Below are 72,089 nucleotides of genomic sequence, written 5' to 3'. Positions count from 1 at the left end.
TTTACATATTTACCATGTAAATAGGTTGTATTTGAATTAGTATTCATTGTTTGTGCCTCATACCCTCAGATATTGACAGGGTTTCTTTTCCATCACTTGAGCACCCAGAATAACTCCCTGTAAACATACAATAAACATCTTGATTTTCAGAAATGTCGTTAACCTATATCGCGATGGATGAATTGTCTTATACCGTAGTCAACGGGCTTCTGGCTGTTTTCAACATATTGGCAAACTTGTTTTTTGCTTTCTGCCTCTTCTGTCCACCGCGAGGCAGAGACGGACTCAAACAGCCTGTGAAGTTACTCCTGGGATTCTTGGTTTGCTGCACCACAATTTTCCTGGTCTCTCTTATCACGTCGGAATGCTTGTGGCTACTCTCTGAAATCAAAGAGTTATGGTATGTTGATACGTTTGTATCGTTTGCTGCATTTACCAGCATGTCAACCTCTGTTTGGCTGAATTTCTTCTACTACACCCAGATCGTCCCAGCCCAGCGAGCTCTCTTCATCTGGGTGAAGAGGAACATCAAAATCATCATTTACTGGGGCCTGTTTGTCGACAGAGCTTTATTTCTGTTTGACTTGGCATCAGACATTTATTATGTCACCATTACCGAAGGAAACAATAACATCACTTACACATCAACAAACGACACTGTTTCTGACTCTACAGATGGACTGTCTTACGCTGTCCTGGTGTGTTTCTATTCCAAAATGATCTACATGTTTTTTTGTCTGTGTGTGATGGTGGGGTCCAGCTGGGTCACAGCGTGCTACCTGCATAGACACATGAAGAGCATGAAAGAGAGCGGCAGCACCTCCTCTCTCCGCCTGCACAGTCAGATGAGGGTCACCATCACTGGAATCCTGCAGGGAATTCTCTACTTCCTTTGTGCTCTGTGGATCTTGACAGATATCTTCATCAATATTCACCCCTCCTCTATAGGATTCGACTATAATACTTACTACACTGTCATCTCTCTCTACATGTTTGGCACAACTGTTAACCTTGGTATTGGTCAGTCTGTTTTCAGAGAGAGGGCAGCTGATATTTGGCTCAAAGCTCAACAGGCTGCAAGGTCATTGAAGTTGTGTGGATGATACTGTCACTGTGGTACTGTAATCTCTCTTGGACATATACAATTACGCAAGATTTTAGTTCTGGGTGTCTGAGATGAATGGTACTGAGACTACAATAGCAAATATGAAATACAGTTGATTGACATTAAAGTAATATCAGAAACCCTATAACTAAAACCATGTAAAATTGCATCAGCTACTCGTTGCTGTCCGTTAGAGATGAATATTTTAAAGTGGTAGTTAGTTCACTTTATTTAATCTGGCCCATAATGTAGCTATAATGTTATAACCTATTTTCAATTTTACAAATGAGTAATATAGTGTGTTAATTAATTTTTCATTTCATTTTGGTTTACTTGTTGACTTGGCCCTGTGTTTTCCATCTTTATCTGAGTTGCAAACCAGGTTATGGTACATTTTAAGGTGTTTTCCATATCCCAGCATGTGCTACACAGTACTTAATTTGTGTTTTTCCATCATAAACTCCTTCAGTTGGGCATCTACCAGTTTTGCAGATAAACATTAAAAAGGTGGATAACTCATTCCAGGTGATTCAGTAATGATATTATATTTTTAAGCCATTATCGTCTGATAACGATATGAAGGATGATACACCGTGCCTCCATAATAGCTATACCTCAAACAGTGAATCTGTGGGTTGGACAAGATCCCTTCAGAATTGTTGTTGTAGTCCAGCAGGCCCCAATAAAAAGTTACAATGTAAATAGTTTATGCTACATTTACTTTGTTCTTTTGTTGCCCGAGTGAGACACCCCTGAAATCCCTGGCACTGGTGACGTGTTCAGCATTTGAGCACCTAGAAGCTGAGAGAGAAGATATCACTGCGAACATATTCCATGCAGATTGTCTAAATCAAGATGGATATCTTGGCCTTTGCCATAGTCAATATTCTCAACATATTGGCCAACTTGTTTTTTGCTTTCTGTCTGTTCTGTCCACCGTGAGGCAGAGAGAGACTGAAACATCCTATAAAGATACTCCTGGGATTCTTGGTTTTTGCTGCACCAGTGTTTACGTGGTCTCTCTTATTGCAGTGAAATGTTTGTGTTGATTCCTCTTCACTGAACAGTTGGAGCTCTGCTTTGCTGCTTCTCTGATAGTGGGGTACACTTTATCCACCAGCATTTTGTCACATCCTGATCAGCAGAGGGAGCAATTGTATTAGTTTTGGTCAGGACATGGCAGAGATTTTGTGTTATGTGTGAGTTGGATGTTGGACTCCCAATTGAAGGCAGGTGTGTTGAGTTGCCTTTCATTGGGAGTCCTATATAGTAGTGTGTGTTTTTCCTTGGGGTTGTGGGTAGTTGTTTTTGCACTGCGTTTGTTAGCCTGCAAAACTGTTGCTGTCGTGTTTATTGGTTTTTCCTGTGGATGCTTTAATTGAGTTTATAAAAAATATGAGTATCCACATTCCCGCGGCGCCTTGGTCCATTCCTGACGACAGACCTTACACATTTCAACCTCTGTTTGGCAGGTTTGTTCTACTACACCCAGATTGTCCCAGCCCAGCTACTGCGCTTCATCTGGGTGAAGAGGAATCAAAATCATCATCTTCTGGGGCCATCATCATCTACCTCCAAGCCATATGACTGCTAAATAGTTATGTTTAACTTTTCTATTATTTCTCAGTTTTCTTTCTCTTTGCATTGTTGGGAAGGACCCGTAAGTACACCTCTTGTTTAGGAATCATGTGATGAATACTTTTTTATTTTATTTTATTACACAAAGGAGGCATGTCTTTGTCATGAAAGAGAGCGGCAGCACCTTCTCCTCTCTCCGCCTGCACAGTCAGATGAGGGTCACCATCACTGGAATCCTGCAGGGAATTCTATACTTCCTTTGTGCTCTGTAGATCGTCGCTGATTTCATCAGCTCCGAAATGTCAAATTGAACAGACTTTGACAATAATTTGAATATTTTCCACTCGGTCGTCTCTCTCTACATGCTTGTCACCACTGTAAACCTGGGTATTGGTCAGTCTGTTTTCAGACAGAGGGCAGCTGATATTTGGCTCAAAGCCCAACAAGCTGTAAGGTCATTGAAGTTGTGTGGATAAAGGATGAAACAATCGTAGTTGTAAGACATATGCTAAGGGTTAAATCTGTGATTTTGTATGTCTGTGAAATTAAATGTTTAGTTCTTGTTTTTTTTGCCAATTCTCACATAGAAACTTAATTGGGAGGAAGGATATTTTATATGCATTTGTATGGCTAACCATTTGAGAAAATCATTATGAAAGTGGCCATTTCATGCCTTTTTTTGACCAATACATGTCTCCTGTGAGACCCTATGATTACTGAACCGTACAGGACACAGACACCATCTTGATGTCATTATACAGCTTATAATGTGCTCTAAAATATCGAGCATCACTAGGTTCGGAAATACAGTTTTTCACATAGATGTATTTAGTTTGTTAATTTTAAGACATTGTTTGTAACAGTATACTCTACCAGTACATCCAATTTACAAAGTGGGTGCTATAATACTTTTTAAGTTATGATCTATTTTCTGAGCACCACCAATACAGTGAATGGGATAATGGAATCAGAGGGAACTCCCTCTGCTGGTGATTTGCAGAATGTGATTATAGGTTATTACACAATGTACATTTCTATCTATAAAATGGCTCATAATGTCAAAGGTAGCAGAGCACCCACTCTGGAAATGTCACATGTTTGACGAGTATATTGTTCCAAACAATATGTAAAAAATTAAGCTAAATCAAAATGTCTGTATCATATGTGGTTCATGGATGATAGCGTCTCACAAGAGGCATGTATCGGTCTAAAAAGGACCTAATATAGCCACATTCATCATGATTTAAAAAAAAATGGTTTCTGATACAAATGTTGAAAAGCATATCAAACACCCTTCCCCCGAATTAGATTTCTATGTGAGAAATGCCTGAACAATCTGAGATACCCAAAACATTTTGGGGCATTCCTGGCGTGGATTGGCCCATTTATTTAATCTGGGTCTGTGAAACTGGTCCATTAAGTAGGTTTTAATGTGATAACCATGCTTTCTCTTTTACAAATGAGTCATTCTATAAAATAAATAAATCTATCTATTTATAATAGTTAATAATAGCAATAAGGCACCTCAGGGGTTTGTGGTAAATGGCCAATTTACCATGGCTAAGGGTTGTATCCACGCACTCTACCGTTGCGTCGTGCTTAAGAACAGCCCTTAGCCATGGTATATTGGCCATATACCACACCCCCTCGAGCGTTATTGCTTAATTATATCATGGCATTGTTGAATACTCATTTCTGATAGGCTAGAAGGGCATTCCAGAGCGTGCATTATTTCCCTATAATGCATGGTATAATTCAGTGGAGTTCATTCTTACAGTCAAATTGCAAACATTATTAATTTGAACTTAAAAAAGTGTGTGACTTTAAATGTGGGAAATTGTGCTTTTGGTTCATTTGTAACAAAAAATGTGTGACTTTGCTTTGTGTGCTCAATAAATAAATAATATAGAACAGAGTAAGTTATGTTGCCTGTATTTTCCTTTTGGGCTGATGGAGACTTCAGACAACCAATGGATCTTAGTGACATTGTCACAGCCTGATCTGTTTCAGCTGTTTTTGTGCTTGTCTCCACCCTCCTCCAGTTGTCGCCCATCTTCCCCATTATCAACTGTGTATTTATACCTGTGTTCTCTGTTTGTCTGTTGGCAGTTTGTCTTGTCTGGTCAGGTCTTACCAGCATGCTTTCCCGGCGTCCTGTTGCTCAAGTCCTGTTGCTCAAGTCCTGTTGCTCAAGTCCTGTTTCCTAGTTTTCCCGGTTCTGACTATTCTGCCTGCCATCCTATACCTGCCTGACTCTGACCTAATTATGAACCTCTGCCTGCCCTGACCCCGAGCCTGCCTGCCATCCTGTACCTGATAGTGGACCCTACAGTCTATGTCCGCAGGGTGGGAAGCATCAGCATGATTCAGGTGCAAAATGGTGGTATTTATTTAAGTGGTGCATAAAAGGAATAAAGATGGATCCAAAATATATAGACCTACAAAACATTAACAAACAGACATAGATTTATACTTGACTTTCAAAATAACAAATTACTTCCTCACACAGCTGAGTTAAAGAGAGCCCTGTACTGGGACAACATGTCACTTCTACCTCAAATGTGCAACCTGAAAAAGTTAAAAACCCAACCTCTAACACTGGGATAATCCAAAAGGCAACTGAACAGGTATTTCTTTTAATTAACATCAGCAATTCCTTCAATCTCAAATGTCATCATATCACTGTCTAGGACATAACTTCATACAATCGTTCAACAAATACATCTTTATTATGACATGGCTATATGATATGATGATTTTGGCATACCACACCTCCTGCAGCCCCCGCAAGGCAGTGGGTTCCAGTGAGCTCTTGGGGACCACCTGGAGGTCGGGGCACTCCCCAGATGGAATATGAACACGTCGTAAGCCATGGCAAAACATAGAATTACAGATCATTGTGAAATCATGAATGTTTTGTTAATACATGTAACTATTTATTTATGAATATAGTTTATGAAATGCTTTTGCAGACTCAACACTGATCAAAGCCAACTTTTTTGCTTTGTGACCCATCAATTGAGGTGTCTTTTAATCATGGCACACCATAAGGTTTGAGCAGTAAAAAAAACATATACTAGACCATAGAATAAGTAAAAAATAATAATACTTCTTCAAAACATTCAACTGAATGTAGTTTTGAGTATGGCTTTTTGTGACCGATTTTTATAAATTTACTGTATAATTATGAAACTATTTGTAACAATGAGGTTGTTTTTCTGGATCAAAAAAGGGCTTAGGTGGTGGCCATGGCAGGGGGCGAGGCAATGGGCGCAGTTGGTCGAATACGTGGATGAATTCTGTCCAGGCCCTGGGAAAGACATTTTGAGATCCTCATCTTGTCATCAAAGAGAAAATGTTGCAACTTTGAAGCTCTTCCCTATAATTCTACACATTTTGTCATGGATCATGGAGCTAGCGCTGTTTGGAATATGTTTCGAGACTACGCCGATAACATTAGAAAATGCATCGGTGACGCTGTCCCCAAAGGGAGGGTTCGCTGCTTCCCCAATCAAAAGCCTTGGATTAACACAGAGGTTGGCGCTAAATTAAGCACAGGGCTACTGCACACAGAAGCAATCATGAGGCTACGGCCGAGGACAGGAATAAGTACAAGAAGTTCCTTTATGACCTCCGCAGAGTCATCTAAAGAGCAAAAGGACAATATAGGAATAAGGTGGAATTATGTTACGCAGGCTCCGCCTCCCACCACATGTGGCAGGGGCTACAATCCGTTACGGATTACAAAGGAAGACCCAACCGTGATCTGCCCAACGATGCCTCTCTACCAGACCAACTCCATGCATTTTATGAACACTTTGACAAGAACAACATCTTGCCCGGTGTGAGGCCCGTCACCGACCCAGAGGATTGGGTGATCTCACTCTCCGAGTCCGACGTGAGAAAGGTCTACCGCCCTGTAGCACTCACTTCTGTAATAATGAAGTGCTTTGAGAGGCTGGTTACGACACACATTAACTCCACCATTCTAGACACTCTAGAGCTACTCCAATTTGCATACCGCCCCAGTAGATCCATAGATGATGCAATCTCAATTGCTCTCCACACTGCCGTCACCCACCTAGATAAGAAGCATACCTATGTGAGAATGCTGTTCATTGACTACAGCTAAGCGTTCAATACCATTGTCCCCTCCTAGCTCGTCACCAAGCATAGGACTCTGGGTCTGAACATATCCCCTTTGCAACTGGATCCTGGACTTCCTGACGGGCCGAAGCCAGGTGGTGAGGGTAGGCAGCATCAACACCGTCACTCTGACCCTCAACACAAGGGTGTATGCTTAGTCCCTTCCTCTACTCCCTGTTCACCCACGACTGCGTGGCCAAGCATGACTCCAACACCATCATCAAGTCACACTCCCATCCACATTGACGGGGCTGAAGTGGAGCAGGTCGAGAGCTTCAAGTTCCTTCGATGTCCCAATCACTAAATACTTAAAATGGTCCAAACACAAACGCACAGTCGTGAAGAAGGCGTGTCATTTCTTCACAACTGTGCATTTGTGTTTGGACCATGGAGGTTGAAAATATTTCTCCCTCAAATCCTCAAAAAGTTCTACAGCTGTACCATTGAGAGCATATTGACTGACTGCATCACAGCCTGGTATGGCAATAGCACCGCCTTCTATCACATTGTGCTACAGAGGGTGGTGCAGATAGACCAGTACATCACTGGGGCCGAGGTCCTTGCCATTCAGGACATCTATATCAGACAGTGTGGAACGAAAGCCTGGAAAATCGTTAAAGACACCAGCCACTAAGCCATAGACTATTCTCTCTGCTTCTGCATGGCAAGCGGTACCGGTGCATCAAGTCTGGGATCAAGAGGCTCTTGAACAGCTTCTATCCACAAGCAATAAGACTGATAAATTGCAAACAAAATATCTACATGGACTATCTGAGTTAATCTTGTATCTTTATTGACCTTTTTAGTTTTGCACTGTCTCTATGCACATTCACAGGGCCCTAAACACTCACACACCCACTCCATCATCTGGTCACTCACACATAATATACACATACATTTATACAGACTCTACACACACACACAACCACTCACATGCTGTACAAGCTGCTGCTACTGTTTATCTTATATCCTGTTGCCTAGTCACCTTACCCCTATACATATCTACCTCCATCACTCCAGTATCCCTGCACATTGTAAATATGGTATTGGAACCAGTGGAGGCTGCTTAGGGAGGACGGCTCATAATAATGGCTGGAACGGAGAAAATTAAATGGCATCAAACACATGGTACTTGTGCATGTGACAATAAAACGTGAAACTTGAAAATACTATTTTTCCGGTTTAAAGCCAATTTCCTGCTATTCTATACATTTGCCATTGAGCTAAGAGAATTTTGCACGTACAGTACCAGTCAAAAGTTTGGACACCTACTCATTCAAGGGTTTTTCTTTATTTTTACTATTTTCTACATTGTAGAACAGTGAAGACATCAAAACTATGACATAACACATGGAATCATTTAGTAAGCAAAAAAGTGTTAAACAAATACAAATAAATTCTTCAAAGTAGCCACCCTTTGCCTTGATGACAGATTTGCACACTCTTGGCATTCTCTCATCCAGCTTAATGAGGTAGTCACCTGGAAAGCATTTCAATTAACAGGTGTGCCTTGTTAAAAGTTAATTTGTGGAATTTCTTTCCTTCTTAATGCGTTTGAGCCAATCCGTTGTGTTGTGACAAGGTAGGGGTGGTATACAGAAGAAGGTTACTACATGATTCGATGTGTTATTTCATAGTTTTGATGTCTTAACTATTATTCTACAATGTAGAAAATAGTAAAACTAATGAAAAACCCTTGAATTACTTGGTGTGTCCAATCTTTTGACTAGTACTGTGCATTTCTATGCATTTTGACATGACTAATACTGTGTTCTTATGCTCAAACATAACAAACTCAATATGAGTATGATTTTCTAGCTTTTCTTTTGTTGATTGTAAGTTCTCAAGTTATTATAGGCTGTTAAAAAAAACATATTTAGATCCCATTTTATTTCAACATACTTTATATATGGTTTTAGTCATTTAAGTTACACTGAAAGACTACACCATTGCCCGCGACCTACAAGTGAGTCCCGACCCACAGTTTGGGAACCACAGGGCTTGTACATGAAAGAATCGAGAATTTGAACCGAAATGGTGATACAATCATTGGATAAAACTAGAAAGTAAAAACAGTTCCAAGGATCTCCTGCGACTTAATATTATTGGTCCTGGATGGCATGATATTTGCATAGACTTGCCCCCACGGATGAATCCACGCCCCCAACCCTCACCCACTCAGGCAGCTCCTCAACATCAAACACAGAGCAGCTGCGGTTCTATGGCAGTTGGAATGGAAATAAGGACTGTCAACCGAAACATCTTCTGATAAACTATCTAGCCATACGTTAACTTCTTGGTGACAGGGGGCAGTATTCAGAAATTCAGATGAATACGTGCCCAAATTAAACTGCCTGCTTCTCAGGCAAAAACCTGAGAAAGAATCCAACCAGGAAGTGACTTGTAGGTTTTCTATCTAATCCCTATTCAAACTACAGTGTCTGTGGGGTCATTTTGCACTTCCTTAGGCTTCCATTGGCTGTCAACAGTCTTTAGAAACTTGTTTCATGCTTCTACTGTTACTGGGGAGAGAATAGGAGCTCAGTCAATCAGTGGACTGCCTGGGACAAGTGAAATGTTTACTGCGCTAGCACGCTGGCGCGCCGCTCCTTCTTTTTCCTCTGTAATGAATACGCTATTGTCCGGTTGGAATATTATCGACGTTTTATGTTAAAAAGACCCTAAGGATTGATTGTAAACATCGTTTGACATGTTTCTACGAATGGCAATGGAACTATTTGACTTTGTCTCTGGTTTTGCGCTCGCGCGTTATGCCTTTGGATTAGTGATCTGAACGCGCAAACAAACGGAGGTATATGTACATAAATATGGAGTTTTTCAAACAAAAACAACATTTCTTTCTTGAGTCCTGGGAGTGCATTCTCATGAAGATCAGCAAAGGTAAGGGAAGATTTATAATACTAATTCTGAGTTTAGTTGACTCCAGATCTTGGCGGGTAACTGTATAGCTTGCTTTGATGGCTGAGCTCTGTACTCAGAATATTGAAAAATGTGCTTTTGCCGTAAAGCTATTTTAAAATCTGACACAGCGGTTGCATTAAGGAGAAGTGTATCTATAATTCTTTCAATAACTGTTGTAAATTTTATCAACGTTTATGATGAGTATTTTTGTAAATTGATGTAGTCATTCACCGGAAGTTTAGGTGGGAATACATTTTCTGAACATCACGCGCCAATGTAAAATGGGGTTTATGGATATAAATATGAATTTTATCGTACAAAACATACATGTATTTTGTAACATTGAGTCCTGGGAGTGTCATCTGATGAAGATCATCAAAGGTTAGTGATTAATTTTAGCTGTATTTCTGTTTTTTGTGACGCCTCTCCTTGCTTGGAAAATGGCTGTGTGGTTTTTCTTGTTTAGGTGCTGTCCTAACATAATCTAATGTTATGCTTTCGCCGTAAAGCCTTTTTTGAAATCGGACACTGTGGTTGGGTTAACGGTTACCGGTTTATGTGTCAAATGAGGGGAAAAGCTTAGCTTGTCACAACACAAAGTAAGACTTCAAGAATATTTTTTCGTGGATCCTGACGATTTTCATTTAAGGTGAGTAACGTAGAAAGAAGATGGTCGATAAGTTATTTGTGTGTTCCAGAAAGCTGTGAAACTTATTTGATTTACGCCTGCCAACGGCCTTGTTGTTTGGTACTAGCTATTTATGTAACTTAGCTAAATAAATCTATTAGGTTGGATGTCTCTCTTCAGTAAGACAATTGTAAATGTAATCAGTTTCTACCTTGTCAGTTCATTGACTTGTTTGAGCCACTGCCATCCATGACGTAAACTAACAGTGCAGTAAGATGGCTAATAGTGACTGCCAACTACTGGTGGTTTCTTTCTGTCTTCATCGTTCTCTCTATAGGTAAGCTAATGTATCCAACTACCTGGATGTTTTTCTACCCATCATTTTCTGTTTTTAGTATATCTCGTTTATTTTCAGATTGGAGGATGAAGTGCTGATAGTGTTTTAATATTTGGTCTAGGGAAAGTCTGAGGCCGATCTGACATCCTCTGGTGTGACAGAGAAGAGTGAATGGCCCCAGCCCTGACCAAGCTCTCCAAAGACGCCCACGGAATCCACTTGGCGACCACTCTCGCCCTCAGCAACATGGATGCAGATGGGGCAATGCTCAACATGGAGTGTGATCCTCAGTTGAAACTGAAGGATGGCAGCTATGCTCAGAGGGTGTGGCTCAACCTTTCCTCTCTGCCCTGTCTTGACACCTTTTGCTCTGGCACGAGTCCCCTTGAGGTTTCAGAGTCGCTCCTGTCCCCTCTGCTACATGCCTCGGCTGGACAGTACAACACAGTGCTTCTCTCCAGCCCTGGTTCCCTGTTCAACCTCCTGTTCCTCAACAAAAACCTGAAGAATTCCCTGGGGGCCTGTCCTGGTGCACAAGACATGTATTTTGTTCCCGTCACTGAACACAATAGCCAAGGTGTGGTTCAGCAGCAGTGTCAGCACAGTGGCCAAGGACCAGATGGCTATGATATCCCCCAGTCACCTACAAAACACTGCCAGGGGGATCTCATGTCCCAGTACAACCCTGCTGTCCCCACACCCGGCATAGCGAGGCAGGAGGAGGGGGGCACCATCAGCACAGACACAGCTCTAGCCCAGCCATGGACCAAAAGAACTAGGAGCCAAGGCCAGGAGCAGCCTGTGACTGCAATGGTGGAGGAGGCAGTGAGAGAGCAGACCCGGTGGCGTCTCTCCCAACAAGCAGCCCTGTTAGGACAGGCTGGGCGGATCCAGAGGAGGCTCCAGACTCTGCTAGGGGACCACCTTTCTAGCCACTCCAGCTGGAGGGTCTAAAGAAGAGGCAGGGCAGGGAGACCCCGGGTCCCCCCTCACCCCCAGCTGACACCAAACCCTTTGATCCAGCCATGGGGCAGAGACCGACAGGTACACAGACCCACAGGACCCAGGAGCTACTGCAAACCGTCTCAGTCCCATCCTCTTCTAAAGACATCCAGGAGTTTGCCAGCTATGCCCAGGCTGTGCTGCGCTAGGTGCAGGAGGCTGTAGATTCTGATGTCACAGAGAGCAGCTCAGATGAAGAATTGGAGCTTGAGCAGAAATGGGGGCCCGGTTATCGACCAGTGTGAGTAGAGGGAGCAAGAGAGATATTCTGGTAATCTGCTGTAGTTATAGTGTTGTTAATTACTCATGAGAAATACAATCTGTTGTTCAGTTAAGTAAGAATGATAGTGTTGCATTTCAGGCTTTACTGGGATGCAAAAACATTGCCATAGGCTAAACTTAGGGCCCTATAAAAGTTTATATTTTTTGCCTGATTTTGTTTTCTCCGTTTGTTTCTTCCAGGTTTCAGTTTTTCGCTCTCAAAATATATATATATTTTTTTATAGAAATTCAACAGAATTTGCTGTTCTAAGTCAGGGACAGGCAACTTTGATGGGTGGTGGGGCCACAATTTTTTATCTTCGGAATTTGTCATGAGTCTGCGTACCCACGTCCATACACATACATGCAGTCAATCTATTTGTGCAGTTAAACTGGCTTAACTAAATGCATTTTACCAGTAGCCATGGCCGACTCTGGCCTTTTGGGGGCCCTAAGCGGGATTTGGTAGGTGGGCCGCCACCTCACGGGCAAAACATTTTACTGGCCCTGTCTTTAAATGTTAGTTTAAAGTTCATTTCCTATAATTCTACACATTTTGCCATGAACACAGAGAAAAGTTTGCAATTTTATACCAAATTTCAGGCAATTATACTCATTTTGCCATGACTTTTATATATTGTTAACATACGCTACATGATCAAAAGTATGTGGACACCTGCTCGTCGATCATCTCATTCCAAAATCATGGGCATTATCCTCCACTCTTCTGGGAAGACTTTCCGCTAGGTGTTGGAACATTGCTGCGGGGACTTGCTTCCATTCAGCTACAAGAGCATTAGTGAGGTCAGACACTGATGTTGGGTGATTAGGCTTGCAGTCGGCATTCCAATTCATCCCAACGGTGTTTGATTGGGTTAAGGTTAGGGCTCTGCAGGCCAGTCAAGTTCTTCCACACTGATCTCTACAAACCATTTCTGTATGGACCTCGCTTTGTGCACTGGGGCATTGTCATGCTGAAACAGGAAAGAGCCTTCCCATGACTTTTGCCACAAAGTTGGAAGCACAGAATTGTCTAGAATGTCATTCTATTCTGTAGCGTTGATTGGCCTTCACTGGAACTAAGGGGCCTAGCCAGAACCATTAAAAACAGCCCCAGACCATTATTCCTCCTTCACCAAACTTTACAGTTGGCACTACGCATTGGGGCAGGTAGCGTTCTCCTTGTATCCGCCAAACAGAGATTTGTCTTTTGGACTGCCATTCATCACTCTAGAGAACGCATTTCCACTGCTCCAGAGTTCAATGGCGACGAGCTTTACACCACTCCAGCCAATGCTTGGCATCGCGTATGGTGATCTTAGGCTTGTGTGCGGCTGCTCGTCCATGGAAACCCATTTCATGAAGCTACCGACGAACAGTTCTTGTGCTGACATTGTTTCCAGATGCAGTTTGGAACTCGGTAGTGAGTGTTGCAATGGAGGACAAACAATTTTTGCTCGCTACGTGCTTCTGCACTCGACGGTCCCGCTCTGTGAGCTTGTATGGCCTACTACTTCACGGCTGAGCTATTGTCCTAGATGTTTCTACTTCACAATAACAGCACTTACAGTTGACCGGGGCAGCTCTAGCAGGAGCAGAAATGTGACGAACTGACTTGTTGGAAAGGTGGCATTTTATGAAGGTGCCACGTTGAAAGTCACAGCTCTTCAGTAAGGCCATTCTCCTGTCAATGTTTGACTGTGGAGAGTAAATGGCTGTGTCCTCGATTTTATACACCTGTCCCCAACGGGCAATCCACTAATTTGAAGGGGTGTCAACATACTTTTGTTTATATAGTGTACTTCTGTCAGTCAATTTCTTAAGCTAAGACAGGTGGGAGGAGGGGGTGCTCCAGTACAGTAGGTACCATAACGTTGGATGCCAACTGGCGATAAACCCCACAAGAAGAGATGATGGTGAAAATGTTAGACAGTGGCTTTCGCTCTCCACTGCCGGGCACTGTTTTCCCACTGTTCAGCTAATGACGGCGAGGGCAGGTGTTCGGCAGGCGGGAGCGAAGAACACTGTGCTAGCTAGCTAGTCCTACAGAGGACTCCGGTACAGAGCAGGCAGAGGTGACACCTGTTTATGTGTTTGCGACAGTGTCCTAGCTAACTTGCTAGTTAGGTAACTGGCACACGGTGTCGCTAACTAGCAAGTTAGCTAGGACACAGTGTCGCGCACATTTAAACAGGGAAGTTATTTACTGCTGCTCTTTAATTATTTGTTATTCTTACTTTTTTAAGGTATTTTCTTAAAACTACATTGTAGGTATGGGCTTGTAAGTAAGCATTTCACTGTAAGGTCTACACCTGTTGTGTTCGGCGCATGTGACACATACAATTTGATTTGAATATCAAGTCGCACTCGCCAAATCAACCAAAAGTCGCTGGGGCAGCCTCAAAAAGTAGCTACATTTGTCACTATACTCGTTTACCAATAAAAGTTGCTGGCGGGGTCTGAAACCTCTAAACCTCTAAATCTATCGACAAAGTTGATAAGTTGGCAGCACTGAAACTGACTCTGTGGGAATAGGGCTCCAACGGGCCACCCCCTTTTTGCTTCCTGAATGATGTCGGTGTTGGTTGAAGTAAGCTACTTCTATGCAAATGTTGTTGATCAGTACAATAAAATAAGTCCCAAATCGAAGGGAAACAGATTGCCATCTGTAGTCTCTTGAAATCAGCCAAAACCAACTCAATAACTCAATGCATGTGCACACGCCTATTGAATAGGTTATGCATTCACCTGTATTGTGAATAGCCCTATGCTACATCTTGATTTGCCCAGTTTATCAAGAGATTTAACATTCAAATAAATGATTACTGTTTAGTTAGATTTGTAATAACAAGGTCTAATTGATTGTATGATTGTATAATTGATTATTTAATGCATACATTGCCGTCTCTGAAAATGTTTGCCGTAGAACGTTATAATGATATTGAATTCAAAAGATGCTCAACGATTGAACAGCGTAGTAGCTGAGTTTATTCCCGTGGATCAAGTGCCATTCTGTTACTTTGTCTTATACTGTGCGCCTTCTTTTTTTGCCGTGGAATTGGTTTGGTATCGTTTTGTAATCGAGTATCGTGATACTAAAGCTGTAATCGGTATAAAAGTAAATATTCTGGTATTGCGACAATACTAGTCAGTGACTGACATAACGAGAAACAACACTGATGCACAACCAAATTATTATTTTATTGACCTTCGGGCCTACAAAATGGGCTGCCAGTTGCCCATCCCTGTTCTAAGTCCACAACAATGCGTAAACCACATCAGTAGACCACTTCAGAGGTCTGGGAAAGATCTAGGAATTGTTGATTTTGGGATGTAGCTTGTTTGGTTAGCAATGTTTCGCTAGCATTCATGCACCATCGGAATCGCAGGAAGTCTAAGTCATCTTCATGGACACGTACTTGATGGAACATTCTTTCGATGTCTGCCATCATGGCAATGTGCTCTTGCCTATATCTTAGCAAGACTCCTATAAGCGTGTTTGCCAGGTCCGAGCCTTGAAGGAGTTCACTGTTGAGAGATGTGCCTATATAGGATGATGAACAGTCAAACACCACTCGTATTGTTCCTTTGTGCTAATGGTGAACGCCATGGTGTGGTATGTACCATACCTTGCCTTTCTCTCTGAGAAGCTGTTCTTGTGGTACCTTCTCGGCGTAACCTTTTGTTAACACCTTTTCCATGAAGCCTTTGTACTCTGCAGCGTAACCTTTGTCCTTCTTGAACTTCCTGATAATATTTAGAGCCCGCTGCTCTGCCATGTCACGATTGTTGGGCAGGACTACATCTTTGTTGCGAAAGGGCAACGGTAAGTAGTAGTGACGGTGTTTGAGGGTTATGGAGCTTGATACTATCTCCATAAACTTACAATCCTCAGCTGACATCTCACTTTTCTCTTCATACTCTCTCCTGGGGAAGTCGTGGTTGTACTGATTTACAAGAAGAACCCCCAGGTCGGCCATTGAGATACGATTGGCCATCACCGTAGGACGCCCAGATTCTTCTGCCATGGTACAATTGTTAAGAGGACCGTTCATCACCCATCCAAAGAGGGTTTTCACTGCATACAGTCCGTTGCCTTGGCTATTTATGATTTGCCAGGGTTCCATTGCCTTTGGAGCATTTACGCCAATCAGGAGTTCGACGTCAGCATCAATCTCCTTCAAATGAACCTCTTTCAAGTATGGCCACCTTTTGAGATCTTTCTGAGTGGGAAAGGTTCTCTCTTATCACTGGGATCTTATTCTGGGTGTAGACCTTTGGTAATGCAAGAAATGTGTCGCCTTCCACATTGCCAATCTCTAATCCAGATATCTCAAAGCTCTTTTTAGGACTCTCCTGCACCATTGTGCGTAGCAGAATTTCAGTCTCCCTGCCTTTAGCTCTCAGCTACCTCATGAGTCTCTCCATACAAAATGTTGCTGAGCTACCAGAATCGAGAAACGCATAGGTTAACAGACTTGCTTCCATTTGCCATCTTTACTTGAACTGGCACAATTGCAAGTGCACAATTTGTACCGGCCCCGGTATCTTCACCAGCTTCCAGTGAAATGAGCACTGCTGACAGCAGGGGCGAAAATCTGATATCCACTTTGGAGGGGACAATTACATGACATTTTCTCAAGAGCAATTCCTGAGGGGGACACCAAAAGTAGTGCTGTAACACATAGCCTACATTGTAATATGGTAAATGTATATTGAGGAACCAAAGAAATAAGGTGTTTGCCGTACTTCTAACTACCGGTACCCAAAACTACACAACTAATCACAACAGCAATACCATTGCCTTTAACAAATCTTAGTTCAATCACCAGTTTAAGTTGAGAGTGGGGGTATCCATGGCATTTTCCAATTATGTTCCTATTTTACAAGTCCAAAAAATTGAGAACCTTTCATAATGTTGCCAAACAAAGACTCAACAAACTTACCTGAGACTCCCTGTCTCTGCCAGTCTGTCCCTGCATATCTGTCCCCAACTCTGCTGTCTGTGTGCCATCTGTTGCCTGCTCTGCCTAATGACATCATTGTGAAACATTTCCATTAGAATTTCATTTCTTTCTTATGAACATTTTATCAACTAGTCTTTGAGATATTAGGCTACTAGGGTTCTTACTATGCGTTTTGGTGTACTGAAAAATACTCTGATGTCCGTCTTTTATTTTTCTGCCATTTTTCTACCTGGCTGGCTGGCTGGCTACACACACAGTGTGTAGGTTATTTACAGTAGGAGATGGGCTTCTATCATCTTCAATCATTCTATATGGGCTTCGATCTAAAAGGTAGCTAGCAAATGTGAAACGGATTAAAATGACAAGAGTTGACAGCTGTACGAGTTCACCATTTACACAACATATGCTGCAACCTTTTGTAATTTTAATAGTTTGTTTCATATTGGCTGGCTTCCAACAATAGCTGAATTTGCAAAGCTAGCGAGCACCAATTCAGTTTCAGTGGTGTTTGCTATAATCTTTGCTACCCGGGTTAAATAAAGGTGAAATAAAATAAATAAATAAAAGTTCCCTTGCGACAATTTAGCTTCTGCAATGAGACTATTAAATATATTTAAGACAATGGTAGAGCAGAGTGTAGTTCTGTTCAGTTTGGACTTCAGTTTATCGCTAACCTTATCACAGGGACTTTGAAGCACTAACTTACATCATCTGCATGCTGATTCCATCTTTGACGACGCCACATAAATGGAATAGGTACTAGCTAGCTTAATAGTTAATATTTGCGCGCTAGCTCTGCATATTCAGCTAGTGTGTGTGTGCGCGATTGACTGGATGAACCTCACGGTAGTTACGTAGCAAGCTAAGGAACTGGCAGTGGATCAAGCCATTGTGAGGCAAAGGGCGGGGGGGGTCGCAATCTTTTGAAACTTAAAAACGCGCTATTAAGTGTCTATAATCAGCACTATTGCTTTCATTGCGTATTATTAATATTATTTAAATTACATAGTTATGTTTCAGTGATATATTGGGGCGGACAAATCATATTTTTCCCAGGATGGGGGGGGGGTCGTGTCCCCCCCGTCCCCCCCGGGATTTCCGCCCCTGGCTGACAGTCTCCTCCCGCTTTACTGCTACACCACTCATATCTGCCTTTTGAGATCAAAATCTCTCTCTTCCTTGAATGTGCAGGATAGTGGGGTGCTTTCTTTGACAGCTCTGACAGGTCATCCTTCTTTTACATTCTTTGCTTAAGTGTCCTCTCATCAAACAGCCAAAACAAAGGCCTTTTGATCTCAGAAACTCAACCTTGGATTCGTGTGGCTGTGCCTTCACTTGTTGGCAGTCAACCAATAAATGCTCACCAGCACAAAATACACATGAGATACTGGGAGCATCAGAAGGGTAGGTGCCTGGTCTCTTTACTTTGAATGTTTGTTCTTTTAGAGGTTTTTCAGAGCCGCAATCTGCAGTGGCAAAGCTGTTTCCCCTACTCTTAGACTTGAACTGCTGTTTAAAGTCAGCTGATGTTTTGGTTTTTAAAAACTTTTTCTTGAATATCTCCATACAACGGATCCTGCAATATTTTAGCTGTTTTTCCATGAACGTCACAAGGTCACTGAACTGGTCCCTCAGGTGGTTTCTCTCTAAAATATCACATGCTGTAGACCTCCATTTTTCCCTTAGTTTGTAGGGACGTTTTGACATGATCAACTTTATGTTGGAGGGAAGATTAAGCTCTTCCATGTTCTGTAGGTCTTGCATAGCATTACAGACACCTCTTGGAGTGCATAGCCACCCAGTCCCTTTCCATCATCCGGTTTGATGTTTGTCCAGTTCCAGACTTTTTCCATGTAAGCAGTGGTGACTTTGATTTCATTGCCAAAGTGTTCATTTAACAACCTCTTAGCCTCTGCATAGCCTCTTCTGGCTTCCATATGCAGACAACTACGGTCCAGATCCTTGGGCTGACCAGAGCTGTACTGTTCCAGGTAATAGAGCTTATCCTGGTGACTGCTTGTCTTATCTTATATACCATGCTCAAATGCACGCATGAATGGCCTAAAGTTTAGAGGATCACCATCAAACATAGGTATCTCCCTAACAGGGAGTGTGGCCTGTTTGTGCTGTAGTACAAGGAGGTCAGCAATTTCATTCTGCCTTTGCATGACAGTAGAGAGGTTATCATGGCTTGTATTATGGCTGATACCCGCAGTGTTGATTCTGTGTTGATTGCTAGACCTTGCTGTTGGCTGCTGAAGGGTGTGGTTTATGACTGTTTTCTGAATAGAATTTGATGGCATTGTTGTCGGTTGTTGTAAAACCCTTTTGTAATGGGGTCTTTGGAACTGCAACTAATGCAGCAAACTCAACAGGTGATGGTTCAGGTTCCTCATAGACCTCAGGTTCCTGGTTCTCAAAATAAAAGTTCATTCCATCTTCTTGGCTTAGTAAGTGGGCTGCCACAGCATGGGATTGAGAAGTTGACTCAACACTCTCCAGGACCTTCAGTCTGGCATTATATGCTGCTATGTCTGTTTCCAATGCCATTTTTTCCATCCTAAAATTCAGTCGAGCTTTCTGTTGTTCCAATTGAGCTTTCTCCAGTTCCAATGCATGCGTGTCCTGTAATGATGCTTGGCGAGCTAGTAGAGCTGCTCGTTCTGCCTCAGCTTTTAGGCGTGAAGAGGACACTGAGGAAGCCGTCTTAGAATACTTTGTTTTACTTGATGTTTTTGACACATTGGAAATGCTGTCGTGTGGTTCAATGAGCGTTTGTGGCTCAACTTTTGCTTTTTTCCATATTTCCACCTCTCAGGAAATGTTCATAAGTCCTCGTTCTTGGGTGATAATAGTTACTGGTCTCATTTTCCTGTTCCTCTTCTGTGACTAGCTCTAGCACAGATTCATGAGCATTCTTAGTCATTGAGAACAGCATCAAATGCTTCAAGACCCTCATTCACAGTTTCAATGTTTCCTCCATCAACAAGAAGGTCTTTCATTTCATTCATTTTGCGTGTACACACTCCAAGTTTGCCTCTCAGGGCTGCATAGAGTGAATTGAAATGCTCCTCTGCCCTCTCCAGTGGCGTCTTATTTGGGATTTCATCCGCCATCATTCACTTTTAGTTCACTCAATTTACAATGACACAGTTGTTGGTTTGATTGTTAAACGCAATGCCCCTTTAGACCTTCTTTAATGCTTTAAAACACAGTCATCCATTTCAGCATATTGACCCATTTTGAATTGAACATGTGCAAGTTCTGCATTTTAGATGCGTTTTAAACATTTCATCCCGTTATAAGTGTTGTCCCCTTTAATGAAGTTTAAACACACAGTATTTTTTAGATCCTTTAGTTGCGTTCTGTTGATGAATTGCATTTCCACGTTAGGGCAAATATTGGACATGATTAGGCTACATTGTGCATAGGATCTCAGTGTTTCCCAAACTTAAACTTCTTAATTGTTTTCAGAGCGCTGTGTTTTGAATTCCATTCCCAAGATTATCAAACGTTCCAATTATAAGAACATTTGCACTTCCATAATATGCATGATGAAGCGTTCGCATTGAACAGGGCAGCTCATTCATTCGCAGTGGTTACTCACAGCTGGCGAATTCTAGGAGTTTAAGTCCTTCCAAGCGGGCTGTCCATATGGTCCGCATGCAATGACAAATAGAACAATATCCAGCGTGTGTCCGAACCGGAGCTTTCCTTCCGATAGTAATCCTTCACGGAATCTTTTGACTTGATTGTAGTGGCTTCCTTTCCTCTTGACCATAGCCACTACCCTAGCCTGAAAGTGGGTTTGTTTCGTAGGCATACAGTCCACATTCAAGGTTTCCAAACGGCCAAAACATTCAATGAGATCCAGGGATATGGTGCAACAAAAAGGTTTATTCATATATCTAACAAATGATTCTCCAATCAACTTAAAGCATAGATTAATTGACATGGAAAATATATATGACCTGTCTGTATGGTCAAAAGACAATACCGCTCCGCGTCTAGCTAGGACTCGTCCCCCAAGGCCCAACTTCCTGCCTTTTATCCTAACACACTTACCACAGTACAATGAATGGGCAAGGGGGGGCAAAAATGAACAACAAATTAATACATCTTAATCAGGTAAATATAAATCATAAAGGTATGTACCTAATATTTCATCATATACATTCATATTCAATATATTTACACAAACGTACATGGAGCTCTGTATGTTCTGTCTTTTATACAGATATGTCCAAATCAGCTCTAACACAGTGGCTTGTAAATACAATGCAATTCAAAAGGAGGCAAATAATTACTATCAAAACCATTTGCCATCATTTTGATGTTGCCAGATTGACTTTAGATGCAGTATAATGTTAGCTAAGATTGAGGGGAGGTCACCGGATTTTAGCTAGCTAACGTTTTTGACTGACTTCGCTAGCTAATGACAACATTGCCATCTGTCTAAAGTTCATTTGACTTCATGATAATGCTGGCAAAGTTATTTCCTACTAAAAATTAAACTACTTTAGCAATGTCATCGTATTTCCAGGCATTATAGTGTCATTTAGACTAAACAGTCGTTAGCCTCTGTCCAGGAATTATGTACAGATCCCAAACATGCTCAATGTCTGGTGAGTTTTCAGACCATGGAAGAACTGGGACATTTTCAGATTCCAGGATTTGTGTAAAGATCCTTGCGTTATCATTCTGAAACATGAGGTGATGGCGGTGGATGAATGGCACAACAATGGGCCTCAGGATCTCATTACGGTACCTCTGTGCATTCAAATTGCCATTGATATAATGTAATTGTGTTTGTTGTCTGTAGCTTATGCCTGCCCATACCATAACCCCACCGCCACCATTGGGAACTCTGTTCACAATGTTGACATCAACAAACTGCTCGCCCAGACGATGCAAAACACGCTGCCTGCCATCTGCCTGGTACAGTTGAAACCGGGATTCATCCGTGAAGAGCACACTTCAAAGGTGAGCATTTTCCCACTGAAGTAGGTTACGATGCTGAACTGCAGTCAGGTCAAGACTCTGGTGAGGACGACGAGCATGCAGATACGCTTCCCTGAGACGGTTTCTGATAGTTGGTGCAGAAATTCTTTGGTTGTGCAAACCCACAGTTTCATCAGCTGTCCGGGTGGCTGGTCTCAAGGTGAAGAAGCTGAGGACCTGGGCTGGCACGGTTATAAGTGTTCTGCGGTTGAGAGGCCAGTTGGACGTACTGCCAAATTCTCTAAAACGACGTCAATTCTCTGGCAACTGCTCTGATGGCCATTCCTGCAGTCAGCATGCCATTTGCATGCTCCCTCAAAACTTGAGATATCTGTGGCATCGTGTTGTGACAAAACTATACATTTTAGAGTGGCCTTTTATTGTCCCTAGCACAAGGTGCACCTGTGTAATGATCATGCTGTTTAATCAGCTTTTTGATATGCTACACCTGTCAGGTGGCTGGATTACCTTGGCAAATTAGAAATACTCACTAACAGGGTTGTAAACAAATTTGTGCACACAATTTGAGAGAAATAAGCTTTTTGTGTGTATGGAACATTTCTGGGATCATTTATTTCAGCTCATGAAACATGGGACCAACACTTTACATGTTACGTTTATATTTTTGTTCAGTATATGTCACAACAGGTCTAAATATGTCATGACAGTGTTATAACTATATGACAGGTTATGACAAGTTCAGATGTTATGACATGACATGGTTATGAATGTGTCATAATGTGTTATGACGCTAGGTGTCAAGTAAAGTTTTACCATATGACTAGGATTGTGCTTTAAGCTTGTGGACAGCTAAATCAAGTTGATATGGAAACCAGTAGAACAGGAGAGAAATGCTGATTTTAAAATAGTATCAATAGAAAGCTAGGATCCTCCTCTGTTCAATAGACTAGCCAACTCTGTTTTCACTGGAATTGTAATAAGAATTTTTGCGCAATGGCTGGGCTTATATTAGCCTACAGGTTTCACTTCAAGCATCAACCAACTTCGCTGCCTGACAGGTGATATTCCACTCAAACTAAGCTCAGTATGCAGTATGTGTGCGATAAACGAGATGCATGGCGGACTAACGAAAATACACACCCGCCAATTTAATTCCACTAAATTATGCTAATTGACCTTTTATAAACCGATAAGCATGATCGGTCAAAATAATTTTTGCCGGCTTATTGATCAACGGTTAACCATTAACATCCCTAACAGGCACATTTACATCTCTTTACTTTTACCATTCAAAACCCACACAGAAGATGCTGAATTTAACCAAATGACTTTGTTTCAGATCTTAGTATTGGCAGATAAATGATGTGAATATTGTTCCTACATGACTCCTACAGAGAGAGAGACAGACTATAATGTTTAACTGGTTCTATGGTGGCAGAACAGGGATATTTGTTTTACCTCAGTGGTGCTTTACAGCTTCATGAAGTCAAGAGTCAGGTTATGATAGACTGGGAGTGGTGTCTGTCATCTTGGTGCTTGTCAGGAGGTACGGAGAGTGCCCACACATTCAGTGTACAGGCTGCACGCTCCCTGGGGTGGGTGTGGGTGTGAAAGTCACAGGGACCACCCTCACTTCACTGGAATCCTGTTAATGGCTGATTCTGTACTTGTCATACGACCTTAAGCTTGTGAATTATTGTGAATTATGGTTTTAAATAAAATCCTTTATCGTAGAAGAAAATAAAGTATACCATCTCAATGTCATTTTTGCTGAAGGTGATACATGTAATATCCTCATCTAATGTAACCCTCATTACCCTTCTTTGGACACTGTGTTAACTAACCTCCAAACGAGCTTCAATGACATACAACACTCCTTCCGTGGCTTCCAACTGCTCTTAAACGCTAGTAAAACCAAATGCATGCTTTTCACCCGTTCGCTGCCCGCACCCGCCCGCCCGACTAGCATTACTACTCTGGATGGTTCTGACTTAGAATATGTGGACAACTACAAATACCTTGGTGTCTGGCTAGACTGTAAACTCTCCTTCCAAACTCAAATTAAACATCTCCAATCCAAAATGAAATCTAGAATCGGCTTCCTATTTCGCAACAAAGTCTCCTTCACTCACGCCGCCAAACATACCCTCGTAAAACTGACTATCCTACCGATCCTCGACTTCGGCGATGTAATTTACAAAATAGCTTCCAATACTCAGTAAACTGGATGTTATCACAGAACCATCCGTTTTGTCACCAAAGCCCCTTATACCACCCACCACTGCGACCTGTATGCTCTAGTCGGCTGGCCCTCGCTACATATTCGTCGCCAGACCCACTGGCTCCAGGTCATCTATAAGTCTATGCTAGGTAAAGCTCCGCCTTATCTCAGCTCACTGGTCACGATAACAACACCCACCCGGAGCACGCGCACCAGCAGGTATATCTCACTGGTCATCCTCAAAACCAACACCTCATTTGGCCGCCTTTCCTTCCAGTTCTCTGCTGTCAATGACTGTAACGAATTGCAAAATCACTGAAGCTGGAGACTTATATTTCCCTCACTAACTTTAAACATCAGCTATCTGAACAGCTAACTGATCGCTGCAGCTGTTCATAGCCCATCTGTAAATAGCCCACCCAATCTACCTACCTCATCCCCATATTGTTTTTATTTACTTTTCTGCTCTTTTGCACACCAGTATTGCTATTTGTGCATCACCATCTGCTCATCTATCACCCCAGTGTTAATTTGATAAATTGTGGTTTTGCACACACTGTATATACACTTTTTTTTCTATTGTGTTACTGACTGTACGCTTGTTTATTCCATGTGTAACTCTGTTGTTGTTTGTGTCGCACTGCTCTGCTTTGCTTGTTCTCAACTAGCTTACGTGGTTAAATAAAGGTGAAATAATACAAAATAAATCTCCCTCCTCCTACCTCCCTTGGTCTGCAGCCTCGACTCCCATGAGAGAGTCATGTGTTCCCGCTGTGTGAGGATGAGGCTCTAATGTGTCATGAAGAGGAGCAGCAGGAGCCTCGCTGGGAGGAGAGAGAGAAGGCAGATTCGATCAGCAGCACAGATGACAGCTGCAGCTCTGTCCAGTGACCCCCATTCTCAGCCCTGTCTTCAGCCCTGTCCAGTACATTACCACCACCTGCTGGAGACGATGAGAACAACACACTTACTGCAGTCACCTGAAACGACTTAGCTCTACCATGGCACAGGTACATCACAGCCACTGACAGACAGTTCATAATGTTTCACTTTTTATTGTTAATATATGTAGATTTTAAATATTTCATGTACAGTGCTTTATACAAGTGTATAGGTTTAAAGAAAAAACAGTATACTTGTACTGTACTTCTCCCGATTGGCACAGCAGCCTAAGGTACTGCATCTCAGTGCTAGAGGCGTCACTACAGACCTTGGTTTGATTCCAGGCTGTATCACAACCAGCTGTGATTGGGAGTCCCAATTGGCCCAGCGTCGTCCGGTTTTGGCCGGGGTAGGCCATCATTGTAAATAAGAATTTGTTCTTAACTGACTTGCCTAGTTAAATAAATAAAACATATATAGCTCAGCTGGATTTGTTATGAAACAATAGAAGTTTGAGACCAACTACATGTAACTGCAGCCACTCATCCATTGGTTAATGGTAAATTAATGGTTATATATGGCAAGAGTGTTCCACACTGTTCCACACACCATTCATTAAATTCTGACCAGTTTCCCAGTCCCAGTCCCTGCCCATGAAAAACATCCCCACAGCATGGTGGTGTTCTTGGGGTGATGTGAGGTGTTGGGTTTGGGTTTGCACCAGACATAGCGTTTTCCTTGATGGCCAAAAAGCTCAATTTTAGTCTCATTTGACCAGAGTACCTTCTTCCATATGTTTGGGGAGTTCCCCACATGCCTTTTGGCGTACACCAAATGTGTTTGCTTATTTTTTTCTTTAAGCAATGGCTTTTTTGCTGGGAACTCTTCCGTAAAGCCCAGCTATGTGGAGTGTATGTCTTAAAGTGGTCCTATGGACAGATACTCCAATCTCCGCTGTGGAGCTTTGCAGCTCCTTCAGGGTTGTCTTTGGTCTCTTTGTTGCCTCTGATTTAATGCCCTCCTTGCCTGGTCCGTGAGTTTCGGTGGGCGCCCCTCTCTTGGCAGGTTTGTTGTGGTGTCATATTCTTTCCGTTTTTTAATAATGGATTTAATGGTGCTCTGTCAGATGTTCAAAGTTTTCAGATATTTTTTATAATCCAACCCTGATCTGTACTTCTCCACAACTTTGTCCCTGACCTGTTTGGAGAGCTCCTTGGTCTTCATGGTGCCGCTTGCTTGGTGGTACCCCTTGCTTAGTGGCATTGCAGACTCTGGGGCCTTTCAGAACAGGTACTGAGATCACGTGACATACCATGTGATATACTGAGATCATGTGACAGATAATGTGACACTTAGATTGCACACAGGTGGACTTTATTTAATGAATTATGTGACTTCGTAAGGTAATTGGTTGCACCAGATCTTACTTAGGGGCTTCAAAGCAAAGGGGGTGAATACATATGCAGGCACCACTTTTTTCCATTAAAAAAAATAATTAAATGAAACAAGTCATTTTTTTCCCATTACATGAAATACCCCCTAAAAAATCAATTTAAATTACAGGTGGTAATGCAACAAAATAGGAAAAACGCCAAGGGGGATGAATACTCATGCAAGGCACTGTATGTATATAGTAGATCTTTTTACCCAAAAAATATATGGGGGATTGGAAATTATGCAGACAATTACATTGATTTAAGCAACAATCTAACCGCAATATTAAAGCTGATCTACCCCCCCAATTTTTTATTTTTTTAAACTGCATTGTTGGTTAATGTAAGTAAGCATTTCACTGTAAGGTCTACAGATGTTGTGTTCGGCGCATGTGACAAACGCAATTTGATTTATCTACTTTCATCTTCCATGTGGATGATTTCTTCATACTACACATAGAATATTCCTGTCCACAGCTCTATATCATAAAGACACATCTGTACCACAATAAATGCAAATTAGCTATTTTCTAACCATTGAGGAAGCTTATACAGTGCTACATTCATATAGTCATTTTTGTTTTCTGTTGCTGACCCATTTTACATATTTACCATGTAAATATGTTGTATTTGAATTAGTTTTCATCGTCGGTGCCTCATACCCTCAGATATTGACAGGGTTTCTTTTCTATCACTTGAGCACCCAGAATAACTCCCTGTAAACATACAATAAACATCTTGATTTTCAGAAATGTCGTTAACCTATATCGCGATGGATGAATTGTCTTATACCGTAGTCAACGGGCTTCTGGCTGTTTTCAACATATTGGCAAACTTGTTTTTTGCTTTCTGCCTCTTCTGTCCACCGCGAGGCAGAGACGGACTCAAACAGCCTGTGAAGTTACTCCTGGGATTCTTGGTTTGCTGCACCACAATTTTCCTGGTCTCTCTTATCACGTCGGAATGCTTGTGGCTACTCTCTGAAAGCAAAGAGTCCACGTATGTTGATGCTTTTGTAGCGTTTGCTGCATTTACCAGCATGTCAACCTCTGTTTGGCTGAATTTCTTCTACTACACCCAGATCGTCCCAGCCCAGCGAGCTCTCTTCATCTGGGTGAAGAGGAACATCAAAATCATCATTTACTGGGGCCTGTTTGTCGACAGAGCTTTATTTCTGTTTGACTTGGCATCAGACATTTATTATGTCACCATTACCGAAGGAAACGATAACATCACTTACACATCAACAAACGACACTGTTTCTGACTCTACAGATGGACTGTTTTACACTGTCAAGGTGTGTTTCTATTCCAAAGTTTTCTACATGTTTTTTTGTCTGTGTGTGATGGTGGGGTCGAGCTGTGCCACAGTGTGCTACCTGCATAGACACATGAAGAGAATGAAAGAGACCGGCAGCACCTTCTTCTCTCTCCGCCTGCACAGTCAGATGAGGGTCACCATCACTGGAATCCTGCAGGGAATTCTCTACTTCCTTTGTGCTCTGTGGATCTTGACAGATATCTTCATCAACATTTACCCCTCCTCTATAAAATTCGACTATAATACTTACTACACTGTCATCTCTCTCTACATGTTTGGCACCACTGTTAACCTTGGTATCGGTCAGTCTGTTTTCAGAGAGAGGGCAGCTGATATTTGGCTCAAAGCTCAACAGGCTGCAAGGTCATTGAAGTTGTGTGGATGATACTGTCACTGTGGTACTGTAATCTCTCTTGGACATATACAAGTAACATAAATGGTAGTAGCATCTGTCGACAGACAAGGAACGACTAACAAGGAACTTTATTCAGGTGTGCAGATTTTTCGTCACTGATGATTTGAACAAATCATGATTTTACAGGTGCTTGCGTCTTTCTAATTTCTAAAGGGAAAGGGACATTTGGCCGCAGACTTGCCTGAAACTGGTTGAGAGTTTTGTTTTAGAGAGCTGGAGACTTTGCTAGTCTCGTTAGTAAATTTTCTAACCTGTCTGCCCCAGAATTTAATTGAGCATCTGACGCAATTACGCAAGATTTTAGTTCTGGGTGTCTGAGATGAATGGTACTGAGACTACAACAGCAAATATGAAATACAGTTGATTGACATTAAAGTAATATCAGAAACCCTATAACTAAAACCATGTAAAATTGCATCAGCTACTCGTTGCTGTCCGTTAGAGATGAATATTTTAAAGTGGTAGTTAGTTCACTTTATTTAATCTGGCCCATAATGTAGCTATAATGTGATAACCTATTTTCAATTTTACAAATGAGTAATATAGTATGTTAATTAATTTTTAATTTCATTTTGGTTTACTTGTTGACATGGCCCTGTGTTTTCCATCTTTATCTGAGTTGCAAACCAGGTTATGGTACATTTTAAGGTGTTTTCCATATCCCAGCATGTGCTACACAGTACTTAATTTGTGTTTTTCCATCATAAACTCCTTCAGTTGGGCATCTACCAGTTTTGCAGATAAACATTAAAAAGGTGGATAACTCATTCCAGGTGATTCAGTAATGATATTATATTTTTAAGCCATTATCGTCTGATAACGATATGAAGGACGATACACCGTGCCTCCATAATAGCTATACCTCAAACAGTGAATCTGTGAGTTGGACAAGATCCCTTCAGAATTGTTGTTGTAGTCCAGCAGGCCCCAATAAAAAGTTACAATGTAAATAGTTTATGCTACATTTACTTTGTTCTTTTGTTGCCCGAGTGAGACACCCCTGAAATCCCTGGCACTGGTGACGTGTTCAGCATTTGAGCACCTAGAAGCTGAGAGAGAAGATATCACTGCGAACATATTCCATGCAGATTGTCTAAATCAAGATGGATATCTTGGCCTTTGCCATAGTCAATATTCTCAACATATTGGCCAACATGTTTTTTGCTTTCTGTCTGTTCTGTCCACCGTGAGGCAGAGAGAGACTGAAACATCCTATAAAGATACTCCTGGGATTCTTGGTTTGCTGCACCAGTGTTTACGTGGTCTCTCTTATTGCAGTGAAATGTTTGTGTTGATTCCTCTTCACTGAACAGTTGGAGCTCTGCTTTGCTGCTTCTCTGATAGTGGGGTACACTTTATCCACCAGCATTTTGTCACATCCTGATCAGCAGAGGGAGCAATTGTATTAGTTTTGGTCAGGACATGGCAGAGATTTTGTGTTATGTGTGAGTTGGATGTTGGACTCCCAATTGAAGGCAGGTGTGTTGAGTTGCCTTTGATTGGGAGTCCTATATAGTAGTGTGTTTTTCCTTGGGGTTTTGGGTAGTTGTTTTTGCACTGCGTTTGTTAGCCTGCAAAACTGTTGCTGTCGTGTTTATTGGTTTTTCCTGTGGATGCTTTAATTGAGTTTATAAAAAATATGAGTATCCACATTCCAGCGGCGCCTTGGTCCATTCCTGACGACAGACCTTACACATTTCAACCTCTGTTTGGCAGGTTTGTTCTACTACACCCAGATTGTCCCAGCCCAGCTACCGCGCTTCATCTGGGTGAAGAGGAACATCAAAATAATCATCTTCTGGGGCCATCATCATCTACCGCCAAGCCATATGACTGCTAAATAGTTATGTTTAACTTTTCTATTATTTCTCAGTTTTCTTTCTCTTTGCATTGTTGGGAAGGACCCGTAAGTACACCTCTTGTTTAGGAATCATGTGATGAATACTTTTTTATTTTATTTTATTACACAAAGGAGGCATGTCTTTGTCATGAAAGAGAGCGGCAGCACCTTCTCCTCTCTCCGCCTGCACAGTCAGATGAGGGTCACCATCACTGGAATCCTGCAGGGAATTCTATACTTCCTTTGTGCTCTGTAGATCGTCGCTGATTTCATCAGCTCCGAAATGTCAAATTGAAGACTTTGACAATAATTTGAATATTTTCCACACGGTCGTCTCTCTCTACATGCTTGTCACCACTGTAAACCTGGGTATTGGTCAGTCTGTTTTCAGACAGAGGGCAGCTGATATTTGGCTCAAAGCCCAACAAGCTGTAAGGTCATTGAAGTTGTGTGGATAGAGGATGAAACAATTGTAGTTGTAAGACATGGGCTAAGGGTTAAATCTGTGATTTTGTATGTCTGTGAAATTAAATGTTTAGTTCTTATTTTGTTTCTCCAATTCTCACATAGAAACTTAATTGGGAGGAAGGATATTTTATATGCATTTGTATGGCTAACCATTTTTGAGAAAATCATTATGAAAGTGGCCATTTCATGCCTTTTTTGGACCAATACATGTCTCCTGTGAGACCCTATGATTACTGAACCGTACAGGACACAGACACCATCTTGATGTCATTATACAGCTTATAATGTGCTCTAAAATATGGAGCATCACTAGGTTCTGAAATACAGTTTTTCACATACATGTATTTAGTTTGTTAATTTTAAGACATTGTTTGTAACAGTATACTCTACCAGTACATCCAATTTACAAAGTGGGTGCTATAATACTTTTTAAGTTATGATCTATTTTCTGAGCACCACCAATACAGTGAATGGGATAATGGAATCAGAGGGAACTCCCTCTGCTGGTGATTTGCAGAATGTGATTATAGGTTATTACACAATGTACATTTCTATCTATAAAATGGCTCATAATGTCAAAGGTAGCAGAGCACCCACTCTGGAAATGTCACATGTTTGACGAGTATATTGTTCCAAACAATATGTAAAAAATTAAGCTAAATCAAAATGTCTGTATCATATGTGGTTCATGGATGATAGCGTCTCACAAGAGGCATGTATCGGTCTAAAAAGGACCTAATATAGCCACTTTCATCATGATAAAAAAAAAAAATGGTTTCTGATACAAATGTTGAAAAGCATATCAAACACCCTTCCCCCGAATTAGATTTCTATGTGAGAAATGCCTGAACAATCTGAGATACCCAAAACATTTTTGGGCATTCCTGGCGTGGATTGGCCCATTTATTTAATCTGGGTCTGTGAAACTGGTCCATTAAGTAGGTTTTAATGTGATAACCATCCTTTCTCTTTTACAAATGAGTCATTCTATAAAATAAATAAATCTATTTATAATAGTTAATAATAGCAATAAGGCACCTCAGGGGTTTGTGGTAAATGGCCAATTTACCATGGCTAAGGGTTGTATCCACGCACTCTACCGTTGCGTCGTGCTTAAGAACAGCCCTTAGCCATGGTATATTGGCCATATACGACACCCCCTCGAGCCTTATTGCTTAATTATATCATGGCATTGTTGAATACTCAATTCTGATAGGCTAGAAGGGCATTGCAGATCCAGAGCGTGCATTATTTCCCTATAATGCATGGTATAATTCAGTGACTATGGAGTTCATTCTTACATTGTTCTATGTTTGAGCTGCTTTTGAAACCAAAAGTCAAATTGCAAACATTATTAATTTGAACTTAAAAAAGTGTGTGACTTTAAATGTGGGAAATTGTGCTTTTGGTTCATTTGTAACAAAAACAGTGTGACTTTGCTTTGTGTGCTCAATAAATAAATAATATAGAACAGAGTAGGTTATGTTGCCTGTATTTTCCTTTTGGGCTGATGGAGACTTCAGACAACCAATGGATCTTAGTGACATTGTCACAGCCTGATCTGTTTCAGCTGTTTTTGTGCTTGTCTCCACCCTGGGCGACACCTCCAGGTGTCGGCCATCTTCCCCATTATCAACTGTGTATTTATACCTGTGTTCTCTGTTTGTCTGTTGGCAGTTTGTCTTGTCTGCTCAGGTCTTACCAGCATGCTTTCCTGGCGTCCTGTTGCTCAAGTCCTGTTGCTCAAGTCCTGTTGCTCAAGTCCTGTTGCTCAAGTCCTGTTTCCTAGTTTTCCCGGTTCTGACTATTCTGCCTGCCATCCTGTACCTGCCTGACTCTGACCTAATTATGAACCTCTGCCTGCCCTGACCCCGAGCCTGCCTGCCATCCTGTACCTGCCTGACTGGCCTGATCACGAACGCCTGCCAGTCCTCGACCTGCCCTTTGCCTGCCCCGTGTTAACCATAAATAATCTGAGAACTGTACTATCCGCCTCCTGTGTCTGCATCTGAGTCATATCCTGAGTTGTGGTAGACATGGAGAACTATACAGTTGGTCTATTTGCTTCTGAGTTAAACAGCACAAATCACTTACATCATTTTTAAAATCTATGAACATGTAAAATAGTGGACCCTACAGTCTATGTCCGCAGGGTGGGAAGCATCAGCATGAGTCAGGTGCAAAATGGTGGTATTTATTTAAGTGGTGCGTAGAAGGAATAAAGATGGATCCAAAATATATAGACCTACAAAACATTAACAAACAGACATAGATTTATACTTGACTTTCAAAATAACAAATTACTTCCTCACACAGCTGAGTTAAAGAGAGCCCTGTACTGGGACAACATGTCACTTCTACCTCAAATGTGCAACCTGAAAAAGTTAAAAACCCAACCTCTAACACTGGGATAATCCAAAAGGCAACTGAACAGGTATTTTTTTAATTAACATCAGCAATTCCTTCAATCTCAAATGTCATCATATCACTGTCTAGGACATAACTTCATACAATCATTCAACAATTAAAAGTAAATTTGTGGAATTTCTTTCCTTCTTAATGCGTTTGAGCCAATCAGTTGTGTTGTGACAAGGTAGGGGTGGTATACAGAAGAAGGTTACTACATGATTCGATGTGTTATTTCATAGTTTTGATGTCTTAACTATTATTCTACAATGTAGAAAATAGTAAATCTAATGAAAAACCCCTGAATTACTTGGTGTGTCCAATCTTTTGACCAGTACTGTACATTTCCTGCATTTCTATGCATTTTGACATGACTAATACTGTGTTCTTATGCTCAAACATAACAAAATCAATGTGGGTATGATTTTCTAGCTTTTCTTTTGTTGATTGTAAGTTCTCAAGTTATTATAGGCTGTTATAAAAAACATATTTAGATCCCATTTTATTTCAACATACTTTATATATGGTTTTAGTCATTTAAGTTACACTGAAAGACTACACCATTGCCCGCGACCTACAAGTGAGTCCCGACCCACAGTTTGGGAACCACAGGGCTTGTACATGAAAGAATCGAGAATTTGAACCGAAATGGTGATACAATCATTGGATAAAACTAGAAAGTAAAAACAGTTCCAAGGATCTCCTGCGACTTAATATTATTGGTCCTGGATGGCATGATATTTGCATAGACTTGCCCCCACGGATGAATCCACGCCCCCAACCCTCACCCACTCAGGCAGCTCCTCAACATCAAACACAGAGCAGCTGCGGTTCTATGGCAGGTGGAATGGAAATAGGACAGCGGAGAAAGGACTGTCAACTGAAACATCTTCTGATAAACTATCTAGCCATACGTTAATGGTTTATGTGTCAAATGAGGAGAAAAGCTTAGCTTGTCACAACACAAAGTAAGGCTTCAAGAATCTTTTTTTCATTTTTTTCTTGTCGATTTTCATTTAAGGTGAGTAACTAGCTATTTATGTAACTTAGCTAAATAAATCTATTAGGTTGGATGTCTCTCTTCAGTAAGACAATTGTAAATGTAATCAGTTTCCACCTTGTCAGTTCATTGACTTGTTTGAGCCACTGCCATCCATGACGTAAACTAACAGTGCAGTTAGATGGCTAATAGTGACTGCCAACTACTGGTGGTTTCTTTCTGTCTTCATCGTTCTCTCTATAGGTAAGCTAATGTATCCAACAACCTGGATGGTTTTCTACCCATCATTTTCTGTTTTTAGTATATCTCGTTTATTTTCAGATTGGAGGATGAAGTGCTGATAGTGTTTTAATATTTGGTCTAGGGAAAGTCTGAGGCCGATCTGACATCCTCTGGTGTGACAGAGAAGAGTGAATGGCCCCAGCCCTGACCAAGCTCTCCAAAGACGCCCACGGAATCCACTTGGCGACCACTCTCGCCCTCAGCAACATGGATGTAGATGGGGCAATGCTCAACATGGAGTGTGATCCTCAGTTGAAACTGAAGGAGGGCAGCTATGCTCAGAGGGTGTGGCTCAACCTCTCCTCTCTGCCCTGTCTGGACACCTTTTGCTCTGGCACGAGTCCCCTTGAGGTTTCAGAGTCGCTCCTGTCCCCTCTGCTACATGCCTCGGCTGGACAGTACAACACAGTGCTTCTCTCCAGCCCTGGTTCCCTGTTCAACCTCCTGTTCCTCAACAAAAACCCGAAGAATTCCCTGGGGGCCTGTCCAGGTGCACAAGACATGTATTTTGTTCCCGTCACTGAACACAATGGCCAAGGTGTGGTTCAGCAGCAGTGTCAGCACAGTGTACAACCACACAACCCTGCTGTCCCCACACCCGGCATAGCAAGGCAGGAGGAGGGGGGCACCATCAGCACAGACACAGCTCTAGCCCAGCCATGGACCAAAAGGACTAGGAGCCAAGGCCAGGAGCAGCCTGTGACTGCAATGGTGGAGGAGGCAGTGAGAGAGCAGACCCGGTGGCGTCTCTCCCAACAAGCAGCCCTGTTAGGACAGGCTGGGCGGATCCAGAGGAGGCTCCAGGCTCTGCTAGGGGACCACCTTTCTAGCCACTCCAGCTGGAGGGTCTAAAGAAGAGGCAGGGCAGGGAGACCCCGGGTCCCCCCTCACCCCCAGCTGACACCAAACCCTTTGATCCAGCCATGGGGCAGAGACCGACAGGTACACAGAGCCACAGGACCCAGGAGCTACTGCAAACCGTCTCAGTCCCATCCTCTTCTAAAGACATCCAGGAGTTTGCCAGCTATGCCCAGGCTGTGCTGCGCACGGTGCAGGAGGCTGTAGACTCTGATATCACAGAGAGCAGCTCAGATGAAGAATTGGAGCCTGAGCAGAAATGGGGGACCAGGTCTCGACCAGTGTGAGTAGAGGGAGCAAGAGAGACATTTTGGTAATATACTGTAGTTATAGTGTTGTTAATTACTCATGAGAAATACAATCTGTTGTTCAGTTAAGTAAGAATGATAGTGTTGTATTTCAGGCTTTACTGGGATGCAAAAACATTGCCATAGGCTAAACTTAGGGCCCTATAAAAGTTTATATTTTTTCCCTTATTTTGTTTTCTCCGTTAGTTTTTTCCAGGTTTTTAATATATATATAGACCGAATAGAAAGTCAACACCATTTGATGTTCTAAGTCAGAGATGGGCAATTTTGATGGGTGTGGGGGCCACCAAAAATCTAAACTCATGAGGGGCCTGCAGTGGCTCGCTGGTCTGCGTTCCCACATCCATACCCACACATGCAGTCAACTGATTTGTGCAGTTAAACTACAAACTGGCTTAACTAAATGCATTTTACCAGTCGCCAGGGCCGACCCTGGCCTTTTGGGGGCCCTAAGCGAGATTTGGTTGGTGGGCCCCCACCTCACGGGCAAAACATTTTACTGGCCCTGTCTTTAAATGTTAGTTTAAAGTTCATTTCCTGCAATTCTACACATTTTTGCCATGGGGTGTAGAGGAATGTTTCAGTTTTAAAGCAAGTTTTCTGCAATTGTACACATTTTGCCATGAGCACAGAGAAAAGTTTGCAATGTTATACCAAATTTCATGAAATTCTACTCATTTTGTCATGACTTTTATATAGTGTTAACATGCGCTACATGACCAAAAGTATGTGGACACCTGCTCGTTGAACATCTCATTCCAAAATCACGGGTATTATCCTCCACTCTCCTGGGAATTCTGGGAAGTCTTTCCGCTGTCAGACATGGATGTTGGGCGATTAGGCTTGCAGTCGGCATTCCAATTCATCCCAAAGGTGTTCGATTGGGTTAAGGTTAGGGCTCTGCAGGCCAGTCAAGTTTTCCACCTGTCCCCAACGGGCAATCCACTAATTTGAAGGGGTGTCAACATACTTTTGTTTATATAGTGTACTTCTGTCGGTCAATTTCTTAAGCTAAGACAGGTGGGAGGAGGGGGTGCTCCAGTACAGTAGGTACCATAACGTTGGATGCCAACTGGCGATAAACCCCACAAGAAGAGGTGATGGTGAAAATGGTAGACAGTGGCTTACGCCCTCCACTGTCGGGCACTGTTTTCATACTGTTCAGCTAACGACGGCAAGGGCAGGTGTTCGGCAGGCGGGAGCGAAGGACACTGTGCTAGCTAGCTAGTCCTACAGAGGACTCCGGTACAGAGCAGGCAGAGGTGGCGCACAGTGTCGCTAACTAGCAAGTTAGCTAGGACACAGTGTTGCACACATTTAAACTGAGAAGTTATTTACTGCTGCTCTTTTAATTATGTTATTCTTATCTCTTACTTTTTTTAGGTATTTTCTTAACTACATTGTAGGTAAGGGCTTGTAAGTAAGCATTTCACTGTAAGGTCTACACCTGTTGTATTCGGCGCATGTGACACATACAATTTGATTTGAATATCAAGTCGCACTCGCCAAATCAACCAAAAGTCGCTGGGGCAGCCTACATTTGTCGCTATACTCGTTTACCAATAAAAGTTGCTGGCGGGGTCTGAAACCTCTAAACCTCTAAATCTATCGACAAAGTTGATAAGTTGGCAGCACTGAAACTGACTCTGTGGGAATAGGGCTCCAACGGGCCACCCCCTTTTTGCTTCCTGAATGATGTCGGTGTTGGTTGAAGTAAGCTACTTCTTTGCAAATGTTGTTGATCAGTACAATAAAATAAGTTCTAAATCGAAGGGAAACAGATTGCCATCTGTAGTCCCTTGAAATCAGCCAAAACCAACTCAATAACTCAATGCATGTGCACACGCCTATTGAATAGGTTATGCATTCACCTGTATTGTGAATAGCCCTATGCTACATCTTGATTTGCCCAGTTTATCAAGAGATTTACCATTCAAATAAATGATTACTGTTTAGTTAGATTTGTAATAACAAGGTCTAATTGATTGTATGATTGTATAATTGATTATTTAATGCATACATTGCTGTCTCTGAAAATGTTTGCCGTAGAACGTTATAATGATATTGAACTCAAAAGATGCTCAACGATTGAACAGCGTAGTAGCTGAGTTTATTCCCGTGGATCAAGTGCCATTCTGTTACTTTGTTTTATACTGTGCGCCTTCTTTTTTTGCCGTGGGATTGGTTTGGTATCGTGATACTAAACCTGTAATCGGTATTAAAGTAAATATTCTGGTATCGCGACAATACTAGTCAGTGACTGACATAATGAGAAAAAACTGATGCACAACCACATTTTGAAATTCTACCTCTCAACAGTAAGTTAAGACCCTGACTTCTTATTTTTTTATTTTATTGATCTTCGGGCCTACAAAATGGGCTGCCCATCCCTGTTCTTAGTCCACAACAATGCGTAAACCACATCAGTAGACCACTTTAGAGGTCTGGGAAAGATTTAAGACATTTTGGGGTGTAGCTTGTTTGGTTAGCAATGTTTTGCTAGCGTCCATGTGTTTTGCAATTTTCGAAAACAAATGGCTACTGAATTGACGCAAATAATCATGATATCATTCTTCCAGGTAGGCTTGCGCTACATTGTAGTTAATATTTAATTTAGAAGGTTTTTGGTTAAGCCTTTCCAACTACCAGAAGACAGTTGTCACTATATTAGCCTCATCGCTAACGTCTACACAAAATGATAGACAAACACGCACAGACAGGGGCATGTGCTGTTGCCTCTTCAGAAATGAACAGTAGTGTATTTTCCTGTGTTATGATCTTTGGCAAATTAATGAATGTTCTACACTGACATTTTTTTTATAAATGTAAAATGTTTGTCCCATGTTTTATGAGCTGAAATAAAAGATCCCAGAAATGTTACATACGCACAAAAAGCAACTTTTTGCGCACAAATTTGTTTACATCCGTGTTAGTGAGCATTTCTTCTTTGCCAAGGTATTTCATCTACCTGACAGGTGTGGCATATCAAGAAGCTGATTAAACAGCATGATCATTACACAGGTGCACCTTGTGCTGGGGACAATAAAAGGCCACTCTAAAATGTGCAGTTTTGTCACACAACCCAATGCCACAAATACAAATGTTTCATGTTTTGAGGGAGCGTGCAATTGGCATGCTGACTGCAGGAATGTCCACCAGAGCTGTGGCCAAAGAATTTAATGTTCATATCAAATCTTATTGGACACATACATTTGAGAATTTGGCAGTACGTCCAACTGGCCTCACAACCACGGACCACGTGTATGGTGTCGTGTTGGCGAGCGGTTTGCTGATGTCAACGTTGTGAACAGAGTACCCCATGGTGGGGTTATGGTATGGGCAGGCATAAGCTACAGACAACAAACACAATTGCATTTTATCGATGGCAGTTTGAATGCACAGAGGTACCGTGACAAGATCCTGATCCCCATTGTCGTGCCATTAATTCGCCGCCATCACCTAATGTTTATGTACACATCTGGGAAGCTGATAATGCCCCAGTTCTTCCATCGCCTGCATACTCACCAGACATGTCACCTGTTGAGCATGTTTGGGATGCTCTGCATCGACATGTACGGCAGCGTGTTCCAGTTCCCGCCAATATCCAGCAACTTTGCACAGCCATTGAAGAGTGGGACAAAATTCCACAGGCCACAAGCAACAGCATGATCAACTCAATGCGAAGATGTGTTGCGCTGCATGAGGCAAATGGTGGTCATACCAGATACTGACTGGTTTTCTGATCCACGCCCCTACCTTTTTTTAAGGTGTCTGACCAACAGATGCATATTTGTATTCCCAGTCTTGTCAAATCCATAGATTAGGCCTTCATTTATTTATTTAAATTGACTGACTTCCATATATGAACTGTAACTCAGTGAAATGGTTAAATTCCGTTTTAAAGTCTTGATTCTGTCAGTGGTCTGTGCAAGGGAGATTTTATTGAGCCCTACTAAGCTGTATGCAACAGGAACAGCATTTTCAGAGGTAACTGTGTCACTGGATGAGATTTTGTTAAAAGTTGTTAGCTGAACACCTGTAGCTTTGACCTTGGGTCTGTTTCTCGTTTAAAAAAGGCATATATTTTAAAGAGCTGTGGTGTTTTCCTGGATAGCATAGTGGGTTATTAGAGCTAAATAAACAAGGTTAGGCAGAGAGGTAGGTTATGAGAAACACATTCAATATGTTTTCTATGTGTGACAGTGAGTGAATTGTAAATGGAAAACAGACCCTAAACAAGTTAAAATTAGAATTTCATTTGACACACACACAACAGCTTTTACCATTTATATAGTCTACTTCCCTGTTCATCTAACCCAGCTAGGTTCTTATGAGAATGCCTTTAGCTGATTGTTGCCGGGGGAAAGGAGCCCATAACAGCCGTTGGAGATTAACAGGGAGTTGATTGTAGATTTAATCCTGACCTGACTGCATAAAAATGCAGAATCGCAATTTGATCCCCGTTGCAGGAGAACTTTCCTGCAATGCATGGAATATAAAACTGGTGTAGTTGAGGTTTAAAAAGGGTTCTAAAGTTTGTAATTTCCACTTTTAAATTTGACTTGATTTCCCCTTCTGAAAAATGTATCAACCACTAAAATGTCCATTTAATTATAATCCACATAATAATTCACATTTCCTATTGCTGCAGAATTATTTTCCTGCTGTAGCAAACTGCTTCAACTTAAGATCCTACACCTGTAGTTGGTCTCCGGCACCTTGCCAGAGACAGGGAGGGTACACTGCAGATTCCCTAAGAAAACAAGCCTTGAGAGGGGTTGAGAGAGGGAAAAGAAACAGGGCGAGACTAGGATGACAGCTGTAGAAAGGCAGCCCTCCCTCCCTATGGAAGTACTTTAGCGGTTCCACCCTTCCAGTGTTGGGCTCCTCCTCATAGCCTAATGTTTCATTTGGACCCGATAAGCCCTGGTTAAACTTGGTGCCCTTTCTCTTCATAAAGCTGTGGAGACTGGAGAGTGTGATGTTTCTTTGTTTGCTTTCGCCCGGCTGTGATTGCGAGGACCTATCTGGTTGGTCTTTAGTCTGCCGCAGATTCCTCCACAGCCCCTGCCCCTCTACTGCTCTCACTCCCAATATGCTGTGCTTTCTCGCTTCATTGACCCAGAAGAGAGAAGGGAAGTATTTAAATGAGGAGGATGTTGGTCTGTCTGTTTGTCTCCCTGCCTGGTGTCTGTTACATCTCTGCCCTGGTAGGATGTTAGTAACACTTCTCTGATATAGAAACAATGTGCCAGGTTTCTTAGCATTAAGTCAAGTTTCATGACTCTTGTTTGCCCTGAGTCCAACGCACGGATTATCAGTTTTCTCTTCTAGTCAGGTAACCTGCTCACCATGTCTGGAATGTAGTGATGTAGGAAGGCGACAGGGTTTGCATGGGGCGAAAGGGACAGGAGGGGGATGTAGAGGGGATGTCCTTGATTCTCTGTCTAATAAACAGGGGGGGGTCTGGCATCATTCTGGCGGTAAGTCTTTGTTGGAGCCCCTATCTCCTGCTGGGTAGAACACAACTACAATCGTTCCAAGTCTGTTCTATTCATTCAATTTCTATGGGGTAGAATGGTCTGTCTCTGTGGCCTTCCTTCCATTAGCTCCTCCATGGGGGAGAGTTTATGGCATACACATCCTCCCCCGGGAATATGTCTCGGAGTGGATGGGCTATTTTGGGCCTCTCTCGACAATGTGAAAACAGTGTGGTTACAACTCTTCATTTTTGTATGTCCATCATTTGACGTGGGAGTGACCCTGGCAGACTAGGCTAATTCCTGGACAGTGAAACGCGGGGCACACCCTGTAGGCTTTACTTTATGTTCCGACCTACAACTACAGCAATAAGTGTTTTAAGAAAGCAGAGCTCAGCTTTTTGCTCAGTCGGGTTCAGGGCTGAAAACTTGTGTGTAACTGCAAGAGTAGGCTTTAGAATTGCCCCACCAGTATAGAATAGGTGGGTGGGGGGGTGTTTTCCATTGGCCAGCAGCAGTGTCTTTCTGGAGAATGGAGATAGTGCCCAGATATGGTGGGCTGTTTGTTTGTTACAACTTGGGAGGGGATGGCTGCTCCAGTCCTCAGCAGGAAAGTGCCTCTCCTCTCTCGCCTCCTCTCCACTGTGTCGGTGTGCTGCCTGCTTCGGCCCCAGCGCCTTCTATTGTGTCGGAGAGGAGAGACTGCTTGCCTGGGGATGAAGGTGACATCTCTCTTTTGCTTACACTTCTACAGAGTGTGGACAGGTTCCACCACCTATCCTACAACTCAAGGGATGTCAGATGTAATTTTCACTTTCCTTGTTGTGAAATGAAACCATATTTGGAGGTTTTAGTTTGAGAGGCTACAGCACTGGGCCTGTGTTTTGTTAGTGTGGTGGTCTATGCCCCACCATTCAAGCCGACCCAGCCGGTCTGATAACCTTTCTCTTTAGTTGTCCACTCTGTTTAAAGTGGCTTGCTCTTGGCATTCCCAGGTCCGCTACACAGAGCCATGGTAACTAAAGCTAACTGGACTGTGGAGTGCCTGCCAGAGACAGCTAGCTCGCCTACACCAGAGGAATAGTGTAACGCAGTCAGGAGCTCCATAGAAACCTACACACAGGCACAGCTTGCTGGGGATTTATTTGTGACCTAGATAGACTTCCTACTAGTTTCACTAGCATAAGAATAATTTACCCTTATTAGCCTACAGTATCTGCCACCAATATGAAGAAGCTGATATTCAAAAGTAGCATTTTCATCTGATTCTTTAATAGGGTGAATAATGTAGGTCGTAGTGTATTTGTTGCTGTGTAAACATCAACAATATGTCCTCAGCCTCTGTACTGTTCTGCTGGGATATCTATATTTTAAAGGTCAGTAAACATACACACACACACTCCAACCATTCAACCTGTTTCAAGGAAGAGTTTGTATTTCATCTGATAAAAAAAAATCATACAAAACCCAGAGAATTGAATATGCTTGTCTGGTCTTAGGCTAAACACAATGGCAGCATTAGCACGTCTGTCTTCTATTCACTATCTGTCTCTCCCTTTCTCTCTCTCGCTTCTCTGTCTCAGTAGGCATGGTGTGAGTGGAGGTGGCAGAAGGCGAGGGCTGAGGCGGGCAGCAGGTGGACCTGGCTACAGCTGCGTGTGGCAGAGCTCGAGGGACGCATCCAACAGCTGGAGGACCTGCACAAACAGATCACCTTCACCAAGGTAAGGCCCAGGTCCCCAGTAGGCACACCCCAAGGTTTAATTAGTTCATTGAAATGGTGTGTTTGGAAAAGGATTACTGATTTTGTTAGTCAGTCTCACTCAGATTTTTTTTTTTTACAATTGCAGGAAACTAGCTGTAAAATAACTAATTCTCCTCTCTGCGCCGTGGCAAAATGAGTAGAGTTGCATGAAATTAGTTGTAAAATAGCAACATCTTTTCTCTGCCCCATGGCAAAATGTGTAGAACTATTTAAAAAAACATCTGTTGTCAAGAAGGGGGGACACTAATGTTTGCTCACGATGTTGGGTGGGGGTGTATGGATGTGGGTGAACAGACCCATGAGCAACTGTGGCCCCTCATGATGAGTTTGGATTTTTTTGTCATGTCCTTCGAAGGCACTGTAAATACCGAATGGAGGACATGAGAGCCACCAGGAAACTCTAAACTCAATGACCTCACTCAAGACCTTTGCTATGAATCAGTGCTGGCTGGTGGCACTTTACATGCTCATAGTAATGGCTGGAACAGAATGAATGGAATGGTATCAAACACATGGTTTCCTTGTGTTTTATTGCCATTCTGGTTACTCCATTCCAAGCAGCCATAATTATGAGCCGTCCTCCCCTCACCATCCACCTCTGGTGTGTGAATATGCCCTGGTGGAGTTGATGGCAGTGTGTGTGATTGTGTGTGGTCCCAGGGGGTGTGGTCTTGGCAGAGTCGCAGCCGTTGACGGACAGGCAGATCCAGCAGACGTTACTAACGGAGACAGCAGGGCTGTCGTTCAGGGAGGGGGGACCGCTAGAGACCCTCCCTCCGACACGGAGAACGAACCCAGCAGCCCCACACGCCTCCTCAGGAACATACAGAGACAGGTACATTTTTAAATGTCATTTAACCTTTATTTCAACAGTAACATTGCAACCTAGGTCTCTTTTTCAAATGAGCCCTCTGTCAGATGATACTGTATATAGTGGATGAGATGTATTTTTCTCCTCAGTTCAGTAGATAAAGATCTTCAACCAAAACCTAAAATTAGATAAAGGGAACCTGAGTGAACAAATAGAACAACAATTACATAATTATTTCATAAACAAAGTTATGCACCACCCAATTCTCCTGTGTGAAAAAGTAATTACCCCCTTACACTCAATAACTGGTTGTACCACCTTTAGCTGCAAAGACTGCAACCAAACACTTCCTGTAGTTGTTGATCAGTCTCTCAAATCGCTGTGGAGGAATTTTGGCCCACTCCTGCATTTTACATTTACGTTTACATTTACGTCATTTGGCAGACGCTCTTATCCAGAGCGACTTACAAATTGGTGCATTCGCCTTATGATATCCAGTGGAACAACCACTTTACAATAGTACATCTATATCTTTTTTTTTGGGGGGGGGGGGGTTAGAAGGATTACTTTATCATATCCCAGGTATTCCTTAAAGAGGCGGGGTTTCAGGTGTCTACAGAAGGTGGTGATTGACTCCGCTGTCCTGGCGTCATGAGGGAGCTTGTTCCAGCATTGGGGTGCCAGAGCAGCGAACAGTTTTGACTGCATGCAGAACTGCTTTAACTCAGTGACATTTGTGGGTTTTCAAACATTAACTGCTCATTTCAAGTCCTGCCACATCTCAATTGGGATTAGATCTGGACTTTGACTAGGCCATTCCAAAACCTAAAATGTCTAACTTTTTTGCCATTTTCATGTGGACTTGATTGTTTGTTTTGGATCATTGTCTTGCTGCATGACCAGAGCAGAATTCATGGTTCCTTCTATTAAGGAAAATTGTCCAGGTCCTGAGGCAGCAAAGCATCCCCAAACCATCACACTACCACCATGATTGACCATTGGTATGAGGTTCTTACTGTGGAATGCAGTGTTTGGTTTTCACCAGGAATAATGGGACCCATCTCATCCAAGAAGTTATACTTTTGACTCATCTGTCCATAGAACATCCACCCAAGAGTCTTGATGATTATTTTTATTTATACATTTTATTTAACCTTTAGTAGTGCTGCTTCCAGGTGCTTTTTGGCAAACTTGAGCCAACTTTTTGGATGAGATGGATCCCATTTATGTCTGGCGAAAACCAAACACTGCATTCCTCAGTAAGAACCGGTCAAGCGTGGTGGTGGTGTGATGGTTTGGGGATGCTTTGCTGCAGTTCATGCTTGAAAACCCACAAATGTTGCTGAGTTAAAGCAGTTCTGCATGCAAGAGTGGGCCAAAATTCCTCCACAGCGATTTGAGAGACTGATCAACAACTACAGGAAGTGTTTGGTTGCAGTCTTTGCAGCTAAAGGTGGTACAACCAGTTATTGAAGACTTCATAACATTTAGTATAAAACAAATATGCAAAAATAGAGAATCAGAAAGGGGGCAAATAATTTTTTCATGGCACTGTGTAGAGGATGATGTGATGTTGTGTTGTCCTCAGAGTGCCCAACTGAGCCAAATCGTCAACAGCCTGATGCCGCCTCTGAACCTCTCTCCCTCCTCCTCTCCAATCTCTAAAGACTCCTGGAGTTGGAAAGGACAGACCAAGAGAGCCTTCAGCAGGTACACACACACAATACACCCCGCCAGGCCACATGGTCCTCTCCTGCACAGTTTAGTTTATAGGATCCCCTTACTCTTCCTGGGTTCCAACACCTATGGTAGATGCGTAACCAGGCCAGCCCAGTACAATACAGTACAGCTTGGTTTGGCTCGACTCCGTTTGGCCCAGTAGTGTGAAAAGGGTAATGGTGACCTTAACCCACAATCATGCCAAAACCAGATATTCCCACTAAGCCTGTGTTTTCTCTAATTAATAGGCTGCTCTTTTCCAATGAAAATATTTATTCTGTTTATAAAAGCTGCACCCTGTGTCTCTGTTGCATACTATGTCAAGGTGAAAATAAATTGGGCTGTCAAATCACTGACTGTCCGCGGGTCCTTAATAAGTCTTAAATTATCTGATTTAAAGGCCTTCATTCTTAATGTCTTTTATTCTGTTTTCAAAGGTCTTAAAAAAAGTGACAGAGAAGACTACAGTGTTCGCGTTGGAAAAATAAACAAAATGTAATATTAAATAATACTCAAGACTGAGCTATCCACATGTGCGCCTCTGTGTATGTGTGTGTACATCGTGTGCCATTGCGAGTCTGACCGTTGCCAGAGGAGAGAGCAAGGAAGCCTATACAAGTTGATAGACAACACTAACTAGAGCTGAGATGATAGACTGAAAATGACCAACACTGACATTGCCCTTTTTGCTTACGTCGGTAATTTCAGTGATCAGAATACACAACGTTCCTGATTATTTTTTGGGTGTTCTAAAACCGTTATTTGGTCAACAGTAATGAGTATTTACCTGCTTCCTGCAATGAAAGCACAGTATCTGCCCTGTCTCTGTTTCGCTGCTGGCTCTTACTCCTGCTCCCCCCTTTACACACGGAGTGAAGGGAGAGATACATTCTGAGAAGCTCAAGCATATTGACAGTTAAGCAACATTTCGAAATATAATTTCAGGAAAGACGCATTTCTAAAAACAACTACTGAGTCTCAGCTTTATCTAAGTATAACAATTATTTTTCAACTGTCAACACAGAGGAAATAACATCACTTTACAAACGCAGTATGTCATTATGATGCGCCATTTGCAGTGGTAGTCGATATAGACCTGCCTACCAATGGAAAGTGTTTGTAGGACATTTATCGTTATATCAATTGCGTGGCTAAAGCAACAATATTATATTAAGATTTAGCAATCTAGCTAATGTTTTTTGACTTCCCATTTCCTCTGGTGGTAAATTATGTCACATAGGCTATAGCCTAGGCCAATATGCACACAAAAAAACAAAAATATATTGGATTATTCTGGATCTTATTTTGACATGTTGCACTTCAAAATATCTATAATGCATTCCCTGAACATGTTAGATGAAATGGCTAACTTCTTTAATTTCTTACTTGGCACTGGAATAAGTCAGTCTAGAGCTGTCCCCTCCCACGTAGCTACCTTGCTTCGAAGTATAGCCATTTTATACTTGATTCACAGAATTATTTTAGGCTAATGTTAAAACGTTCTAGCATAATACGTACAGGAGACCTACTAGGTGTGTAGATTTTTGTTCCAGCTCTACTCTAACACACCAGATTCTACAAATCAACTGCTCAACAGGACCTTGTTAAGCTGACGGGTGTGTTTGAGCAGTGCTGGATGAAAAGCCTGCATTGGTATGCTGACTGCATGAATGTCCGCCAGAGAATTGATGTTTTCTCGTTTTAGAGAAATTGACAGATTTCAGACTACATGTAACCACGCCAACCCAGGACCTCCACATCAGTCTTCTTCACCTGCAGGATCATCTGGGACCAGCCGTTCTGAGCATTTCTGTCTGTAATAAAGCCTTTTTGAACAGGAAAACTCATTCTGATTGGCTGGGCCTGACTCCCAAGTGGGTGGGCCTATGCCCACCCATGGCTGCACCCCTGCTCAGTCATGTGAAATTCATAGATTAATGCCTAATTTATTTATTTCAATTGATTGATTTCATTATATGAACTGTAACTCCGTAAAATCATTGAAATTGTTGCATGTTGCGTTTGTTTTTGTATTGATATCGAAACCAAAATTCTGAAAACTTGGGATAGCCTAACAAATGCAGATGGGCAACCCCATGCTTCAGCCATCTATAGCCTAGCCCTAGCCAGTAGCCAGTATGCTACTAAATCCGTCTGACTTATTGCTAAACTAGTTCACCTACCTGATAATAAAAGCCATGTAGGCTATAGCTTTGGTGAAAGAGCCAGCCCTAAAAATACAACTTTTTGCCAACATAGGCTCAATTCTGGAGGGGAAATTTAGTAGGTGTGTGGTGTGCGCAGACCTCAGTGTATTAAATTCCATTCCAAGTGGCATTAAAACGGTTTTAAATTCAACTTCATGTAACCTGCAGAAAACCTGCAATCAAAAGCCACATCAAATGGTTCCATACAAAATTAAAATACTATGGATTGCTTAGATGCCAGAGATTAGATTCTGTAGACAGACCTGTTTTAATTTGAATTTAAAATGGAAATGATGTGACATAATGGCTGTTATAAGGCACCACCACTCCCTCTAAAAAGCTGGGGTTATTGAGTTATTTGGATGGTACTGACTATCCTCAGGGGTGCTGTACTCTACAACTTCTTCAGAGCTGCTGTTTTGTATTTCCGTCCCAGACAGCACAGCAGAGAAAAGTATTTTGAGCATACTGTTTGTCTAGTTTTGATCCAAGATATTTCAAGCCTGTTCCAAAGAGGACCAGGAGGCGGGGTCGGGTGGGGGTCGAGGAGGGCCAGGGAGGATAACTAACTAAATCAGTTGACTTTCTGTAACAAAGGGAAACATAAATATCCCACCAAGGCTGGAAATTACAGGCCCATAGTGAGTCAGTATCCACTAGTTTAGGCCCAAATGGCACCCTGTTTTCTATATAGTGCACTACTTTTGACCAGGGCCCATAATTATCTGGACAAAAGTAGTGCGCTATATAGAGAGATGGGTCCTGGTCGGAAGTATTGGCCGAAGCCGTACTCTACAGCCCAGAGAGGACCTCAGATCTCCTATCCACCACTATGATGTTCAACATGCTCCCTATCCTTAAAACAACCGGTGGAAAGGTTTTGTGTCCGGCTATGATTTGGATCATTAACCTGAAGTTCTTCCTTCCTCTTGCCTTTTTTACTCTCAATAATTAAGTCTATGGATTTGTTCCAAATTGCACCCTATTCCCTATATAGTGCACTATTTTGAACAGAGCCTTATGGACCCTGGTCCAAAGTAATGCACTATAAAGGGAATATGATGCTACCCTCAATTTCTAATTTTCTCTGACTCCCACGCTGCCTTGGATGTCATGGAAATATAGATCATATCTGGGAGCACGAGGCTAGATCTTGTTTGAGTCATTTCAGGGACTGCTGTGTGTGTTGACTAAAATGGTGTGAGTTTGGTGACTAAAGGTGTATCTCAAATGTCACCCTATTCCCTACACAGGGCTCTGGTCAAACATAGTGCACTGCCATTTGGGACTATACAGAGTGTCGTCATCTGTTGTCCCCATGCAGTGGCCTGCTCCTGGGAGGATGTGACCCCTTCTCCCAGAAGGGATCCAAGAGGAGGAGAGAGAACCGCAGGAGGCCGCACTTCCTCCAAGTGGATGCCACCTGTGTCTCAGCCCGCACACGACCCCTGGTGACCTATCACAAACCTCGACTCTTCATTAACACCACCCACAGACAGCAGGTAGGGACCTTTTCTTTTTACCTCTGGGCCCATATTCATAAAGCGTCTCACAGTAGGAGGGCTGATCTAGGATCAGTTTTGCCTTTAATATCATGATGAATATGATCATGTGGACGGGGGGGACCTGATTGTAGATTAGCACTCCTACATACGGCCCCTGACCTTCACCTCTCATTCATGAGGCAAATCACTAACCACCACATCCTCAATGTGTGATGCTGATGCCTGGCTAAAGGCATCACACAAGACTGAAATACAGTGCATGTCTTTATTCCATGCATTTGGCCCAACCTGAAGTTAGAGGATAGTGTTTGCTGCCAATAATGAAATGTCAGAGGATTGAAGGGAAAAAAAGTATCCTATTTAAATTAGGATTCGAGAGCTGTATCTGCTGTGTCCCTAACGGTGTCATTTAGACACAAGCAGTCTCTGATACATAATAGTCTAATCCTGATGCTGTGAAGAGCTCTGTGTAGCAGTTGAACAAGACAGAGTGGAGCAGTGCATTTGTAATGTCAAACCCTGCATGACTGCTTTTCCTTGCCACTGGTTTGGTCTGGTCTAGCCTGGTTCCAGATCTGTTTTTGCCTCAGACCAGTTCTATAAGGAGTTGGCAAGAGAGCAGAAACAGCCTGGCATCATCCATCTAGTCTGTTCTGAGCTTTAAATATCAACCTGCTTTCAACCTGCAACACACGCAGCCCATAGGCCTCTGGTCAAAAGTAGTGCACTGAATAGGGTGCCATTTGGGACGTTCCCCAATTGGCGGCCTGCGGGCCTAATTATTTGTAGAATTTTCATTGTGTGACATAAAAGACTGTAAAAACACCAGGAAATCAGCATCAAGTGATTTTTTATTTAAGAAATCTGTTCCCAAGTATTCCCACGTATAATAGAGAGACACGTGATCATAAACAAATGAAAGCAAGGTTTGAAATGATTGTTTTGGTGATATTATATCTGTTTGGGCTTCTTGCGGTCAATTTGCAGTCTACAAATTATTAGTAATTATGTTCCGGCCCCCTGATCATCCGCTCAAGAAAATATCGTCCAGCGTCTGAATCTAGTTGATCCCTGCTCTAGTCTCTACACCCAAAAAACAAAAGGTGCCAGTTAGAGGTCGACCGATTAATCGGAATGGCCGATAAATTAGGGCCGATTTCAAGTTTTCATAACAATCGGTAATCGGCATTTTTGGACACCGATTATGGCCAATTACATTGCACTCCACGAGGAGACTGCATGGCAGGCTGACTACCTGTTATGCGAGTGCAGCAAGGAGCCAAGGTAAGGTGCTAGCTAGCATTAAACGTATCTTATAAAAAACAATCAATCTTAACATAATCACTAGTTAACTACACGTGGTTAATGATATTACTAGTTTATCTAGTGTGTCCTGCGTTGCATATAATCGATGCGGCGCCTGTTAATTTATCATTGAATCATAGCCTACTTCGCCAAATGGGTGATGAGTTAACAAACGCATTCGCAAAAAAAGCACTGTCGTTGCACCAATGTGTACCTAACCATAAATACCAATGCCTTAAAATCAATACACAAGTATATTTTTAAACCTGCATGTTTAGTTAATATTGCCTGTTAACATGAATTTCTTTTAACTAGGGAAATTGTGTGACTTCTCTTGCATTCTGTGCAAGCAGAGTCAGGGTATATGCAGCAGTTTGGGCCACCTGGCACGTTGCGAACTGTGTGAAGACCATTTCTTCCTAACAAAGACCGTAATTAATTTGCCAGAATTGTACATAATTATGACATTACATTGAAGGTTGTGCAATGTAACAGCAATATTTAGACTTAAGGATGCCACCCGTTAGATAAAATACGGAACGGTTCCGTATTTCACTGAAAGAATAAACGTTTTGTTTTCGAAATGATAGTTTCCGGATTTGACGATATTAATGACCTAAGGCTCGTATTTCTGTGTGTTATTATGTTATAATTAAGTCTATGATTTGATATTTGATAGAGCAGTCTGACTGAACGGTGGTAGGCAGCAGCAGGCTCGTAAGCATTCATTCAAACAGCACTTTCCTGCATTTGCCAGCAGCTCTTCGCTGTGCTTAAAGCATTGCGCTGTTTATAACTTCAAGCCTGAAAATAAGGGAGAGCCGCACACTCTAGGAGCTCAGATGCAAAAATGTAATATCCAACGTTTCGACAGCCAAGCTGTCTTCATCAGGGTATAACTTCAAGTCTATCAACTCCGAGATTAGGCTGGCAATACTATAGTGCCTATAAGAACATCCAGTAGTCAAAGGTATATGAAATACAAATGGGATAGAGAGAAATAGTCCTATAATAACTACAACCTAAAACTTCTTACCTGGGAATATTGAAGACTCATGTTAAAAGGAACCACCAGGAAACACGTTAGCTTTTTTACATGGCAAACATTGCACTTTTACTTTTCTCCAACACTTTGTTTTTGCATTATTTAAACCAAATTGAACATGTTTCATTATTTATTTGAGACGAAAATAGTTTTTATTGATGTATTATATTAAGTTAAAATAAAAGTGTTTATTCAGTATTGTTGCAATTGTCATTATTACAAAAAATATATATATAAATAAATCGGCCGATTTAATCGGCAGTGGCTTTTTTTGGTCCTCCAATAATCGGTGTCGGTATCGGCGTTGAAAAATCATAATCGGTCGACCTCTAGTGCCAGGCAGGGGCGCCTCTCTCTGACTGGTGTTATTACAGAGTAAGACAATGTGCGAAGCCTACTGAGATATTAGCTGTTAGATTTAATTAGTTTAATTAGCGTGATTTAGCTGAGCGGCTGGCTGCTCCTCCAGGTCATAGTGACTCACACAGCAACAACACAGTAAGGCTTCATGTTAGCAGAACTGAGAAACCAGCTGAAGTTGGTCACAACACTGTTTAACCCTTCTGTACACAAATCCCTTTATAAATGAGTTTCATATGGTGGTCATTGTCTCTGAAAGTGTTGCTATCTTCAAGAGCCACAGGTGGTTTGCGTTAATAGTTTCCTTCATTAAATCAGTGGTATCCACAGGTCCTGGAGGTGTAGAGAGTAAGTTATTCTAGAATCTGTGATTGACTGTTTTTATTCATCCCTCCTCTCTCCTGCAGGACTCAGCCTCCCTCTCCTCCTCCCTCTGTCCCACCTTTGTGTCCTGTGACCCCCTGGCCCTGTGTTCTGACCCAGCCTGTTCCTCCGGCAGCACCCTGATCTCCAGGACCAGTGGCTTTAGGACACTCCCTGTTCTCTCTCTCTCCTCAGGTAGGTACTCCCCTCCCTATGCTGGACAGACGATATGATACTCTGTGTTCTTGTGTAAGGCTAACTGGACTGTACATGGGTCTTTTGTGGTGACTGTATTAATATTCCATATGACAGTTGAGTCACGGTAATCTCCTCTTATGTGCTCTGGACATGCTCAAATGGCTGTCAGATTGCTAACAGTCTGGTACTCAGGGCTGTATTGTCCCTCCATCAGGTCCTAACAGCCTGGTACTCAGGGCTGTATTGTCTCTCCATCAGGTCCTAACAGCCTGGTACTCAGGGCTGTATTGTCTCTCCATCAGGTCCTAACAGCCTGGTACTCAGGGCTGTATTGTCCCTCCATTAGGTCCTAACAGCCTGGTACTCAGGGCTGTATTGTCCCTCCATCAGGTCCTAACAATCTGGTATTCAGGGCTGTATTGTCCCTCCATCAGGTCCTAACAGCCTGGTACTCAGGGCTGTATTGTCCCTCCATCAGTCCTAACAGCCTGGTCCTCAGGGCTGTATTGTCCCTCCATCAGGTCCTAACAGCCTGGTATTCAGGGCTGTATTGTCCCTCCATCAGGTCCTAACAGCCTGGTACTCAGGGCTGTATTGTCTCTCCATCAGGTCCTAACAGCCTGGTCCTCAGGGCTGTATTGTCCCTCCATCAGGTCCAAATAGCCTGGTCCTCAGGGCTGTATTGTCCCTCCATCAGGTCCTAACAGCCTGGTACTCAGGGCTGTATTGTCCCTCCATCAGGTCCTAACAGCCTGGTATTCAGGGCTCTATTGTCCCTCCATCAGGTCCTAACAGCCTGGTACTCAGGGCTGTATGGTCTCTCCATCAGGTCCTAACAGCCTGGTCCTCAGGGCTCTATTGTCCCTCCATCAGGTCCTAACAGCCTGGTACTCAGGGCTGTATTGTCCCTCCATCAGGTCCTAACAGCCTGGTACTCAGGGCTGTATTGTCTCTCCATCAGGTCCTAACAGCCTGGTCCTCAGGGCTGTATTGTCCCTCCATCAGGTCCAAATAGCCTGGTCCTCAGGGCTGTATTGTCCCTCCATCAGGTCCTAACAGCCTGGTACTCAGGGCTGTATTGTCCCTCCATCAGGTCCTAACAGCCTGGTATTCAGGGCTCTATTGTCCCTCCATCAGGTCCTAACAGCCTGGTACTCAGGGCTGTATTGTCCCTCCATCAGGTCCTAACAGCCTGGTACTCAGGGCTGTATTGTCCCTCCATCAGGTCCTAACAGCCTGGTACTCAGGGCTGTATTGTCCCTCCATCAGGTCCAAACAGCCTGGTACTCAGGGCTGTATTGTCCCTCCATCAGGTCCTAACAGCCTGGTCCTCAGGGCTGTATTGTCCCTCCATCAGGTCCAAATAGCCTGGTATTCAGGGCTGTATTGTCCCTCCATCAGGTCCTAACAGCCTGGTACTCAGGGCTGTATTGTCCCTCCATCAGGTCCTAACAGCCTGGTATTCAGGGCTCTATTGTCCCTCCATCAGGTCCTAACAGCCTGGTACTCAGGGCTGTATTGTCTCTCCATCAGGTCCTAACAGCCTGGTCCTCAGGGCTCTATTGTCCCTCCATCAGGTCCTAACAGCCTGGTACTCAGGGCTGTATTGTCCCTCCATCAGGTCCTAACAGCCTGGTACTCAGGGCTCTATTGTCCCTCTAACCACTCTGATGTCAATGCAAATGAAATCAAAAATCACATCCAACACTAATCATCAAAACAGTATGTGCTTTTAAAACTCACCTCACTGTGATGATCAGTTTGAAGAAAGAAGTTCAACAACAGGTTGAAACTGAGTGGAAAACATGGTTGATGTGGATGTTGTTTTAAAGCCTTAACACAATGAAATGGACAGAGCTTTCTAAGGTGATGATTCATTTAAAGCTGCATTATGCAGAAACCTCTCTGCTGGTTCCTGGTCACTAACATTCTAATAGTTTGCCTAATTTCAGTATATGTGACAAAACAAGCACGTATCGTGAAGAGAATCATTGTAACATATAAACCAGTGTTTCCCAACCCTGGTCCTCGAGTACCCCCAACAGTACACATTTTTATTGTAACGCTGGACAAACATACCTGATTCAACTTGTCAACTAATCATCAAGGTCTCAATGAGTTGGATGAGGTGTGTTTGTCCAGCGCTATAACTAAAATGTGTACTGTTGTGTACTGAGGACCAGGGTTGGGAAACACTGATTTGAACCGCTCTGAAATATCTTTTCCATAAGCAAAAATATTGTATTTTCAGATGTTTGAAGCTAGTGTACAAAACTGAAAGTAAAAGACGCAAAAAGGAAACTGGAGAACGGGAACCATAGAAATAGAGCACTTAGAACAGATCTACTGCTTCTTAGACTTGCTTTCAATTAAGAACGACAGATCTGTAACTCAACTTTCTAAGTGAATTTGGTGGGGTATCCCAAAAAGTTACATATTGCAGCTTTAAGAAGTTGCATGTACAACACCAATACACATATTATTGTCCATTTACAGATGTGAAAAAAAGAATACAATACAGTGTATTCTGTTACCCTGTCCTTCTCAAGCCCTTTAAATCACCTTCCCTGGTCTGTGTTTTCCTGTAACTCTATGTATTGTGCTGTGGAGGTTACATCCTACATACCCTCACTGTCAAAACAGCTCTCTCTCTGTTGTATGTGGAATGTAGACTGTAGAGTTTTTAAGACCGGACAGGGGTGTCAAATCAACAATGCAGCTGTACTCCACACAGCTGTACTGTGATGAGGTTATTACTGGGAACTGGCTAGGGGTTGGTGTATTGGCTCTTATAAACTGGGTGGTTCGAGCCCTGAATGCTGATTGGCTGACAGCCGTGGTATATCAGACCGTATACTACGGGTATGACAAAACATTTATTTTTACTGCCCAAATTACGTTGGTAACCAGTTAATAATAGCAATAAGGCACCTCAGGGGTTTGTGGTATATGGCCAATATACCATGACTAAGGGCTGTATCCAGGCACTCTGCATTGCGCAATAAAACAGCCCTTAGCCATGGTATATTGGCCATATACCACACCCCCATGTGCCGTATTGCTTAATTGTACAGGCGTGGGCAAACTGTTTGGCTCAAGGGCCACATCGGGATTTCGATTATTATTTTTACAAAATTCATTGTGGGCCGTATCTGCTCTAGTATGTAGTGAGGTAGATGGAGAGATTCAGAGAGTAATGCTCATTGTTCAATTCATAATATTCTACAATATTCTTCTTCTTCTTCTAGTCTTCTCTTCAAACCTAATACAGTCAGTCAGCAGGTTTGGTCTGGATCTCCTCTCCACAGATAGCCTTCTGTCCCACCACCTCCAGAACGCTGCCCTGCTCAGAGAGGACTGGGTCCAGCGACCTCTACTACCGGTCAAGACAGAGTCCAGTGATGTCTACTACCACCACAGCTATATGGACAGGGGACACACTTGTCCATCAGGGTTCAGTGAGTAGCATCTAATAGACTATTACTAATGGTTTCAGAAAAGAGTATGACCCGTCTTAAAACCAACAGTGTCCCCTGAAACCTGGCAGGGATTTTTCTTTGTTCTTCCTCATTTAAAGTAATAGATTGACAGTGATTTCAGCTATGCTGCTATCTTGTGTAACGACTCCTACTGAGCTACCAGTGTAGATGCATTGGCTGTAATTCTCTTTTGGCATCTCACCAGGGGACTTTCACAGCAGTAAGCTCTGAGTCAGCCAGTCTAATCATTACTCTCCTGTTGCTTCTCGCTGCTTGCTCTGTTGGCTATTGACTGCAGGGGGGTTAACGATCCTAAAGATTCCTAATGATCCTCACTGGGCTGAAGGGAGCGGTTCTGAGGCAGTGCCCTGTGGCTGGAGAGAAGGGCTGGCTTGAGGGGCTGGGGCACTGGCACATGGCTAATGAGAATGTTGGGTTAGTCTTAGAGACCTAACTCACTCTGCTCCACTCGATTTCCTGTCAGCCTGAATCACCCCACATGGACAATGATTGATCTAAAAACAAACACCACAAGGAATATTCTACTGACATTTGCTATTATGTGGAAGATCACCCTTTCTCGTTCGCTTGAGGGGGCGATGTGTTGGGAGGGGGCGATGTGTTGGGAGGGGGCGATGTGATGTGTTGGGAGGGGGCGATGTGGTGGGAGGGGGCGATGTGGTGGGAGAGGAGAGGGAGGGGGCGATGTGTTGGGAGGGGGCGATGTGTTGGGAGGGGGCGATGTGTTGGGAGGGGGCGATGTGGTGGGAGGGGGCGATGTGGTGGGAGAGGAGAGGGAGGGGGCGATGTGGTGGGAGGGGCGATGTGGTGGGATAGGAGAGGGAGGGGGCGATGTGGTGGGAGGGGGCGATGTGGTGGGAGAGGAGAGGGAGGGGGCGATGTGGTGGGAGGGGGCGATGTGGTGGGAGGGGAGAGGGAGGGGCGATGTGGTGGGAGGGGCGATGTGGTGGGAGGGGAGAGGGAGGGGGCGATGTGGTGGGAGGGGCGATGTGGTGGGAGGGGAGAGGAAGGGGGCGATGTGGTGGGAGGGGGCGATGTGCTGGGAGGGGAGAGGGAGGGGGCGATGTGGTGGGAGAGGAGAGGGAGGGGGCGATGTGGTGGGAGGGGGAGATGTGGTGGGAGAGGAGAGGGAGGGGGCGATGTGGTGGGAGAGGGAGGGGGCGATGTGGTGGGAGGGGGAGATGTGGTGGGAGAGGAGAGGAGAGGGAGGGGGCGATGTGGTGGGAGGGGGAGATGTGGTGGGAGAGGAGAGGAGAGGGAGGGGGCGATGTGGTGGGAGAGGGAGGGGGCGATGTGGTGGGAGGGGGAGATGTGGTGGGAGAGGAGAGGGAGGGGGCGATGTGGTGGGAGAGGGCGATGTGGTGGGAAAGGAGAGGGAGGGGGCGATGTGGTGGGAGAGGGTGGGGGCGATGTGGTGGGAGGGGGCGACGTGGTGGGAGAAGGAGGGTGCGAGGGGGCGACGTGGTGGGAGAGGAGAGGGAGGGGGCGATGTGGTGGGAGGGGCGACGTAGTGGGAGAGGGAGGGGGCGACGTGGTGGGAGGGGGCAACGTGGTGGGAGAGGGAGGGTGCGAGGGGGCGACGTGGTGCGAGGGGGCGACGTGGTGCGAGGGGGCGACGTGGTGCGAGGGGGCGACGTGGTGCGAGGGGGGCGACGTGGTGGGAGAGGAGTGGGAGGGGCGATGTGGTGGGAGGGGGCGATGTGGTGGGAGAGGGGAGGGAGGGGGCGATGTGGTGGGAGATGAGGGGGAGGGAGGGGGCGATGTGGTGGGAGGGGCGATGTGGTGAGAGGGGAGGGAGGGGGCGATGTGGTGAGAGGGGAGGGAGGGGGCGATGTGGTGGGAGGGAGGGGCGATGTGGTGGGAGAGGAGAGGGAGGGGGCGATGTGGGGGGGAGGGAGGGGGCGATGTGGTGGGAGGGGGCGATGTGGTGGGAGGAGGCGATGTGGTGGGAGGGAGGGGGCGATGTGGTGGGAGGGGCGATGTGGTGGGAGAGGAGAGGGAGGGGGCGATGTGGTGGGAGGGGCGATGTGGTGGGAGAGGAGAGGGAGGGGGCGATGTGGTGGGAGGGGGTGGTGGGAGAGGAGAGGGAGGGGGCGATGTGGTGGGAGGGGGTGGTGGGAGGGGAGGCTGAGGGGGAGATGTGGTGGGAGGGGGTGGTGGGAGGGGGAGGCTGAGGGGGAGATGTGGTGGGAGAGGGCGATGTGGTGGGAAGGGGAGGCTGAGGGGGAGATGTGGTGGGAGGGGGAGGCTGAGGGGGAGGCTGAGGGGGAGATGTGGTGGGAGGGGGCGATGTGGTGGGAGGGGGAGGCTGAGGGGGAGATGTTGTGAGGGGGAGAGCGGGGGAGAGCGAGAGATGGGAGATGTGAGAGGGAGGGACAGGGGGAGATGTTGTGAAGGGGAGATGTCAGAGAGGGGGGGAGATGATGAGAGCTGCAGTTATTGTCCTGCTGATCTGGCCCTGACAGGCAGGCAGCACAACGGTGGCAGTTTGAGGCATTATTTAGGATTCAGTACCACTTGTCCTGTTCAGTCCTGCAACCTTACAGCTCACACTGTAGATGACCATATCATCTATGTAATTATCAGCCGCCCAACCCCGAACAACATATCTGTTATCCTAACAATGAAACAGGCCCAAGACAAAGACCTTGATTGTTTGCAGAACTGAAGCGGGAAAGCGTTGAGAAGGAATATGTCTAACCTAATGGGATTAATAGTTAAACATTAGACTGATATGTTATTAAAGGCTACTCTCTAACCAAGCCTTGTAATCCTATGGGGGTTTGGAGGGTGGTTTCAGACAAGGGGAATTCCAGTCTGTTGCGTTAACATGGCTGATGTGTCATTCCAGATTGCAGCCACAAGCAGCATGGGAGGAGCCGGAGGGGAGTGGCCAGGGGTGTGTCACCTGTCAGATGGGCGGGCTCTGCTCAGACCCCACACTGGAAGGCTTCTTGTGGAGGGAGGAAGAGGAGACACACCCACAAGACCAAAGAAGGTATACTACATGACAAAAGTATGTGGACACCTGCTCGTTGAACATCTCATTCCAAATTCATGGGCAGTAATATTGAATTAGTCCCCTTTGCTTTTATAACAACCTACACTCTTCTGGGAAGGCTTTCCACTAGATGTTGTAACATTGCTGCAGGGACTTGCTTCCATTCAGCCACAAGTACATTAGTGAGGTCGGCCCTGATGTTGGGCGATTAGGCCTGGCTTGCAGTCGGCATTCTAACTCATCCCAAAGGTGTTCGATGGGGTTGAGGTCAGGGCTCTGTGCAGGCCAGTCAAATTCTGCCACGGAACACACCATTTCTGTATGGACCTCGCTTTGTGCACGGGGGCATTGTCATGCTGAAACAGGAAAGGGCCTTCCCTAAACTGTTGCCACAAAGTTGGAAGCACAGAATCGTCTAGATTGTCATTGTAGCGTTAAGACTGCCCTTCACTGGAACTAAGAGGCGTAGCCCGAACAATGGAAAACAGCCTCAGACCATTGTCCCTCCTCCACCAATGCATTGGGACAGGTAGCGTTCTCCTGGTATCCGCCAAACCCAGATTTGTCCATCTGACTGCCAGATTGTGAAGCGTGATTCATCACTCCAGAGAACGCATATCCAGAGTCCAATGGCGGCGAGTTTACACCACTCCAGCCGATGCTTGGCATTGCACATGGGGATCTTAGGCTTGTGTGTGGCTACTCAGCCATGGAAACCCATTTCATGAATCTCCCAACGAAAAGTTATTGTGCTGATGTTGCTTCAGAGGCAGTTCTGTGACCTTGTGTGGCCTACCACTTCTTTGCTGAGCCATTGTTGCTCCAAGACGTTTTCACTTCACAATAACAGCACTTTCAGTTGACCGGGGCAGCTCTAGCAGGGCAGACGTTTGACAAACTGACTTGTTGGAAAGGTGGCATCCTGTGATGGTGCCACGTTGAAAGTCACTGAGCTCTTCTGTAAGACCAATTTACTGCCAATGTTTGTCTATGGAGACTGCATGGCTGGGTCCCCATTTTTATACACCTGTCAGCAACGGGTGTGGCTGAAATAGCCGAATCCACTTAATTGAAGGGGTGATCCCTGGGATGGGTTTTTCCTTGATTAATCAGGAATTTCTGCTTTTCTGGCATTTATCCTCCATTAATTTCTAATAGAAACGGACCTATCCCCTAGCTAAGTCATGATTTCCCTGATTTTCTATGTTGTTCTGATCATATCCAACTGGTTATTACATGTTAGGCTCCCTACTGGCGTAGCGGTCTAAGGCACTGCATCTCAGTGCAAGAGGCTTCACTACAGTCCCTGGTTCAAATCCAGGCTGTATCACATCCGGCCGTGATTGGGGGTCTCATAGTGCGGCGCACAATTGGTCCAGCGTTGTCCGGGGTAGGCCGTCATTGTAAATAAGGATTTGTTCTTAACTGACTTCCCTAGTTAAATAAAGGTAACATTAAAAAAAAAAGAAGCCTATGTAGCCTGCTAGTGTAGTTATGTATTCATTACACATATGCTATGTAGCCTGTTACAGAGTGACCCATGGTGTTCACAGTAATGTGTTGTTGGCCTATAGATGAGGAGGTCCTCTTGTCTCAGCTGTCAGACCCTGAGGACAGTCCAGATGAGAGCCTGGAGGATGCCGTTACACCCCAGACCTCACACACACACAAACAGGTACCACACACACACACACATTATAGCTCCAATACTGCCTGGCTACTTGTGTGCATTATAGCTCCATTACTGCCTTCCTACCTGGATTTATAGCTTGAAAAGTAAGCAACTTGTGAATTGACTTGTAATACATTGCATTCTGACATCTAGTTGAGACGTTTATAATGAACGGTGTGCTTGTTGATGTATTAGTGAGCTATGTGACGGTTTTGTCTATGCTATTTTGTTCTCAGGATCCAATCCGCAGACGTCAGGGAGAGAGTGTTTACACCATTGACAACATCATCATCCCCATGTCCCTGGCTGCCACTACCAAGGTGGAGAAACTTCACTACAAAGACATTATAACACCCAGGTATGACTTCTGGTGCTTGTTCTTTGGCTTGAGTTACTTCTTAACAAAAGCTACAGCCACCTGTTTTTGCTTAACACTATTTTGAGTTTGAATGATCAAACCTTCCTATTTTGGGCCCTCACCAGTTTGCATCCCTGAAAATGGTCTGTTCTTCGATGTCCTTTGATATGTGTGTTATTTGTTCACCTCACACGTTGCTCTGCTCCTCCCTCCTTCCCTACAGCTGGAGAGTGGTTGATATCCCACCCCTGGAAGAGAGAGAGAGACAGGACGAGGAAGAGGAGCTGCTGTGTGACGAGACCTTTTCACAGAGTCATCTGGGGTGTGAGAAGAGAGAGAAACTCCGCTGGACCTCCTGGGATAAGAGCAGATGCTACAGACGCACCACCAGGTGGGCACAGGGCACACCACATTTCAACTTGCTGCTCCTAATTGAACCTGCAGTAAAGCTTCTCATCTCAATAGATATCAATACACAGTGTCTGTTTTTTCCATAGAGAATGAGGTGTGGCATACTCTTGTTCCGATGCAGTAGTTTGTATTTAAAATCACCTGTCTCTGTAGATCTGGCAGTAGGAACGATGGACCAGGTGTTTCTGTATGGGACTCTGCTGTCAGGGATGACATCAGAGGTGACATGAGCACTCACGTGGACTGGAGCTGCAGTCTGGACACAGACGCAGGCAGAGCCTTAGAGGAGTGGGTGGTAAGAAAGGACATTCACTGTCTAGCCCTTACCAGCCTAAAGTCTGGATCCTGGTTGAGCTCTTTGTTACATTCTGAGTATGACGTCTTGGTACTAGCATTTATTAACCCTGCTGCAGGGTTTTCATTTTGAAAATGTGGCACTGGAAATTTCACCAGCAACATCAATTTACCAGACATTTGAGAAATTTACTGGACCGATATGCATTGGGTGCATAACCTGATTAGGGCGTTCACCCACAGCGCTCAGAATGACAGAAATCACATTTAGGTTATGGTAATTCATCTTAACAGAACATGCAAGTCGAGGATGCAATGAAGTGCATCCTTCTCTAATTCTGATGTGCACTTTGAAGATGTTAGAATAACTATCTACATTTACTTTTCCTCAGCCAACAATTTACGAACAACAAAATCACTAGCCTATGTCAATCTACTATCCCCCATAGTAGAAAAGTTTACCTATTCTATTGGTCAGCTTTTCAAGAAAGAAATAGCCTAGGCTACATGAAACAAGTAAAAAAGCAATGAGTCTGATGCAACAGATCAGAATGTTTAGCTTAAAATGTTGCTAAACTAATAGGCCTATTTCTTCACATTATAAGCGCAGCACTGCGCACAAGTTACCGGCTAACGGAACCCTGACCTGCTGGTAGGAACATTCCAATCAATAACCTATTAACTTTAATGCAGAGTTGCTAGTAGAAACTATGCTATTTTCTGCTATGCACAAGTATGTTAATTATCAAGCTGAATTAGAGCTTTTACTTCGAAGTATGACTCACTAAGACTGAACAACAGTTTCGGATTAGGTGAGATATGAATATTGATATTTCATGTAAGAGGTTAGGCCATTAGTGGTGACCATGAAACATTCCTGAGATAAAAAACCTATCAAATATCTGCTGTGTATATCTGCAATAGGAGGGTTTGTGGGTGGTGGACTGGTTGAGGAGTTCTTGAGCCGACACAGATGCACTGTGGGTGATTAGACATGGCTGATTGGAGTGGGTTCTGATTGGACTAAAGTCTTAACAGGACAGCACAGGCACTAGCAGTACAGTCAATTTTGCTGCTGACTAACTGACCCCCATTAACAATCAGTTAAATTAGTTCCAAACAGTAAAATGATGTAACTTAGTGAAAATACTATGCATGCGTATTCATGAGTTGCATGTTTTCTCACAATATTGTTTTGAACGTTTGTTTTGTACTGATGCCCAACTGAGCTTTCTTCTCAATGCATCGCCAATGAGCGCTGATGAAGATTTTTTCAGTGTGTAGTGGCTTCCTTTCCTCTTGACCATAGCCACTGCCCTAGCCTGAAAGTGGGGTTGTTTCGTACGCATACAGTCCACATTCAAGGTTTCCAAACGGCCAAAACATTCAATGAGATCCAGGGATATGGTGCAACAAAAAGGTTTATTCATATATCTAACAAATGATTCTCCAATCAAGTTACAGCATAGATTAATTGACATGGAAAATGCATAATATGAGCTGTTTGTATGTCTGTATGGTCAAAAGACTATACCGCTAACGCGTCTAGCTAGGACTCGTCCCCCGAAGGCCCAACTTCCTGCCTTTATCCTAACACACTTACCACAGTACAATGAATGGGCAAGAGGGGGGGGCAAAAACTAACAACAAATGAATACATCTCAATTAGGTAAATATAAATCATAAAGGTATGTACCTAATATTTCATCATATACATTCATATTTAATATACACTGCTGAAAAAAATAAAGGGAACACTAAAATAACACATCCTAGATCTGAATGAATGAAATAATCTTATTAAATACTTTTTTCTTTACATAGTTGAATGTGCACAAAAATAATCAATGGAAATCCAATTTATCAACCCATGGAGGTCTGGATTTGGAGTCACACTCAAAATTAAAGTGGAAAACCACACTACAGGCTGATCCAACTTTGATGTAATGTCCTTAAAACAAGTCAAAATGAGGCTCAGTAGTGTGTGTGGCCTCCCTACAACGCCTGGGCATGCTCCTGATGAGGTGGCGGATGGTCTCCTGAGGGATCTCCTCCCAGACCTAGACTAAAGCATCCGCCAACTCCTGGACAGTCTGTGGTACAACGTGGCGTTGGTGGATGGAGCGAGACATGATGTCCCAGATGTGCTCAATTGGATTCAGGTCTGGGGAACGGGCGGGCCAGTTCATAGCATCAATGCCTTCCTCTTGCAGGAACTGCTGACACACTCCAGCCACATGAAGTCTAGCATTGTCTTGCATTAGGAGGAACCCAGGGCCAACCGCACCAGCATATGGTCTCACAAGGGGTCTGAGGATCTCATCTCGGTATCTAATGGCAGTCAGGCTACCTCTGGCGAGCACATGGAGGGCTGTGCGGCCCCCCAAAGAAATGCCACCCCACACCATGACTGACCCACCGCCAAACCGGTCATGCTGGAGGATGTTGCAGGCAGCAGAACGTTCTCTACGGCGTCTCCAGACTCTGTCACGTCTGTCACATGTGCTCAGTGTGAACCTGCTTTCATCTGTGAAGAGCACAGGGCGCCAGTGGCGAATTTGCCAATCTTGGTGTTCTCTGGCAAATGCCAAACGTCCTGCACGGTGTTGGGCTGTAAGCACAACCACCACCTGTGGACGTCGGGCCCTCATACCACCCTCATGGAGTCTGTTTCTGACCATTTGAGCAGACACATGCACATTTGTGGCCTGCTGAAGGTCATTTTGCAGGGCTCTGGCAGTGCTCCTCCTGCTCCTCCTTGCACAAAGGCGGAGGTAGCGGTCCTGCTGCTGGGTTGTTGCCCTCCTACGGCCTCCTCCCCATCTCCTGATGTACTGGTCTGTCCTGGTAGCGCCTCCATGCTCTGGACACTACGCTGACAGACACAGCAAACCTTCTTGCCACAGCTCGCATTGATGTGCCATCCTGGATGAGCTGCACTACCTGAGCCACTTGTGTGGGTTGTAGACTCCGTCTCATGCTACCACTAGAGTGAAAGCACCGCCAGCATTCAAAAGTGACCGAAACATCAGCCAGGAAGCATAGGAACTGAGAAGTGGTCTGTGGTCACCACCTGCAGAACCACTCCTTTATTGGGGGTGTCTTGCTAATTGCCTATAATTTCCACCTGTTGTCTATTCCATTTGCACAACAGCATGTGAAATCTATTGTCAATCAGTGTTGCTTCCTAAGTGGACACTTCTGGGATTTCACAGAAGTGTGATTGACTTGGACTTACATTGGGTTGTTTAAGTGTTCCCTTTATTTTTTTGAGCAGTATATTTACACAAACGTACATGGAGCTCTGTATGTTCTGTCTTTTATACAAATATGTCCAAATCAGCTCTAACACAGTGGCTTGGAAATACAATGCAATTCAAAAGGAGGCAAATAATTACTATCAAAACCTTTTTGCCATCATTTTGATGTTGCCAGACTGACTTTAGATGCAGTATAATGTTAGCTAAGGTTGAGGGGAGGTCACCGGATTTTAGCTAGCTAACGTTTTTGACTGACTTCGCTAGCTAATGACAACATTGCCATCTGTCTAAAGTTCATTTGACTTCATGATAATGCTGGCAAAGTTATTTCCTACTAAAAATTAAACTACTTTAGCAATGTCATCGTATTTCCAGCCATTATAGTGTCATTTAGACTAAACAGTCGTTAGCCTCTGTCCAGGAATTATGTATAGATCCCAAACATGCTCAATGTCTGGTGAGTTTTCAGACCATGGAAGAACTGGGACATTTTCAGATTCCAGGATTTGTGTAAAGATCCTTGCGTTATCATTCTGAAACATGAGGTGATGGCGGTGGATGAATGGCACAACAATGGGCCTCAGGATCTCATTACGGTACCTCTGTGCATTCAAATTGCCATTGATATAATGTAATTGTGTTTGTTGTCTGTAGCTTATGCCTGCCCATACCATAACCCCACCGCCACCATTGGGAACTCTGTTCACAATGTTGACATCAGCAAACTGCTCGCCCAGACGATGCCATACACGCTGTCTGCCATCTATGCCTGGTACAGTTGAAACCGGGATTCATCCGTGAAGAGCACACTTCAAAGGTGAGCATTTTCCCACTGAAGTAGGTTACGATGCTGAACTGCAGTCAGGTCAAGACTCTGGTGAGGACGACGAGCATACAGATACGCTTCCCTGAGACGGTTTCTGATAGTTGGTGCAGAAATTCTTTGGTTGTGCAAACCCACAGTTTCATCAGCTGTCCAGGTGGCTGGTCTCAAATGATCCTCAGGTGAAGAAACCGGATGTGGAGGACCTGGGCTGGCACGGTTACTGCCGTTGAGAGGCCAGTTGGACGTACTGCCAAATTCTCTAAAATAACGTCAATTCTCTGGCAACTGCTCTGATGGCCATTCCTGCAGTCAGCATGCCATTTGCATGCTCCCTCAAAACTTGATATCTGTGGCATCGTGTTGTGACAAAACTATACATTTTAGAGTGGCCTTTTATTGTCCCTAGCACAAGGTGCACCTGTGTAATGATCATGCTGTTTAATCAGCTTTTTGATATGCTACACCTGTCAGGTGGATAGATTACCTTGGCAAAGGGGAAATATTCAGTAACAGGGTTGTAAACAAATTTGTGCACACATTTTGAGAGAAATACGCTTTTTGTGTGTTTGGATCATTTCTGGGATCATTTATTTCACCTCATGAAACATGGGACCAACACTTTACATGTTACATTTATATTTTTGTTCAGTATATGTCACAACAGGTCTAAATATGTCATGACAGTGTTATGACCATATGACAGGTTATGACAAGTTCAGATGTTATGACATGACATGGTTATGAATGTGTCATAATGTGTTATGACGCTAGGTGTCAAGTAAAGTTTTACCATATGACTAGGATTGTGCTTTAAGCTTGTGGACAGCTAAATCAAGTTGATATGGAAACCAGTAGAACAGGAGAGAAATGCTGATTTTAAAATAGTATCAATAGAAAGCTAGGATCCTCCTCTGTTCAATAGACTAGCCAACTCTGTTTTCACTGGAATTGTACTAAGAATTTTTGCGCAATGGCTGGGCTTATATTAGCCTACAGGTTTCACTTCAAGCATCAACCAACTTCGCTGCCTGACAGGTGATATTCCACTCAAACTAAGCTCAGTATGCAGTATGTGTGCGATAAACGAGATGCATGGCGGACTAACGAAAATACACACCAATTTAATTCCACTAAATTATGCTAATTGACCTTTTATAAACCGATAAGCATGATCGGTCAAAATAATTTTTGGCGGCTTATTGATCAACGGTTAACCATTAACATCCCTAACAGGCACATTTACATCTCTTTACTTTTACCATTCAAAACCCACACAGAAGATGCTGAATTTAACCAAATGACTTTGTTTCAGATCTTAGTATTGGCAGATAAATGATGTGAATATTGTTCCTACATGACTACTACAGAGAGAGAGACAGACTGTAATGTTTAACAGGTTCTATGGTGGCAGAACAGGGATATTTATTTTACCTCAGTGGTGCTTTACAGCTTCATGAAGTCAAGAGTCAGGTTATGATAGACTGGGAGTGGTGTCTGTCATCTTGGTGCTTGTCAGGAGGTACGGAGAGTGCCCACACATTCAGTGTACAGGCTGCACGCTCCCTGGGGTGGGTGTGGGTGTGAAAGTCACAGGGACCACCCTCACTTCACTGGAATCCTGTTAATGGCTGATTCTGTACTTGTCATACGACCTTCAGCTTGTGAATTATGGTTTTAAATAAAATCCTTTATCGTAGAAGAAAATAAAGTATACCATCTCAATGTCATTTTTGCTGAAGGTGATACATGTAATATCCTCATCTAATGTAACCCTCATTACCCTTCTTTGGACACTGTATTAACTAACCTCCAAACGAGCTTCAATGCCATACAACACTCCTTCCGTGGCTTCCAACTGCTCTTAAACGCTAGTAAAACCAAATGCATGCTTTTCAACCGTTCGCTGCCCGCACCCACCCACCCGCCCGACTAGCATCACTACTCTGGACGGTTCTGACTTTGAATATGTGGACAACTACAAATACTTTGGTGTCTGGCTAGACTATAAACTCTCCTTCCAGACTCATATTAAACATCTCCAATCCAAAATGAAATCTAGAATCGGCTTCCTATCTCGCAACAAAGCCTCCTTCACTCACGCCGCCAAACATACCCTCGTAAAACTGACTATCCGACCGATCCTCGACTTCGGCGATGTCATTTACAAAATAGCTTCCAATACTCAGTAAACTGGACGTTATCTATCACAGAACCATCCGTTTTGTCACCAAAGCCCCTTATACCACCCACCACTGCGACCTGTATGCTCTAGTCGGCTGGCCCTCGCTACATATATTCGTCGCCAGACCCACTGGCTCCAGGTCATCTATAAGTCTATGCTAGGTAAAGCTCCGCCTTATCTCAGCTCACTGGTCACGATAACAACACCCACCCGGAGCACGCGCTCCAGCAGGTATATCTCACTGGTCATCCTCAAAACCAACACCTCCTTTGGCCGCCTTTCCTTCCAGTTCTCTGTTGCCAATGACTGGAACGAATTGCAAAATCACTGAAGCTGGAGACTTATATTTCCCTCACTTTAAACATCAGCTATCTGAACAGCTAACTGATCGCTGCAGCTGTTCATAGCCCATCTGTAAATAGCCCACCCAATCTACCTACCTCATCCCCATATTGTTTTTATTTACTTTTCTGCTCTTTTGCACACCGGTATTTCTACTTGCGCATCACCATCTGCTCATCTATCACCCCAGTGTTAATTTGCTAAATTGTTGATTTGCACACACTGTGTATATAGACTTTTTTTCTATTGTGTTATTGACTGTACGCTTGTTTATTCCATGTGTAACTCTGTGTGTTGTTTGTGTCACACTGCTTTGCTTTATCTTGGCCAGGTCGCAGTTATAAATGAGAACTTGTTCTCAACTGGCTTACATGGTTAAATAAAGGTATAATAAAAAAATAAAACTCCCTCCTCCTACCTCCCTTGGTCTGCAGCCTCGACTCCCATGGGAGAGTCATGTGTTCCCGCTGTGTGAGGATGAGGCTCTAAGTTGTCATGAAGAGGAGCAGCAGGAGCCTCGCTGGGAGGAGAGAGAGAAGGCAGATTCCACCAGCAGCACAGATGACAGCAGCAGCTCTGTCCAGTCACCCCCATTCTCAGCCCTGTCTTCAGCCCTGTCCAGTACATTACCACCACCTGCTGGAGACGATGAGAACAACACACTTACTGCAGTCACCAGAAATGACTTGGCTTTACCATGGCACAGGTACATCACAGCCACTGACAGACAGTTCATAATGTTTCACTTTTTATTGTTAATATATGTAGATTTTAAGTATTTCATGTACAGTGCTTTATACACGTGTATAGGTTTAAAGAAAGAAAAAAAAACAGTATAGTTGTACTGTATTGCTCCCGATTGGCACAGCAGCCTAAGGTACTGCATCTCAGTGCTTGAGGCGTCACTACAGACCCTGGTTCGATTCCAGGCTGTATCACAACCGGCTGTGATTGGGAGTCCCAATTGGCACAGCGTCGTCCGGGTTTGGCCATCAATGTAAATAAGAATTTGTTCTTAACTGACTTGCCTAGTTAAATAAATTAAACATATATAGCTCGGCTGGATTTGTTATGAAACAATAGAAGTTTATGAGACCAACTACATGTAACTGCACCCTTCTCATCCATTGGTTAATGGTAAATTAATGGTTATATATGGCAAGACTGTTCCACGCTGTTTGAACTACCTGTGTTGTCTCTCCTCTCCAGATCCCTTCAGGAGTTTAGGAGACCCACAGGGACACAAGAGGAGGCCTGAACTCCCTGGAGTAGATGTCACACGCTGTGTACCTCATTTTAATGTATACTTGCTACATTTCCTAAACACAGTGATATTTTATTTGGGTTCAAATGTTTTAGAGCAGGGTTTTTTATTTATTTAAAACATTGTGATTTGTTTTATTCCTTTCAGTTCCTCTGCTGTATTTTAAGGTTTTGGATGGGATTGTGTTGGATATTCAACATGTACACATTTAAAAAAATTTAATTTACCCTGACCTGCATTCATATTGAAGATCTGTGTACTAGTGCACAATCGATCGTAACCTTGGCTGACAATGTACCATAGTATGTAAACAGTTGTTGCCTGTTATTTATTTTACGTTTCAAGACATGTCTGATAATGCAGTCTTAACATATACTTTTATATACACTACCATTCAAAAGTTTGTGGTCACTTAGAAATGTCCTTGTTTTTGAAAGAAAAGCTAATTTTTTGTCCATTTAAAATAACATCAAGTTGATCAGAAATACAGTGTAGACATTGTTAATGTTGTAAATGACTATTGTAGCTGGAAACAGCTGATTTTTAATAGAATATCTACATAGGCCCATTATGAGCAACTATCACTCCTTTGTTCCAATGGCACGTTGTGTTAGCTAATCCAAGGCTAATTGATCATTAGAAAATCCTTTTACGATTTATGTTAGCACAGCTGAAAAACTTTTGTTCTGATTAAAGAAGCAATAAAATTGGCCTTCTTTAGACTAATTGAGTATCTGGAGCATCAGCATTTGTGGGTTTGATTACAGGCTCAAAATGGCCAGAAACAAAGAACTTTCTTCTGAAACTTGTAAGTCTGTCTTTTCTTGGCTAGAAGGCCAGCATCCCGGAGTCGCCTCTTCACTGTTGACGTTGAGACTGGTGTTTTGCGGGTACTATTTAATGAAGCTGCCAGTTGAGGACTTGTGAGGCGTCTGTTTCTCAAACTAGACACTAATGTACTTGTCCTCTTGCTCAGTTGTGCACCGGGGTCTCCCACTCCTCTTTCTATTCTGGTTAGGGCCGGTTTGCGCTGTTCTGTTAAGGGAGTAGTACACAGCGTTGTATGAGATCTTCAGTTTCTTGGCAATTTTTCACATGGAATAGCCTTCATTTCTCAGAACAAGAATAGACTGACAAGTTTCAGAAGAAAGTTCTTTCTTTCTGGCCATTTTGAGCCTGTAATCGAACCCACAAATGCTGATGCTCCAGATTCTCAACTAGTCTAAAGAAGGCCAGTTTTATTGCTGCTTTAATCAGAACAATAGTTTTCAGCTGTGCTAACACTATTGCAAAAGGGTTTTCTAATGATCAATTAGCCTTTTAAAATGATAAACTTGGGGTCACTTAGAAATGTCCTTGTTTTTGAAAGAAAAGCACATTTTCTGTCCATTAAAAAACATCAAGTTGTTCAGAAATACAGTGTAGACAGTGATGGTTGCTGATAATGGGCCTCTGTATGCCTATGTAGATATTCCATAAAAAATCAGCCCTTTCCAGCTACAATAGTCATTTACAACATTAACAATGTCTACATTTTATTTCTGATCAATTTGGTGATATTTTAATGGACAAAACATGTGATGTCTTTCAAAAACAAGTACATTTCTAAGTGACCCCAAACTTTTGAACGGTGGTGTGTGTGAGCGAGCGTGAGTATTTAAAAAATAAAAAAAATAATCACGAGTTTATTTCTTGGTAAGCAGATTGGTCTGTATAAACATATGAAGAAGAAAAAACAGGAAGGTTTTTAGTTTGTGTACTGCTTGTCTGAGTTTGACAGTGGTGTCATCTCTGTGACGACTTTGAAATCATTCAGGCCACTGTTGTCTGACTATTGTTGTCACATTAAGGACAAAACAGACTGCCAACAAACGTTTAAAAGCAGCGGGGAGGTTGTCTTATCGCAACCGACCACAGAACATCGGATGCCAGTTTCTGTTCATGTCCCGATGATTCTACAGGTGAACTTCTGTGCTGGCAGAGGTTCGTTAAGGTGTCTTTCTGTGTTACTGTATTGAGCAGTCAAAACAGTTACTGTGTAATGACTGTTTTACCCGTGCTCAACAAAGTGTGGTGCTGTTGTCTTTTATAAGAATGTAGTGGGACACAAACTTGTTAAGTTAAAGGCCTTAAAAGTAATTTGTAAATATACCATTTTAACCTTCAGTAGCATCAGCAGGGGGTGTGTCCCAAATGTCAACCTATTCTCTAGAGCTCTACTTTTGACCAGGACCCAATGGCTCAGGTCAAAAGTAGTACACTATGTAGGAAATAGGGTGCCGTTTGGAAGGCTAATTGCAGGCAAGTAGCGCTCAATGTTATCAGTTCCAACCGAGGCAGGCTTGGAGAACAAGGGTGGAGGAGGGGGTTGTATCTAATGAGATTCATTTTCCTCTCCTTCATTATCTCCGACCTGTAAACTAGAGGAGCCATTGCCCTTATACCATCTGTGAAGTGTGCTTAAAGGGGCAGTGAAGTAAAAAATTTGATTGTTGCATTATAATATATATTTTGTACATAAGTTTGAAATAACACTGCGTTTGTGAAAATGATGAAAATGCCAATTTGTTTAAGAGCCGTTTCAAAAAATGCCTGGAATTTCGGCCTGTTCAGGTGAACAGTTGGCCCATATGATTTCAATGTGATCTGATTTATAATAGGCCAATGACTGTTCATCTGGGTAAGAGGATGGTCTATAGCCCACCCCATCAGCCAATCAGGGCTCTATATGTACAGTGGCTTGCAAAAGTATTCACCCCCTTGGCATTTTTCCTATTTTGTTACCTTACAACCTGGAATTGAAATAGATTTTTGGGGTGTTTGTAACATTTGATTTACACAACATGCCTACCACTTTGAAGATGCAAAATATTTTTTGTG

The 72,089-nt window shown here is 43.3% G+C and overlaps 3 protein-coding genes across 3 annotated transcripts; all 3 read left to right on the top strand.

Annotated features, from left to right (window-relative positions):
• Positions 1 to 27,113: 27,113 nt before the first annotated feature.
• On the top strand, positions 27,114 to 29,685 carry tas2r201.1 (taste receptor, type 2, member 201, tandem duplicate 1). Its single transcript, XM_014173637.2, has one exon. The coding sequence runs from the start codon at positions 27,196 to 27,198 to the stop codon at positions 28,147 to 28,149; it is 954 nt and encodes a 317-aa protein (XP_014029112.2). The 5' UTR covers positions 27,114 to 27,195; the 3' UTR covers positions 28,150 to 29,685.
• Positions 29,686 to 33,717: 4,032 nt separating this feature from the next.
• LOC123730513 (uncharacterized) lies at positions 33,718 to 38,221 on the top strand. Its single transcript, XM_045707567.1, has 2 exons — positions 33,718 to 33,914; positions 34,258 to 38,221. The coding sequence occupies exon 2, from the start codon at positions 34,308 to 34,310 to the stop codon at positions 35,025 to 35,027; it is 720 nt and encodes a 239-aa protein (XP_045563523.1). The 5' UTR covers positions 33,718 to 33,914; positions 34,258 to 34,307; the 3' UTR covers positions 35,028 to 38,221.
• On the top strand, positions 35,099 to 69,776 carry LOC123730558 (KAT8 regulatory NSL complex subunit 1-like protein). Its single transcript, XM_045707897.1, has 15 exons — positions 35,099 to 35,314; positions 42,408 to 42,545; positions 42,942 to 42,946; positions 43,145 to 43,421; positions 44,986 to 45,107; positions 48,648 to 48,825; positions 51,946 to 52,096; positions 55,408 to 55,557; positions 58,451 to 58,597; positions 60,175 to 60,275; positions 60,509 to 60,630; positions 60,854 to 61,021; positions 61,195 to 61,336; positions 68,380 to 68,651; positions 69,155 to 69,776. Exons 1-15 carry the CDS (start codon positions 35,099 to 35,101, stop codon positions 69,201 to 69,203), a joined length of 2,238 nt encoding a protein of 745 aa, XP_045563853.1. The 3' UTR covers positions 69,204 to 69,776.
• Positions 69,777 to 72,089: the final 2,313 nt, after the last annotated feature.

The sequence above is a fragment of the Salmo salar genome, chromosome ssa25 (genome assembly GCF_905237065.1).
Source record: "Salmo salar chromosome ssa25, Ssal_v3.1, whole genome shotgun sequence".
Taxonomy (NCBI): domain Eukaryota; kingdom Metazoa; phylum Chordata; class Actinopteri; order Salmoniformes; family Salmonidae; genus Salmo; species Salmo salar.
Note: the sequence above shows the minus strand (reverse complement) of the source record. Positions and strands in the feature narration are given on the sequence as shown.

Coding starts and splice junctions, on each gene's coding strand:
- LOC123730513 (XM_045707567.1), top strand. CDS start 34,308: ATGGCCCCAGCCCTGACCAAGCTCTCCAAAGACGCCCACGGAATCCAC.
- LOC123730558 (XM_045707897.1), top strand. CDS start 35,099: ATGGGGCAGAGACCGACAGGTACACAGAGCCACAGGACCCAGGAGCTA. Junction 48,826..51,945: donor ACACCACCCACAGACAGCAG/GTAGGGACCTTT, acceptor TCTCTCCTGCAG/GACTCAGCCTCCCTCTCCTC. Junction 60,631..60,853: donor AAAGACATTATAACACCCAG/GTATGACTTCTG, acceptor CCTTCCCTACAG/CTGGAGAGTGGTTGATATCC.
- tas2r201.1 (XM_014173637.2), top strand. CDS start 27,196: ATGTCGTTAACCTATATCGCGATGGATGAATTGTCTTATACCGTAGTC.